Genomic DNA, 72089 nt, shown 5'->3' on the forward strand with positions numbered 1-72089 from the left:
AGGGAGGGTGTCAAATGTGGTTCAAAAATTTTGTATACAATTAATTGACAGTCTGTCGGAGTTTAATTGAAAAAGTCAAATAAAAATAAATTTAAAATAAAAGTTGTGCAAATAATATAAATTTATTAAATTTTACTGATAAGTGAGCTACAATTGCCTCTTCTCTGATTTATTAACTAAAATTGAAATATTTTGTTTTAAACTTTCTACTACTGTATATTAATTGATTTATCATAACCATTTTAAAGACCAGTAAAAATAATATTTTTTTAAACCAATCTTCCATTTTTCCTTACAGACAGTAATTTTCTATGTGAATTTTTTAGGAATGTAACTATCATGTAAAAACAAACTTAGGTGTATTTTCCTGTTCTGAACAAGGAGCATGATAGTTTTTATTTAGTGCAACTGAATTAGTTTCCAAACTGTCTTAGTATCATCAAAATCTTGAACAGGTAAAATACTTATTCTAAAAGAAAATGAATTTCTATTAGTTTTTTGGTTATGATGTCCACAGTTATTAGCTTATTTCTATTGAAAAACTAATCCTCTTATTCCAACTTTCTTACCCTCTGTTTTTAGTTTCATAATTATGGGATCATTTTGTATATATTGGAATTTTTAGCAAGATTGCTAGGAAAAAGATTTTACAATATTCATTTTCTATTAATATATAGCTCTATTCTTCCAAAATTGCTTTAATATTAAATTCCTAGTTTTTAATTGTTCAGTGTAAATTTATCAATAGATTTGTTGATGTCATAATTCAATTTACCTTATCTCAAATATCAATGATGATAAAAATAACTGTAACTGCATCCTAAAAAAAACTAATAATCTAATAATTTTGACAGATAATCTGTTGAATAAAATGGAAAGTTTAAGATTACTATATTTTTTAGTAAAATTTTATTATATAGGTGATCTAATTTGAAATCCTATTTATTTATTTTATCCATGTAAGTTTTTATTTTATATTCTAACTTTGTCATCTTCAAGATCTAAGTCCCTTTGTATGTTTTGATCTCTGTCTTCTTACTTATTCACTTTCTCCTCATCCTAGATCAACTTGTCCTCTTTCTTCTTCCTATTGATCTAGATTTAATATGCTTTTGAGTTGTTGGGCATCTCAAGAATGGTCTCTATATAGCTTTTGACTTCTATTTAATATGCTGTTTTCTTTCATTCTGGAAAGATTATCATAAGCAGTACTCTGGTTAACAAAAGAAGAAAACAAAATCCTGATTGTCCCATATATAAAGCAGATCCTATGGAAATAACAAAGATGAGTCCTCTTTACCAGAAATTGAATGATACTCTAGTTTTTCAACTTGAGCTGAAAAACTTTAAACTCATCCTGTAGAGTTTTTATGTCATCTTTTAAGGATTGAATTTTATCCTTGATAATTTCTAAGTGCAAGTTTTTGCTTGTAACACATGTTACAAGTTAGAGCTCTGGATAAGATGTGAGTCCCATTGTTTAGTGGAAAATGAAAAATGAGTCATAGTAGCACTTTCCCATAACAAGAGTGAGTGTGACTGAGAAGCTACAAGACTTCATGCAACTTAGAAATAGCATGGAATAAGAATTTGTTTTTATTTTATTCTTTTATTGCCAATAGCATAAAACTGAAATCACATGTGAATGTGCAGATGGCAGGATCCTATTGTATATAACATATACAGAGCCGTAATTAACCATTCCTGTGCCCTGTGCAAGAATTTGCATTTAGGCCCCTTAATTTATTTGGTTTGGAAAAATAATAAAACAAATATATTACAGTAGATTTTTAATAAGATTTATTTTAATTGAACTTTTCTGGCTTTCATTTCAGCAAATTCATTAATTACATGATCATAATTAATATTTTTAATGATAATGTATTCTATTGAAATTATAGAAATATTGGACAATCGTTCTTGCCTGATAGTTAATCTTAATAAATTTTTTATTAATTTTAACTTGCTAAAACTTCTCTCGCACAAAGCAATAGAAACGGGAAGAGTTAGAAATATTCGAAGAGTGACATTGATATTTGGATAAGACTCAATTAAACCAAAATCATGAAGAGCCTGTAGAATATTAAGCGGAGATGAAGTTTCTATATTTTGTATAAGAGTCATTACTTCAAAATTAAAACTTTCAATTTCACTTGTGAATTCGTACTTTTTTAAATCTTTGCTACATTTAATAGCGAGATCTGCAGCTGATTTTTTTTTTTAAATCAGCAACACTCATGTATTGTAAAGAAGAGCCATAGAGAAAGCAAAATTTAGCCTTTTTTCAGTAGCATTTTAAAGACCGGGGCCCCTTTCAGACCCTTCTCGGCCGCATAGTTCGCTTACCGCTTAATCCGCCGTTGAGGTATATAACACATATGCGTATCACTATAAAGCAAAAAGTTATGTCAGAATTTCTGCACGCCTTTTACAACCTCGAGACTAAGATTTTATTCGAGAGTTGCCACGTTTTCTATTTAGCAATTAAAAAATCCCCGGGCATATTTATTTTTCTTACAAAATGTTACCTTTACAGATTTCTAGCTCTGCACACTAGAAAAATCTAGAAATACAGTTTTGTATATCATAATAATATTAGTCATCACCAGAGAGCTCTATAAAGTAGAGAAAAATCTATAATATTAATTGATTTATCATAACCATTTTAAAGACCAGTAAAAATAATATTTTTTTAAACCAATCTTCCATTTTTCCTTACAGACAGTAATTTTCTATGTGAATTTTTTAGGAATGTAACTATCATGTAAAAACAAACTTAGGTGTATTTTCCTGTTCTGAACAAGGAGCATGATAGTTTTTATTTAGTGCAACTGAATTAGNCCCCCTAAAAGTGCTGCCTGGGGTGGGCCACCACCACTACGTTATGCCACTGTCAAGCCAGTTTATCGTAGACTGCATGACAGATTTATTTTTCCATATACATCCTGAAAAATGACTTGAACAGTCATTTAAATTACAGATTTTAAGTTTTTCAAATGTTTTTTAATCTCAATCTGATAATTTATCAATATAATTGCACATTGTAAATGGAGATGAAATCAAATGTAACTTTTCAGCATTTTTCAAGATAATATGTTCAGTATTTTTGCACTTCTATTCATGAGTTGGGTATGTTTTCAACTTTACATCCAAGTAACTTAAGACTGAACATCATTGTTAATCCTGTCCATAATCCTCTTATTTGCAAGGAAATAGGAATAATACCAAATTGGAAAATTAAAAGTATCTACATATGTATTATTCTTAAAATTATCTGCATTTATGTTTATAAACTAATTTTTGAATATAGTATTGTACTATATTGATGAATATTCCAATCTTTTTTCTGTAAACTATTTTGAATTTTCATTTTAATGAAGATTTATTTTTAGAAATTAGTGAATTAAATATAACAATTTTTTTTTATTGAAAATATTAAAAAGTTAAATGTGAATTAGTCATTTTCAATATAATTGCCTAGCTTTTTCGTATTTTACAAGAACAAAGATTTCTAAGAATGAAACATAAATTCACATTCAAAAACATGTTCAATGGAATAATTTTCTTTTATGCATTTGAAATATTTAAATTATAAATTTTCAGTAAATATAAACTTTTTAAATTATTAAAATTAAATAATCTGGTTTTTTTAAGTTTATAATCCTTAAATTTATGAAATTTTTTAATCTAAATATATAAAATTGCTTGTCCTGACTGACTGACTGACTGAATGACTCACTGACTGATTCATCATCGCCCAGAGCAAATCGCTTAACCTAAAGAGGTGAAATTTGGTAGACAGTTAGGGTACGTCATGGAAACGCACACTAAGAACGGATTTTTTGAAATTCCCTCGTGGGGGGAGAGGGAGAGGATTAAGGCTTAACCGGAAGAATGGCTTCTACTATACTATTTTAGATGCAATTTTTTGTTTTTATCTGCATTGTAGTAGGGTATGCCATGGCAATGCACACTAAGAAGGGATTTTTAGAAATTCCCCCATGGGGAGAGCATTAAGGCTTAATCGGAAAAACGGCTTCTACTGTACTATTTTAGATGGGATTTTTTGTTTTTATCTGCATTGTAGTAGGGTATGCCATGGCAATGCACACTAAGAAGGGATTTTTAGAAATTCCCCCGCGGGGGATGAGGGAGAGCATTAAGACTTAACCGGAAAAACGGCTTCTACTGTACTATTTTAGATGCGATTTTTTGTTACGTTTAGTCTTCATTAAGTACTTAAGTGTATTAAATGAATAACATTTCAGACATTGTTATAAATATTTTTATCTATTTCGATTTTAAAAATGTTTGAACCATTTTTAAATTCAAATTTGTTATTGCATATTGGTTCGATTATAGAAGGATTGTAAACGTTCCAGAAAATTGATCAAATTGAAAATAGTTTGTTTGATTCTCGGCAATTCTCATCATTCTCAGCGGTAGGTGTTATGTAATAATTACTATGGTTGTTGAAATACTGAATATAAATGGGGTTTGCTTGCAAAACCTCTGCGGGCGAAGTCGCGGGTAACAGCTAGTATGAAATAAAATATGATTTCAAAGAACTTTTTAATTAAAATACAAAATATTAATGAGCTAAAAGTCTAGAGGTAGACGTTAGGCGCCATCTCTTAATTAAATTAATAATTACAATTAAATAAATAAATCAATAAATAAATTTAGAATCTTCTGGAATAAAAGAACTGGCCCGGGGCGGGACTCGAACCCGCAGCCTCCGCTTGCCGTGCGGCGCGCTTACCAGTTACGCTACCCAGACCCTCGAGCTAGTCTTCGCTTCCAGAAGTATATTAGATTTAGATATAACCTTACTTGGTTAAATACATCACTGACTGGGGACGACTCCTTCGCNTCGAGGGTCTGGGTAGCGTAACTGGTAAGCGCGCCGCACGGCAAGCGGAGGCTGCGGGTTCGAGTCCCGCCCCGGGCCAGTTCTTTTATTCCAGAAGATTCTAAATTTATTTATTGATTTATTTATTTAATTTTAATTATTAATTTAATTAAGAGATGGCGCCTAACGTCTACCTCTAGTGTCAAATTACTTTATTCCAATCATTTAATTAGCCATATTATAGCCCGATATTTAGGCGATCGTTTGGTGATGTATTTACTACTCGGGCTATGAGTTGTTGATACTTATATAGAGCTAAAAGTCTAGAATAATTAAAAATTTTGTTTTTACTCAGCAAATAAAATGCTACTTCATTTTAATATAAATATTAATCCAGAATGTTTTAAAGAAAAAGTGATAGAATTTTTATGTCTTTTCTAAAGTACAAAATAATTTTTACAGTTTGATTTAATTTTAGGATGATGCATCATCCTAAAATTCATCAAAATTCCTAAAATGCATCATGATGCAAACATTTTTATTGAATCATGTTCTATGGAATTACCAAAGTATCAATAGAATGTGTTGTTTCTATGATTATATTTATATTTGTGCAGTATAATGAAAATATATTGCTGAACTTCACAGACATTGGTTACATATATTGCTTATATTGCTTTTGTTACCAATTTTACTTAAAAACTATTATCTTTCATAAGATTTTTAAAAATTAAGTTTTTAATCTATTGAATTAATAACTACTACTATTAATTTAGCAAACTAGATCTATATATAAAAAAGAATAGCATTCTGTTTTTTTCCTAAACAATGATGTTCCCAGGCACAATTAATTGTTGATTGAAACCACTTAAGATTGTATCTTATATTCAAATCATTCATCTGAAACATCTCATTCAGGCCAATTGATTTTAGAATTTTGTGAATGACAATTTTTTAATAATTACGTTTAGTTTTTTAGCATTCAGTAACATGTCTATAAGATTTAATAATAAATTTTAGCACAAGTAAATGTTGTGAATAGTATTTATAAAAGTTGAAATAACAATTTTATAGATTCATGTAATGCCAAGTTCATTCTTTGTAACAAATAAACAGGATTTTATAAATTATTTAATGGAGCTGTATCAAAAGAATATTCTAGTTTGTGCTTATTGAGTGAACTTCCTCATGTTAGTGTGTTTGTTATGCTCTGGTTATTTCCTCAATAGAAAAACTAAGAGAAAGTGATGTTTAGTTTTTCCTGTCATATTTATTTTTTAAATATCAAATTCTTTATAAATTTTACATGAATGAAGAGAGGAAAATCATTTAGTTTAATGACACCTGCTTTTGTCTGACTCTAGTGGTTCACTTCACCTATTTAGTTCTTTGATTTTAATTTGTTATATCAACAATAATTTGGTTTTAAATTAATAGTTATTTTAATATCTATTATTTTTTCTGATTGTCTTTATTAATACAGTACTTACTAGGTAATTATAAATAGTAGCATTTATATTGTTTAGTAGATTCTGTGTCATTTACAAATATTCAGATATTTATGGCTACTTATTTTTAGGTTGATATATTTGATATATTTTTATTTTAATTAATACTGGCTTATATTTCCTTTCATTTTGGGAAACATGAATAGAGTCAAATATAGTTTTGTACGTAATAGGTTATACTGTATTCTATGGCATATAAGACACACCTCCATTTCAGCATAGACTATTCAGGGAAAAAGTATTACTATATTTTTAAGCCATCCTGTGCCTTTAGCACTTAACCCCATATTTTTTTTTTACTGTATTCTGGTTTTAAAATCTGTAAAATTAGAATGCATACTTTTATTTATAAGGAAAAAGAAGTTTAAAATAAGTAATTTACAATTAAACTTTATCATACATGAATAGAGCAAAAGCAGTTTATCTAATGCAAATAATATATAATATGTTTAATTAATTAAACAATAATATTTTCATTCGAGTTGGGCTAGGTAGAGTTTACCTGTAATTTACTGATAGCTGTTTGGGAATTCATTAGCTTATGGGAGATTGCAATTTCACATATTAGGTGCAGGATGACTTTTTTTAGCCTTTTATTTGGGGGGACAAAAGTTCCATCTTATATACTGTAAAATGCAGAATTAATTTTTTAAGTATTGTTCATCATACAAATAATAATCTTTATTTGAAGTTAATACATTGAAATAAATTTTTTACTTAAGATCATCTGTTTAAACAAAAAAATTAAAAACATCTATCAAAATACAGTATTTTAAAAATAATTTTATTAACAAAATATTAAGATAAAAATTTATCTTTATAAATCAAGTTTTAAATTGTTTTAAATAATGTTTGTTATTACATAATAAACTGTGATTTCTAAAAAAAAAAAAAAAACAATTTTGAAATATTAAGATTGATAGAGAAATAAAATATTTAAATCAGTAGATAATATACAAACTTAGATATTTTAATTTTCAACAATTATCTTATTAAATAGTAATATTAAACAGTTTGTTTTTTTTATCTCAAAAATAATTGTTTGAGACATTACTCTTAAGTCATTTACTTCTCCTAAATTTATTTCTTAATTTTGCATAATTATTTCAAGGATAGATAAACCTTTCTTAATTTTTTGTCAGTCTGAACTGGATCAAATTAGTGACAGAAATTTGAATAGTAAAAAATTTCAAATGCAGTCAATAAAACACTTATTAGATAGTAAGTATAATTAACATATGAAGGATTCATATAATAAGGATAATATTTTTTAATATAAAATTTACTTTGTTTACAAATCAATTAAATTATTTATAATAATGAAAATTTTAACATGTTAACTTAAAGAGAAATCTGAATTAGTTCTTAAAGTATTATAGTATCTGAATCTTTTATTTATTTAATTTTTATATAATTTTTCATATATCAACTTTTTAGTTTCAATAAAATTTTTGCTATTATTATTATTTATGAATTTGAATATTGTATTTTAATTAAATCAGTTAACATTTAAAAATTTTATATATACAGAATTTTAAAAGGAATCATATCTGTAAAATTAATTAATTATAAATATTTAAAAATATGTTATTAGATATTTTATTTACTAATTATATTATTAAATAAATATTCAAATAAAATTTTGTTTTAGCAGAATGATATGTCTAGCCCATTAAAATATATTTTAAAATGCTTTAAATTTTTTTTATTTGTAAAACATACATAAAGTTCAGTTTTACTAGAATATGTCCTTGATGTACTGTAGTTACTAAATTAAAAGGGAAAAATTTTCTGTACTAAACTTTTACTGATCAGAATGTATAACTTTAATAATAAATATCTATTACTTAAATTTGAGGAGTTTATTAACTTTGAAAGAACTAGATATCACTTTTCTGATAATACATTCTGTTTGTCTGTTTCAGTCAATTGTATTAAGTCAATAGAAATATATCAATACTTGATGTAAAACTTCATTGTGCACCTTATCTTTAGTTGAAAGGTAAAAATAGTAGTATTTACCTTTCACCTAAAGATAAAATGTTATTATTTGAAATAAAAATATATGACACACCACAATTATTAAGAAAATAACTATTGATTAAAGTTTTTAGGTTTCTTATCTTTTGTTACTGACATTCTTTCACATTTTTCTATATAATCAAAAATTTGATGTCGTCTTAATAAGTAAGAAAAAAATTGCTTGCACTGATTTAAATATTTAAAAAATGGAATTAAAAGCCTCTAGAATCACCCATCCGATACGTAGTTAAGACCTTGAAGAACAGGTTATAATAAGAAACATTAACTGTTTTCTTAATCTGTATGCGATTCTGGAGTTTTAAAAGCGAAAGCAGCGACCCAGATTTCTTACTAAAACGAAAGTTTTCTATAAAGAAGCGTCTCGATTTTAGTACAAATCGATCTTTAAATTTTTAAAAGATTGCGGTTTTTAAGGAAATAGGTTTTGACCTCAGTTCAATCTAGAATTGTGTTTTTATCGTAAAATATTATCCGTCGCAAATAGGACGAGGTCTTGTGTATAAAGGAAATAGGCCAGCTGCTCTTTCTTTGTAACCCTGACATATTATACAATAGAAGTTACCCACAGATCCGTCCTGTTCCGTCTCTGATGTATTTCGTCGTTCACACGAGAAGAAAAAAGAGAACAGATGTGTCGATAGATCCACATTATTTTTTGTTATATTTATATTTTTTTGCAAACTGTCAAAAATTACTACTGCTATAAAGTTTTTAATGTACAGAAAAACTTAGTTTATCATATCAAGACATTAATAAACTCTTTATAAATCACGCGAAAATTCTAGTATCAATTCTGCCTCTCGTTTAATTTCTATGACATCATAGAATAAATTTTGTAATCATTGCATTACATTAACTTTACACTTCTACGTAGTCAGTAATACATACTCTGTAATGTTTTACGAGATATTTCAATACGTAACCCAACCCATAGCCTGTATCGATGACGTCAGAAGAGGCGGTGTCGATAGCGAACACTACGCACGATAGAGCATGACATTACCAGGTTTGAAAAGTTGGTCCGCGAGTTATATACTACTTGGAGAGGTGAAGCCGTTATGCCGTCTGAAGTCGAACAGGTGGTTCCTGCTAATGAAAATAAGTCGGATCGAAAACTGCGCACGCGAAGCTGTTCCCCCTATACAGCCATGGATATGGGTCAGTAAATAATTTAATCTGTAACATTGAGCAATTTTATTTTACGTCATGTAAAATTACCTTAAGTGTCCGGTGTGTTGTTAAGTAAAAGTCTAGGACTATTCGGATAGACGTTTCTACAATAATGCCTTCTGTAGGTGAGTTAATGTTTGGCTTTCATCCAGGATATCAATTTATATGACCATTAAAACTCGTTAGTTTTGGATTACGCAATGTAAGATTTATTATTAGTTTGTTTTCTTAGCAAAGAACCCCTAGGGTAATATCAGAATTAATCATAATTCTAATTATGATGTTTCACCTACTTTTCGAATGTGTACTTTTCGAAATACGTTAACTTAAGGAAGTTTAGATGATAGCATTAATTAATGAATCCAAAACAAAATATCTAGTTGCATAATTTAATATAAACAGTTAAAATATAAATCTCTTGTATATAATAATTTTTTAATACGTAACATATTTGGACAAGAAATGTATGCGTATTATATATATTGTAAATAGTTTGAACGTGGAAATAAAGTAATATATTTTATCTGATATATGTTCTATGAAATAGAAGTGCAAGTGTATAGAGTTCAATTAGAATTGTTAAAATATATACGGTATGTATATTGTATATAATATTATTGCTCTGTTAGCATTCTGTGACAGGACAATCTATTGTTTCACTTAGCTGACAAACAAGGTTAATTAGAAGATTTAGATAATATGTAATTATGGGCTGTGTTCCTAGATAGAAAGGTCAGTAGCACCGAAGTACATCTACTGTTCTGTGTTCTTCCCATAACCTGTCCATCGTTTTTTTTTCTCATTTTAATGTTTGTAATTTACTAATGTATCATATCCTGTCTGACTTCGGTAAATCATGTGCCACCCGTGAAATATTTAATAACAAAGTGAGTTACATAATAACTTAAAAATATTTGGAGATAATTTTATTACGCAGAGTTTCGTCTGGTGTACAAAGGTATATTAGAATATTACCTCTTTACGTTTTGTTATAAATTGTAATTTAAACTAGTGGAAAATAATAGGGTTATTTTGTTTGTTAAGGTCTGACTGAAAATTAATTTATTAAAGTTTAAAGATTATTTTGCAACCTTCAACCTTAAGATTATTGATATTAAGCTGTATTGTAATCTGTGGAAAGTTGTCATTTAATCTTTATGCTTATTATTGACCCAAAAATATAATTTTCTTATTCGTATTAAGTGATGCGTGATAGATATTTGCTAAACTATTGACGAATGATATAAATAATTCCGAGAGAGGTTCAAAACTTTGGTAATTTTGAAAAAGTGAAGCTATGAAAAAAGTTCCGATACGCTTTAACATTTTCGTGTTTTTTCCCACCTTTTTCTTTTTAGAAGTTGCTTTTGCGGAGGCGTGAAATGTAAAAGTCTCAAGTAATAGAATTTAAATAAACCAGTTTAAGATTTATATTATTATTACTTTTTTTGTACTTTGTTCGATGGAAACTTTAATTTCAGTTCTGTCGGCAGCGATATCGTCCATACTGATTTAAACATATATGATACTGGATCAAATTCTAGTGTCGTTTCCGGTGCGGTTTCGATAAACTTCATCCAAATTGAGTAGAATTGTAAAATAATTTTCAGAATTAAAAAGTGAAATATAGGCATGAGTTTTAATAAATTGATTCTAAGTGATATTGTGATGAAAACTAAAACCTGATTTTTTTTGAAATCACGATGTTCGTAAGAAGTGGGGAAATAAACGAAAATCTCATCATGACAGATATTTTCTAATAATAGCCAGTTTGAAAGCAGATCTGGACACAAATTCTGTTATTGATACTTATAACGAATATAATATATTCAGTCTTATTTGACAATTTAAATAAATCTGCACAAAAGTGCAAACATATTACAATAGATACCAAATATCGTTTTAATAAACGCTTATAGTAAATAAAAAAAAACTTACAGCTAGTTTTTGATTACAATTTTGTAATTATTTTATATATATTATTACTATATATCAGATAATGTTGAATGATTGTTGATAACATTCAAAACTTAAAATATGATTATAATACATGGAACTTGTGAAAAACTGTAGTTTCAAATTTTAAGAATATTTATTTCAGAAAAAAAATGTCTGTGTTTTGCTTCAGTGTATGAAAAATGTTCTTATTTCATGATTACCTATGCATGAATTTAATGAACTATTAAAAAAATTTTTAATCCTAATAATTCTAGCATTTTGATTTATGATTTCTGTTTAGTAACTTAGTACAAGATCAAGGAACTGGTTTCATTACACAGATGGTTTGTTACTTGATAATTTAACCTATGTAATTGAATTTATGAACTTACTTCCCTAATAATTCATATTAATCACATTTATAATTTAAAAACAAATATATTTAAATTATTATATATTTCTATATACACAAAACTTCTTTTGTAATTTTACAACTATTTCTGCAAAGTTGTTTAATTAATAAATAATATTTGATCAAAAGTCATTCATGGCAGTGACTTCCTCCCAAGTAAAAAAAGTCACTGACTGACTATATATACAGGAGAGTTGCTGATTTTCGAGGGTCAGTTCCTCTGACGCCAAATGTCTAAAGAAATTCTGAATATCTCGTTCGAAAGGTAATTGTTTTCTTGGATAGTGAGCAAAATTTCAAGATTTTCTATTAAGCAGTTGCCAAGGATTTTGGAATAAAAACTAATTAACAAAATTTTAAAAAATTGGGTTTAAAAATTTTTCTTCAAAAAAGTGATGTAAGTTACTGAAAAAAGCCAAAAATTCTAGGCTTAAAAAAATCCATAGAAACTGGTAACAGAAACGATCAATTTAAAATATAAGCAATTGAAAAGTGCAAAACTCGTCAAAACTTTTTTTTTTCTTCATCCGGCATTGCAGACGTTTGTAGAGAATAAACAACTGTATCTAGAAAGCTCAAATTTTAAACTTAATCCTTTCTCGTTATCATTGAGGTGCTCACGAAACTTCCGGGTCGATAGGTCAAAGATCACGGGAGTTTCCCCGTAGAGCTATTTCAGTTTTGTTTTGCTTAATTTTATGCCTATAAGGATAAAACTACATCAAAATGAAAGAATTTTATTGAGAATATTACTCAGAATAACGAAAGCTCAAATTTATGCAAATTAAAACTTTTTATATCGATTTTTCTAAATAGCATATCGAAAGTATCGGTCGGCGGCACGTTATTATTCAGAGTTGTTACGTATTCTGTTCGCAGAGCGTTGGTCAGCGGTCGCCAGGGACCGACTGAATTTTATGTCTTGATGTAATAATACAATTATTAAACAAAAAACAATTAATATCCAAACATAAACATCTGAGATGTAAACAAATTGCGCCAAGTAAAAATTTATGACAATTTAGACGACAGTCAAATTTTAACAGTTTTTCTTTGATAAAAATAATAAGTTTGGCGCTTGGAAACAGTACCCACAAGATTTTTACGTGTATTATTGCTTTATACATTTTGCTTCCAAGCACCAAGCTTATCTTTACCAATGAAAAATATGTAAGAAAAATTTTGACTATTGTCTAAATTTTCATTAGTTTTTACTTGGTGTAATTTTTTTACATCTCAGATGTGTTTTTTAAATTATATTTTTATAAAGTGAAATCGAATAATTATTAATTAGTAAATTGTTTAGAAATAGAAGAAGTAATGATAGAATTACACATCAAAAATTTTGATACTAAGCTGATACAATTAGATAATAATAGATAATAGATAATTATATAAATCTAAATAATTATTTAGCTGCTCTTACATCAGATGCAGTTACAACATTTCATCATGTTTATGTTTAATGTCCTTTTTTTTTCTGTTATTTCATCCTTGGTTGTTCTTACATGGACTTTTATCTTTCAAAAATGTTATTGAAAACAGAATAGTGATATAAAAGTGTTTATCATCTAAATTTGAGGTCATTTCTTATAAGAAAGGATTATAGTATTAAACAAAAAAATATTTGTATTATTTAAAAATGTATTGAAAATTATTTTCAGGTAATGATTATAATTTTAATTGTTCCTCTGGATAAATAATCCAGTTTAATTGTTTTCTTGCAGTGTTTCTCAATCTTTTTGACCTGTGGACTGGAAAAATTTGTGAAAAAAATTTTGTGGTGTTTTTAACAAAAAACTTTTACTAGATATTAAAGAATTACTACAGAAGTAATTTGTAAAATTATTATTATCATTTACTTACAATAATATTTAAATGTAAATATAAGTAATTATTATAATTATTTTATATCTTTGACAAAAATCATAGAAAAGCATAATAAAATCACAAAAACATTGCATATACTGTATGACACAATAAAAAAAATCAGTCATATGATCACTAAAAAGTTAAATTAATAGTATTTACTAAAAGTATAATTTTTATTGTTGGTTTTAATTGTAATTATTAATAAATAACAAACCCTTGACAAAAATTACAACAAAAAATTGTAAAAAATTATTTAAAAAATCACAAATGTATTGCATCTATATGCAATACATTTGTATGCAACAAAAAGTCAATCCTATGATTACTAAAAGTTATAAATTTAAAATTTTTGTTTATTTGGTATACATTGCTAATGAGAAGATTGCTGCTGCTCTTCAATTAGTTTTTCAATTGTGGGTTCTAAATTAGTCAAGCTGAGTCGGAGCAGTGAAATAATTGAAAGTCAATTTCTAAATTTATTTTTTATTACTCTCATAGTTGAAAATCCCACTTCACATAAATATATTGTTGCGAAGGGAACTAACATTTTCATCACTTTCTCGTATACAGATGAATATTCATTTTTGTTTTGGTCCAAAATTTATCTATAGACATTGTTGAAAACCTAGTTTTTAACATATCTGAACTAATCTCAAGGATGGATTCATATTCTCTGTTACTTAAATCTAAGGTACTACTGTCATATATTGTGAAAGGGTTTGTTATCCACAAATTCCTTTCACATGTAGTTTTTTCAGATGGAAAATATTTTTCGAAACTATTACTTAAAATTGTAAGTGTTGCTCAATGATTATATTTAATTTTGATAAGTTTATATCTTGCTGCAAAGTAACGTATTCAGAATAATTATTGAATATATCAATATTATTATTTTTTACCTTATCTAACCAAAAATTAATTTTTTTTTTAAATCCATCTACTTTATTAANCAGATTCCTTTCACATGTGGTTTTTTCAGATGGGAAATATTTTTCGAAACTATTACTTAAGAATTGTAAGTGTTGCTCAATGATTATATTTAATTTTGAAAATATTCAATAAATTGCTCGATAATACAGATAAGAAAACAAAAAAACTATGAAACAAATACACAAAGTTTCCTTATCTAACCAAAAATTAATTTTTTTTTTAAATCCATCTACTTTATTAAATAAATGAAATGATTTTTCGCAGTTCCTTATAAACTTAAGAGTAAATTGTTAATGCATGAAAATATATCACTTAAATATACTAGTTTTGCAACTCATTCTATATTAGACAAGTGAATTCTTAAAGGACTTTTTTTTTTCTACTAAAAATATTTTCTACTTCTGTCCTTAATTCAAAAAGCCTGGTTAAAATCTTACTTCAGGAGAGCCATCTAACTTCTGTATGCAACAATAATTGTTCACATTCTGCACCAACCTCCCTATAAAATATTGTAAATAATATACTGTTTAAACTGCTACTTTTTATAAAATTAATAATTTTTATAAATTCCGCTAAAATTTCATTTAATTCTGTGGATAAACTTTTCGCTACTAAATGTTGTCTGTGGGTACATCAGTGGGGAATCAGTAAATCAGAATTAACTACTTGCCGAATCTTTTAGTAACACCACAATGTCTGCCAACCTATACTAGCTGCCCCATCAGTACATACACCTATGCAGTTTTTCCATTCTAAAGAGTGTTTAATAAAATAAGAATTAAGTGCATAAAAAATCTCATCACTTGTTGTGTATGAATTCAATTTTACTCAACACAAAAATTCTACTTTTATTTCTTCCAAAATTAAATCAATATATCTGATATAGCAAATTAATATGTACTTTTGAGAAATATCACATGATTCATCAATTTGTATTGCAAACGATGTTCCCTCTAAGCTGCGTGGCCGCGCACTGCTCAAATTGTTGCCGCGCACAAGAATTTATGTGCCGCGCAGGCGAGCATGCACACTGATTTGAATTGTTGTTTACTTATTTCTCACTCTGTCTGCAACATGATTATTGCTACGTATATTTCAATTAAATACTTTAAATCATTGACAAGGGATAATATTTTGTATAAAAGTATATTTTAAAATTAATTTTAATCTTTACTTTATAATTAATTATTTCAATTTTTATAGAAAAAAGTAAGATTTTTTATATATATACTAGCTTACCCGTCGCGCATTGCTGCGATCTCAGAAGAAAGGAAATTCAAGCAAACTCGTTATGATAAAATTCAATTTACATTTCATCATTTTTATTGAAACTTATTATTATTATTCATTTTCATCGGGTAAACATTTCAAAGTGTCGTTTCAATTCTATTTATTTATTGGAGTGCTTGTGGATACACGATATTTTTTGTTTTTTCGTCTGGTGCGTACACGAATAAATCAAAAGGTTTTCCGACGCGTGAGTTGGCCACATACAGTTGTCCAAGCGAGAAGCACGGATTCTTTAAATTTAGCCCACATACTCGCAGAGATTGTTAGAAGTGCGATATTCCCCATTTTTATATATATTTTTTAATCCTTTATAATTTTGATTATTTAATTGCTCCTTCCTCTCTTCCTTGGCATGTTGTGAAATTTCTGATAGTTGGATAATAAACCGTTTTATTGTAATTTGTCTTTTTAAATTATTTTGAGTCGATATTAAAATTTGGAAAAGGGGGATACCTAGATCGGTAAAATAGGCGAATTTCCTCCTACAACTTCGGTTGTTGTTCGGGATACAGTTAAGGTTTTAACAAAGTTCGAGCGAATACATAATTAGCAAAAAAAAGTTGAAATAAAGTGATTAAACAAAAATTATTACAAATATCGTAAATAACAGTTCACAAATGCATATATAGAGATATTTTTGAAGGGGGGAAATGGTCTTCACAATTTGAAATCGACCGAACACACTGTGCGCGAATGCTCGTGTAAACGCGCGCCATCTATCGTAGGATAAGTGTACTTCGCGGGAGTGTATTAAAAAATTAAAAAAAACTTCCCAAAGTTTCACGGCAATCGGATAAACGGTGTGGTAATGCATGAAGGACACACACACACACACATACATTCATTTTTATATATATAGATGATCAGAAAAATTTTTTGCTCAGAATCTGCTCAGCAAAAATTTCTTTTGCTCAGAAAAGTATGTGTTCCGCTCATTGACAAAAAAAAATTAGAGGGAACATTGATTGCAAAAAAATTTGATTCCTTTATCCTGTGTAGTAACTGATGTTCTACATTCTCTGATAATTTTTCAATTCTTCTTCTTATACTATCATTAGATAAGGGAATAGATTTAATTTTATCAGCAGCTGGAATCCAAACATCTCCGAACAAACGTGTATTAAAACTGGTTTTATCAAATTTTTCCCAGTGGTAAATGATTTTTTGGCTTTAGCAATTCAAAGTGCAACTAGCTATGAGAATTATATTAATGACTTTTTCTGAACAAAGTTTTGTTTAAATGTTTTTGTCTGTAATACTAATTCTTGTTTTTTACTCTCAAAATATTCATACAGTTTATTTTCTAGCTTGGAATGCTTAGACTTCAAATGTAACATTTTTGATGGTTTCATAGCATCATTTACTAAAACTTCATGGCAAATGATACACATCAGACATACATCTTCTTCTGTAGATTTGGGCCAAAGAATAAAACCATATTTTAAATATTCATTGTTGTAGTGCCTGATAAAATGTTTTTTTTTTTTTTCTGGTGGGCACCCAAGTTCTGTTTCACTGTCATTTTTCTGAGACTTTGAACTGGTATTCAAAAAATGAGAGAGCATGCCTTGTTTATGGTTCATGTTATTAAGGGCTAAAAAATTTTTTTTATTAGTGCCTATAAAAGTATTAAAAATTATGAATAAACTTACTTTTATATTTGCCAAATCCAGTTAAACATATTGTAACAAACGTCTAGTAATAAATGACATTACACCAATTCAAGATATAAACAAGTTTTCTTGAACATTCCCAAATGTTATAATCACAAGAATTTGTCTTCACTGCCATGCTAAACATGAATTATGTAAATTTAAAATTCGTATAAAGTATCTTTTTTCATAATTTAATAAATGAAAATTTTATTATCATCATTATTTTTTGAATAAGAAAATTTTTTAACACAGAGTGATAAAAATTCTCCACGGACTGATGCCAGTCGAGAAACGCGTCTCTATATAAATAATTCAGTTTAATTATTAATTGTATAAGTTTTTCTTTAATCAAACACAAATATAATTTACATATAGAGTAAACTTTGTTTTAAATAAAAATTTAAATCAATTTTAGTGTGCATAAATTATAAATGATTTATATATATAATGCATTTTATAATGACATGATCACATAAGTTTTTATAAATAAAGAAAAGATAAAGCTCAAATGAGGAACTTTTTAATTACAATATTCAATCATTAATTAAATATAACTACTCATTAAAAAACAAACAATAAAAATAGGGCTTAAAATAAAAGAACCCATATTATTCCAGAAACTTTATATTGCAAATGATTGCTTGTGATGCTTTTATCTACTATTACAACTTACACAAATTATTCCAATGATTAAACCAGCCATCCAGTGACATTTTATTTTGGAACTTAGAGATAACATGGACTAAGGAAAATCTTTAAATGAATTTGAAAAAGGCCAGATTACAACTTCAAAAGATTATGGCAAATCAATGAGATTAATAGCTAAAATATTATGTCACTCTCATAGTACAGTCGTACTTTCCTTCAATTGAGTAATGACTATAGAAAAAGTATCAATAAATCACCAAGTCAAAGAGAAAAGTTTTCTAATTGGCAGAAAAATGTTTTTGAAAAGACTAAGGAATAGAAGGTCTTTTGGACGAGTAGCAAAAGGTCCACTTAACATCTCTAAATCTATCTTGTTCAGAGATGCCAGAGGTGGAAGTGTAATGTATACAAAGTAAAAATTACAGCCACAAATGACAAAAAAACTGTAAGAAATATTCACTTAACTGGGCAAGTTATCACATATCCTGGAAAAAAAGAATATGAAAGAATGATATTTACTAATGAAAATATTGTAATTTAGACAGTTTAGACAGACAGTGTTATTACTGGCCTGATCTCAACAAAAATTCAAAGTTATTTTTGAAGAGTCATCAAGAGGGAAGATTTGTTTAGTATGGCTGGCTGCAGATATCATAGTAAAACAGATGTTTTCATATTAGAAAAAATAAAAGCTGAAGATTACCAAACACTTTTAGAGAACAATTTCTTGTTCTAAGAATATTGAATTGGCATTTTATCTTAGACTCCAAATGAAAATAATGCACCAGTTCATACAACAAATACAGTAGTTCTTGGGAATGGTTTTTGGATAAAAGAGTGCACATGATAGAATGGCCAGCTCTCACCTAGTCTAAATCCACTGAAGAACATATGGAGCATCTTGTAAGGCAGTATATGAAAATGGTAAACAATATAATAATATATTTGAATTGGAAGCTGCAATAATTTCTAAATGGGAAGATATTGATCCACAACTGTTTTCAAAGGCTATGTTGCACTTTAGCTGTGATAATAAATCTGGAGATATATCAGCTACTAAGTCTAGTGATCATATGATTTTGAAATACCATATTTCAGAGAAAACAGATTTACTTTTAATTAGTTGCTATATATATAGGGTGATTCAAATTCAGGATACATACTTTTAGGGGAGGCAGAGAACGTAAAAACAAACCATCTTCAAATAGGAATTTATGATGGAAAAGCCATCCTAATGTACTAGAGGGCCTTATATAAAGATTTGTTTTTCCATCATTTACTGTCTTGTCATTACTGCATCTTAATGTATCCTCTAGTACATTAGGATAGCTTTTCCAGTCATAAATTCCTATTTGAAGATGGTTTGTTTTTAAGTTCTCTGCCTTCCCTAAAAGTTTATTCATCAAGTTTTACACTGTATAACAATTAAAATGTTACTTTCCAAGGCTTAAGAGTTCATTTATTGTTTCACTGATTTATAGCAAAGTTACAGTAGTCTTTCTAGAAATACATGGGTGGTTTATAATTATGAAAACATAGTGTAATTATTTATTTATATTTTTTGATTTTTAGAATATAAGGAAGAGGAACTAGAAAATATGGCTTCTGAGAAGGATGGTATTGCCTGGTTGTATGAAGTCTTGCAAGAAGTACAGTTGGAACAGTTTTTCATTAAAATTAGAGATGAGCTTCAGATTTCCAGAATGAGCCATTTTGATTATGTTGAGCCAGCTGATTTGGAAGTCATTGGAATGGGTAAACCTGCTGCAAGAAGACTTCTTGATGCAGTGAAAAAACGGCGAGCTAATTTATGGAGAAAGAATTTATTAAATAAAGTAAACTCTTATTGATGAGTTTATTAAAAATAAAAAAAGTTGATAAATTTAATTTTTGAATTTTGGATTCTTAAATAGATTCTTCCTGCTTCTGGAAAATCAGAAAAATCTACATTGAAAACACCAACATCACCTACGTCATCAGTTCCTGTAACTTCTGGTGGTCTTACATGTCTCATAAATGAAAAGGACATATCCCTAGCTAATAAACTTGGTGATGGTTCATTTGGTGTTGTTATGAAAGGAGAATGGACAACTCCAGCAGGTCATTCTGTGAGTACTTTTATGAGATGTAGTTAAAAAATTTTTTATTTTAATAGAAAAAAGCTTTTTTATGTTTAATATGATGTTCTTGCATCGATCCCATATAGAAAATATTTTCTTTAATCAACCCTCTTAAAATTTTTATTTTCCAAGATTTTACTTAATATATCAAGTAAATTATTAAATAAGTTAAAGATTTTTTTCATGATAGATAATTTTTAAATAACAATAACAACAGAACTTCTTGAAAAAGTACAAGTATTTGATTTTTCTGTCGACCCCAATTGATCCTTTGAGTTTTGTTGACCCCTGGGAGTCCTTGTGATATTTTGATTAATAATTTTTTATGTATCTAGTTCAATAGACTATATCCTTTCCAAATTCTTTGATAATTTATGCTTCCTATTTACATATTAATGATTCAAAGCATAAACTTGAAGGAGAATATTAATGGGAAGTTCCATTTTAAGTTTACTCTATGAATTAGTAATATGTCAGTTGTAGGCATTAGTTGTCATAGAATTTGGCAAAAATACGATGAAAATTATGTTTTAGTTTAAATATTACTTCTAATAGTTGTCATTCATATAGTATAAATGTAAATGAATAATACAAATATTTGTAAAATTAAAAAATCGTTAAATATTACCTAATTAAGATATTAAAATATTTTAAGATGAAAAATTGAAATAATTCTCTGTAGAAAGAACTGATAAATTATGTTACAGTTTATCATATAATGTTTTCTGCTTAATAAAATATTTATCATCATCATTTATAAGATTTTAAATTGTGAATATTTTGAATATTCAACAGTAATTATTAGTTAAGTTCAATAAAACATTAAAAAAAACTTTTTAAAGAGAAAGTTCTTTAAAGTAATTTTGAGAAAAACTTAAATATTTATTAACTTTTGTATCAATGCTTAAATTAAGACATTTGATGGCTTTTGCAGTGTAATGAACTTTTTATAAGAAATTTGAGGATATGTAAGAAATTAGAGTTTTGGAATTGGGTAGAAATGCTTTTTTTTTTTTTTCTTAATGTAAGTTCATTAATAATTTATGTAGTAATACTGATCAAATCAATAAAATTTTGGCTTCTCATTGTGAAATTAAATCTTACATACTTAATATGTATTGTATACTGTAATTTTATTTTGACTTCAGTGTTATTATTTTGTAATATGTTTATCTTTGAAGGTAAATAAGTTAACCTTATTTGTAAATAAGTTAACCTTATTTCAGCATAAGTTCATCTTGCTTCAAAAACATTATCTCATTTACAATATGGACAAGTCTTATATAAATTACAGGCATACCTCGACTTACGTCGTTTCGAGTTACGTCGTTCCCAATTATATGTTGTTTGTCAAAAAAGCATATGGAAAAATAAAAATCAAGTTTAAGTCATTTTATTTGACTTTACGTCTGTCCGTCACAGATATTGAAGTCGTAATATCACTAGAAAAACGTTTAAAGCACATAAAATCATATTAAAATACGCCTAGTATGTCTAAATAAATAAAATATTAAAATACTGTATGTACAAGTATGTACTGTATTTACAGTACATGCATTCGTAAATTTAGATTACCTTTTTTCTGTACTATATTAAAAACAAATTTATTTGTTTGTAAGCTTAAAATAGATTTTTATTAACCATATATTATTAAAAATGCATTAATAAAGAAAATACAGAACCGGGAATGGTAATTTATGGTTTAGCCTACTGATAAGTAGATTCAGAGACAAGTAAATTTGACTTACGTCGTTCTCCTGGAACCAATTACCGACGTAAGGCGAGGTATACCTGTATAATTGAATTGGAATGGATATAATTTATTTTTTGTTAAATCTTCAAATTATTTTAATGATTAAAGCATAATTAAACCTGAATACTGTGTTTGATTAGCTATTTATGAAGTGTGATTTAATTAATTTACTACTATTGAACTGTAACTATTACTTAATGCAAAAAATAATGATTTACATGTATTGTTTGTCAGGTTAAAAAATTTTAAAACTTAAAAAGATGTTTTTAAAACTACTCTATAATCATATTACAATGCAAAATGTATGCCATTATGCCTTGCTTACTTGTGGTATACTGTCATTTTCTACATCTGAATATTACAGATGTTAATTGTGATTAGAAAATGCCTTAATAAAATGCTGAAGGAAAGTAATATAGAATACAAACAAACAAAAATAAATTATTTTTGATTAATCCGGATTTATATTTATCATTAGTATTTAACATTTTTTCTAATTGTTTACAAATTAAGAAATATATGAAAGTTGCCACTAATAATAATGAATAAAAAACAAAAACTGCTGAATTAAGGTTGCCAAAAATATTTACTGTATTATGTAATGTTTTCAATCTTACTTTAATATACCTATTCAATGTGCAAGCAAATAGAATGAAGCAAGTGTAGAATAACTAAATAGAATATTCATGAAATAGAAAAAAGTAGAAAAGATTATTTTAAATTCACAAAATAAAGATTTCTATTTTTTTAATTCTTTAATTTAATTTAATTTTTAATAAATAAATAAATAAATAAATATGATTCCTTAATTCATCATGGCATGAGAAATTAAAGTTATTTAAATAATGTTAAAATGTTTAAATTACTACTAGTTAATAAATAATTTGCAAATTGAAAATTATGAGTGTAAATAGAAANTAGTATATAAGAAGCTAAGTATATAAGTATAAAACCTAGTATATAAGAATCTAATAAGTAGGTACAATCACAATCTATAGTGCAATATCATGCTCATTAATAATATGTGTTTGTTTAAAATATACATTGTATGTATATTTGTCCTAGAAATGTAAGAAAATAATTGAATAAGTAAAGAAGTAATTCTGATTTGTCCCAAAGAATTATGACATTAGCATTCAAGGTTCACTTCAATAAAGATAAGGTCTGTGAGAAAATGTCTTGTAATAAATAATTTCAGTAACCTTATCAAACAGCATTTTGTTGCTTTCAGATTGTTAAAAAAAGTTATTTAGTTTCCTTATGCACATTGTAGTATCAGTTATTGAGAATACAGATTCTTTTGGTACCTTATGTCTAAAACTAAATTAGTATTGCTTGTTAGCTCTCAATCTTTTCTGTATGATACAATATTAGTATCACATTTAGGCAAACTTAATAGCAGAGTAAAATTATCTTTAATCTTCTGAATGAAATCAATAGCCATTTAATGAGTTTTCCTATTAATGCAAACATAGTAATCTTTTAAAATCATGAATTTTTAAGAAAAGAAAAAAAATTGAAATAGAGGAAATGTATGTGGATGAGATTTTTAGATAATTTATATAAAAGTCCAAGTTGATTCAATATATTCATTTTCACTTACATCCCTAATAATATGAAATTTATTGATAAGTGATAGACTAACATTTAACTTAATATCAGTAAAGATAAATAAAGCCACACCAAATTGTCTTATAAGATAGGGCTGTTTCCTGATGATTTTATACAGCAGTTGGCATGGCTTTATACTTATGTATCAGATTTTGAGAGATATTTATATATGTAAAAATAAATATTTTTTGAGAAACAAAAGGATAAATTTGATTGTGGTCAAACCTCAATCAACAGCCATTGACTGGAACATAAAAAATAGCCACATATCCCATAAATTGAAGGAAAACTAAATCTATTACTATTAACATTATAGAACATTTAAAAAAGTTTTGTGCAAAAGTCCTTTAACTTACAAATATTGCTTAAAAACATGCATAGATTGGATTGGTTTTTGTTGTAGGCTATGACTTATGAAAATTAGGAACAGTGATAATTTTAAAATTTCTTCAAATCCTACATAAATACCTAAAACATAGTTAGTCTTGGAGTTGAAATTTTAAAATTATCACTGTTGGCATTGAACATTGTTTCTTTTATATATATATATACATATATATATATTTTAACATGGGTCAGGCATATACAAAATACTATTTGAAAACTAGCAATTGAGAATAAAACAAGACTATATTGTGTCACAAAAAGGAAATTAGTCATTTGCCTCAAATAGCATAAATACATCATTGAAAAAGGACATTTTTACACTGTATTGTCCAGGATAGTACAATTAGAAGAAACTAGAGTCAAATGGAGTGAGGCTAATATATTTAGGCCACTAATTACATTTCTTACGTTGGCAATCAATGAGGAAAGAACTGAAATTAATAAAAGCAAATTAATTGATGGTTGCATTAATGTCAGAGATACAGAAGGACTATCTTTAGCATGGAAATTCAACATAAAAAAGAAATTACAATATGTAAACTCAGTTTGCATTCACTCTTTTATATAAAATATATATCTTTTATTTATTTATTTTTATGTTAATTACTGTCAGTATTATTATTTATTTAGTTAGTTTGTTACTTATTTATCTCTTATTCATTTTATTTTATGTTTCTCATATTTTGTATTTTAAATTTATGTTTAAATTATATGAATTTGAATGTTCTGTTATGAAATGTTCCATTTTTTAAAAAAAACATTTGAATATAGTATTACAGCTGATGATACCCTATAGAATTTAATGTTGAAAATGTTTGTGTTGATATAAATACTATTTTGATAAAATTTATAACTTATTTAATAACATATTTATCATTTAAATATATCGCTTTCATGTTAGAAGTTTTACTTCCTTTTCTTATTAATTTGTTTTTAAAATAAATGAGTATTTTTCTTGCATTTATATTTTTAAAAATTTTTGTTGTACGTACTTGTAAAATATCTATTGTTAATAATGTTTATAAATGAAATATTTGTATATTAACAATGTATTAAAATAATTTTATATATATTATCTTAATAAAAATTGGCATATTCAGAATAATTTCCATTTTATATATGACTTGAAATATTTAATATAAATTCTTATTTATAGATGCATGTGGCAGTTAAAGTGCTTAAACAGGATGCTGTTTCTCAACCAGGAGCATTTGAAGATTTTATTAAAGAAGTTAATGCAATGCATTCACTTGATCATCCTAATTTAATTAGATTATATGGAGTTGTACTTTCATCACCAATGATGATGGTAAAATTTTTAAATCAGTAATAACTTAACACTTCCTTAATTTGCTCTATAGTATTATAAAATATTAATGGATATTGCAATTTATTAGATTATTGACATTGGATATAGAAAAATATAGCATGAACAAAACTTTATATTTTCAAATGAAATTTTAAAATAACTATTTTTTATTTGAAAATATTGTACACAATATTTACTACATTAGACAAAACATAAAATATATTTTCTATAATTAATGTTTATAAATTTAAAATACAATTAAAAATAATTAATAGTTATCTATTGAAATCATGTTTACTATGTTAATCTTCCAAGTTCTTGTTTTTTGGTTTTATATTTATTTGAAATGGGATTGGCATATTCAGAATAATTTCCATTTTATATATGACAATCAAAAACAGATTTTACAATTCAAAAATATTTCTTACTTTTGGTTAATACTGATTAATACTGACAACTTTAGTCAACCTACTAATTTTAAACATTTTACTAGAGATATTTTTATTATTAATGGATGAATATTGATACTGTTCAAAAGAATGTTATTTTTAAACAATAAATTTAGGAAATATATTTCTTGATTGAATTTTAGAAAATAATCATTAAAATATGATATTAAAGTTTGATTTCAAAATGTTTTAAATTTAATTTTTCAGAATCCATACTGATATTTATATCTGTTAGTTTCTTATAGACTTATTTGATATAGTCTACATAAAATTCCATTCATAATATTTATATAAATGTTCATAAATTAAAGTAACAAATTACTACAGACTTATCTTCAGAGACTTCGTATTAATTATAATTCTTGATCTTGAATCAATAATTAAGGAATTTAATGTTGTATGCATATTCAAACTTCTTTTATTATATTTTTCATTTTCTTGAAAGTATTCTAAACCAATAAACAGACTGATTCTATATAGTGCCCTCTCTCAGATGCTTTCTTTTAATTAAAGCAGCTCTTCTTTTCTTTTTTTCTTCTTCTTTGCTTGCCTATTTCCAAGCTATTGGTTATGACCCCATTCCTAATGTTAATCACTTCTGAATCCATGAACTTTCTCCAAAAATCCATATTTTTTCTGCAGTCTCAATGTTCTTCCCTTCCTTCATTTCTTTACAATAAACTGACATTCCTCCAAATAACTTCTTTTCTTTAAGGCTGTCTCTGCCAATGTTTACATGCCTTTTTATATAGTCATCCGACTGCACCTTGAGTCTGGCATTTAGGGTCCTCCTGATTGCTCCAATGTAATATGTAGGGTTTCTCATTTCCCGGTCTTTTGCTTGTCCCGGGATCCCGGGATAAAAGTGAACTGTTTCCCGGGATCCCGGGAAATCCCGGGATAGAATTAATTATTTTTAAGGTATACAAAATATCTTGAAATCAAATGATATAATTATTTTCCATTTTTTAAAGTAATTTTAAAGTTCTGTAACCTCCAAAATCATATTAATAATGCTGTGTAAGGTCTATAGGCCTATAATAAAAATTACCTTTAAATAACGTAGAAATTTTCACAAATAGAAAAAAATTAATTAAAGTTTGCTGGAAACTGCATACAACAACAACAAAAAAAAATTTTTGAATTGAGTTAAAAATTAAAAAAAATGAACTTCTAATTTAGAAGGTAATTTTCGTTTTTTAAATAAAATATAATACAAAATATTGCAAACTTTTATAAGATTTTAAAAAGCAAAGATGGTCAATACTCCGATAACTCACTCTAATTCTTATTTTAGTAATGAAAAGTCTTGCCACCGAGAATGCCCTTTCCGATTCAATTGATGTGATTGGAATAGTGTTTAATGCATTTAAGAGAAGACAGATATTATGTGTTTTTTCACCTGTAGCCTGGAAGATTTCGAGTTCGTTTTCGAGATTGTAGTACTTCTTTCGCTCTCTAGTATTCTTGATTTGTCTACCTTGGCTGCTTTAATAGCGGCATCAAGCTTAGAGCTCGATAATTCGGCAATTCATTTGGCTTTAATAATCAGGTTTATGAAGAAAAACTTCATACTTGCAGACTTTGTACTCGTTTGTATCCTTGCCCAATTTGCACAATCTGGCGTCAGGCATTTATTGAAGCTACTGGGCATGGTTAAAACTCAAGACAGCGTAAGCACAATTATTCCAGATATTACAGGTTCCGACAAGTAAAGAATTTTTATAGTCCTGCCACAAATAAGCTATATATTGATTATTGACCATTTGTGACATGCTATAACGAGCAAAAATTTAAAAAAAATAATAGGTAGGTTTAAAATTAATAAATACAAATGTATTCTGACAGTGAATGAGTTAATTATGCTTTCTATTTGCAAAATTCCTCAACCTTAACACAAAATAAGAAAAAAAGTGAATTTTTAAGAAATTTGCGGGATTTCCCGGAATAAGAAAAATTTTCCGGGATATTTCCCGGGTTAAAAAAACAACCGGGATCCCGGGATCCCGTTTGAGAAACCCTAGTAATATGCTTGCTTTTGCATTTGTTCCTTTATCAGTATTATATACACTCTCAACTTAATTGCATATTTTTTTCATTTCAAATACAGTCAAATGGATAGAACTTTTTTCAAATATTATCTTTTCTTATTTCACTTTCTCTGTCTTGTAGAAACTTGAGCTCCATGAGTTCACATAATGTAAAAAGACTCTTTTCTCTGTTTGCTCTGTTTTTTTCTTTACTTAAAACTATCCTTTTGAAGTTCTTATCAGTGAATCCATGATCCTTGGTAGATTCTTAAAGAATTGTAATTCAGCTTCAAGAAACTCACATTTAGAGAACAACTGAAACACTTTTGTTATGAGAGTTTTGAAAGTTTCATTTTTATTTATATGGGTCCTGAGAGTCAAACAGAACATAAATTGGTTTGAAGACCTGTTTCCAGTATATTTTGCTTTCATATTGTTTGATTCCTTTTTTTAATCCACACAACGAAAACTACTTTATCATCATTCAATTCCAGTCTACTCATGTTCTATTCTTAATTTTAAACTTAAAGAGCTATTTGAAAAATTCCTTCAGGAGGATTCTACATCCACTGGTTTCCAATGACCAGTATGCCATCAACAAACTTTTTGTAAAACTTTATATTGCTCCCAAACTGTTTCAGTACCTCTTCCTCTACTTCTTTCATAGCCAGTTCTGACACTGTTAGTGCTATGAACAATTCCATTAGAACCCCTCTCTTTTGCTGTAAACTTTTCCATTGAATTTAAAATACAATTCAAAAATATGTGTAAAATATAAGGTATTTCTTTAGAATCAGTTTATAACTTTGAAAGTATCATTTAAGCATGAAGAATGTGAAACCAAAGAAAAGAATCCTTTACATTATGTGAACTCATAGAATTCAACACTTTGGAGAAAGTAATGAGAAAAAGAAAAAAAATATTTGAAAGAAATTCTATCCATTTGACTGCATTTGAAATGAAAAAAAAAAAAGATGCAATGAAGAAATTGAGAGTGTATATAATACCAATAGAGGAACAAATGCAAAAGCAAGCATATTATGTTGGAACAATGAGGAAGACCCTAAATGACAGACTGAAGGTGCATTTGGATGACTATTAAAAGGCAGAATGTTAGCAACCTTGGCAGTGACAGCCTTAGAGAAAAGAAGTTTATTTGGAGGAATATTGACTTATTGCAAGAAATGAAAGAAGGGGTGAACATTGGGACTGCAGAAAAATATGGATTTTTGGAGAAAGGATCATGGATTCAGAAGTGATTAACATTAGGAATGGGGTCATAACCAATAGCTTGAAAATGGACAGGTAAAGAAGAAAAGAAGAGCTACTTTAATTAAAAGAAAACATCTGAGAGAGGGCACTATATAGAATCAGTTTGTTTAGTGGTTTAGAATACTTTCAAGAAAATAAAAAATATAACAAAAAGGTTTGAATATGCATACAACATTGAATTTTTTGGTTATTGATTTTAATAACATCATGTATGATAACCCATAATCATAATCATGATTATAACCCAGGATATTTTCAATTAAAAATTGAATTATGACTACAAAAAATTTATAAAATTTTTGAATTTATCTTTCATCCTTTTAACACACCACAGAAGTATGTTATGTTAAAGGACACCAAATCCTCAAATAAAAGGTTGGCGTTTTGATCATTTTTAATTTTGTGTGTTTTCATTATAATTTATCACGTGTTCTAAGGAAGTTTATCCAAGCCAATATACTGTTACTTCTGTGGTGTGTTAAAAGGATGAAAGATAGACTCGAAAATTTTATAAAGTTTTTGTAAATAGTCATAATTCAATTTTTCATTGATTTTAAATCAAGAATTATAATTAGAGTGAAGCATATAAAGATAAGTATGATTGGCTCAAAAGTACTCAGTCATTAGAAGTGTAAGGTTTGGTCAGGTTGGTTTATGAGAAGTACTTTGTTAAATTAACTTATACAGTTTGTAAAGAGATTGACGTAAGATAAATATCTACTATATAAAACTGAAAAACTGGGCAGTCTCTATCATGGTATGCCAAAAATGGCAACTAGGGGCGCCTTTAGCTATTATTTAAATTAACAATATAAATTATTATTTTATATTGTTACAGTATAATTCAGTATATTATTATTTTTATCTATCTATTATATAAAACTGAAAAAATGACCAGTCTGTTGGCATATTGAGCGCCAGCAAAGCATAGTGGCAAACCTAGGAATTGCCAGAGTCCGTGCTCGACTCTTTTTGGTGGTATTTGGCATGCATGCTGCTTGCTATGTTATTTAAAAGGAATTGGATATAGTGATGTAGGTCATAGTGCATGATAATGATAGTTATACTTTTTTGTTTCATTATTATGTTTTGAACTGGAGACAGGATATTACAGTATTTCTTTGCAATCATAATGGAAATATGTAGTAGCTTATTGGTATTTTGAAAGTTATTTCATGAGAATTGGATGTAGGAATGTTGGTTTTAGTACATGACAATGATAGTTATGGGCAGTTCACTTTCATCAGTGTTCTGCAGAATGTCTCTGCACTTTAGGTAAACCATTTGTAATTAATTATTTATCATTGCTTTGCATGCTAACTATTTANTTAATAAACTTTCATGTAACTTTATGGTAAATAAAATTGCTTACAAAATTTTAAATTAAAATAATTCAAAGTATTCACAATTATTAAATTTATCATGAAATGGTGACTTAACCATATCTACCTTTAGCTAAAGTGCTTTGTATCTGATTGTTAATTAGCCTTAATATAGTCCGATAAATAATTTGGCAGATTGTTTGCTACTAATAATTGAAAGTTGTACTACTAATTAAAACCAGATGATTTGCCAAATTATCAGGCTGTAATAAGGCTAAGTTAATAGTTAGATACAAAGTAATTTGTATAGAAGTAGCAGTTAGGTTGCCATTTCATGCTAATTTTAATAATTATAATTAATAAATTTTAAACTGTAATATTTAAAATACTATAAATTACTGAAATAAAAATATTATAAATTAAATTGTGCTACTAGTAAACTGAAAGGATATTCTTTTATCAAATATTTTCATTTAGGTAATATATATTAATATTTTATAGGTGTGCACCAGAAAGCCTTAAATCTCGCCATTTTTCTCATGCAAGTGATACGTGGATGTTTGGAGTAACATTATGGGAGATGTTTACTTTTGGTGAAGAACCTTGGGTTGGTTACAATGGTGCTCAGGTTTGTTGAACAAAATTTGATTTTTCTGATTGTTCAGAAATCAAAGATGAAAATTTTATATTTGATTTAACAAAATATTAATATCCAATTGATAATAGTAGTATATATTTAAATATATTTATAAATATTTTCATTGATAATATAATTTAATATATCAATATGATGATGATTTAATTTATGCAGCTTTTTCAGTCAACATTGATATTAAATAAACTTAAAAAAAGTTATTTGACCATAATTTTATATTGTTACAGTATAATTCAGTATATTATTATTTTTATCTATCTATTATATAAAACTGAAAAAATGACCAGTCTGTTGGCATATTGAGCGCCAGCAAAGCATAGTGGCAAACCTAGGAATTGCCAGAGTCCGTGCTCGACTCTTTTTGGTGGTATTTGGCATGCATGCTGCTTGCTATGTTATTTAAAAGGAATTGGATATAGTGATGTAGGTCATAGTGCATGATAATGATAGTTATACTTTTTTGTTTCATTATTATGTTTTGAACTGGAGACAGGATATTACAGTATTTCTTTGCAATCATAATGGAAATATGTAGTAGCTTATTGGTATTTTGAAAGTTATTTCATGAGAATTGGATGTAGGAATGTTGGTTTTAGTACATGACAATGATAGTTATGGGCAGTTCACTTTCATCAGTGTTCTGCAGAATGTCTCTGCACTTTAGGTAAACCATTTGTAATTAATTATTTATCATTGCTTTGCATGCTAACTATTTAACTATTTAATTCATTATTATTAACCTTTAAACTGGTTAATAATAATGAATTAAAAATACTTTTTATAATTCCAATTTTATTGTTGTTATGTTAATATAATTTTTTGATGAAATTGTGTTATAGTTAATTTCATTTGATAGTAATTTTTTTAAATTTATGTGAAATTTGAGTTTTCTTAGTATTTATTGAAGATATAATTTGATATTGACATTTTTTCAAATACAAAATTGTTTCTTTTGCATTCATTTAATTTTAGTGATATACATAAATTGTAACTGACTTAATATAGATTGATATAGGTATATAATTTTCATTCTGTTATTGTTTTATAGTAAATTGTATGTCTTAAATTTAAAATTTTATAGTTCAGTAATAAATAAAAATTGTTTTTATTTTTAGATTACTGAATTAGCACCTTTAGGTTCTCTAAGAGATAGATTAAGAAAAGAATGTCATCACACTCCTCTCTCACAATTGGTGGAATATGCTGTACAAATAGCAAATGGAATGGCTTATTTAGAATCCAAACGATTTATTCATAGAGATTTAGCAGCTAGAAATGTATTACTTGCCACTTCTCAGAAGGTAATTTTATAGATCAGAAAATTACAGGATAAAATTTTCAATTTTTAAAAGTAATTTTCATTTGAATATTTTAGGTTAAAATAGGAGACTTTGGTTTAATGAGAGCTCTACCAAGTCAAGAAGATTGCTATATTATGACAGAGCATAAGAAGGTTCCTTTTCCTTGGTAAAACTTTAAATGCTCTCATATGTATATTTAATTTTATAATTGTATTAATTTATTTATGAAAATTTGTGTTTAATTGGTGATATAAAAATAAATAAATATACTGATTTCATATTTGGATTCAGTGACCCAAATATAGCTAAAATCAGTTCTAAAATCCTAGGCACCAAAACAAAAAAATTTTTTTGTAGGCTTGTGTTATTGACCATTTGTGACATGCTATAACGAGCAAAAATTTAAAAAAAACTAATAGGTAGGTTTAAAATTAATAAATACAAATGTATTCTGACAGTGAATGAGTTAATTANGATTTAAATTCATAGTAAATCCTTGAACATTTTTCATGGGCAGTTTGAATATATCAAACCCTATCCATCACTATATAACTACTACATTGCACATTTGGCAAAACAAAACAGTTTGCATGGAGTCACTGCCATGACTCTCAATTATTATTTTATAGATTTAAAAGCATAATTATATAATTTTCTTTTTAAAGATTCACAAAATAATTTCTTTATTTCAGATTTTACAAAAAATTGATCAGGAAGGAGAACGTCTTGCACCACCTGATGTTTGTCCTCCCGATATATATCAATTAATGCTTCAGTGTTGGGCACACAAGCCTTCAGATAGACCAACATTTTTGGCCTTAAAAGATTTCTTATGTGAGGTATTGTGATTAATAAATAATTGCTAATAATTTGAATTAATTGTTACATTTTTTAAAAATTAAATTTATTTAAAGAATTTGATTTTCAAATGCATTTATGAAGGAATTTTGTTTTTTCTAAACATTTTTATGAATAAATATTTAAATTCATATAGGCTCATCCGCAAGTATTAAAAGCTGTACAGAGATTTGAAGAAGCAGATAAACTTATCGTTGAAATTGGGGATATTTTAGAGGTTATTGATGGAAAGTAAGTATAAGTTTGTTGAAATTTGTTTAAAAATAAAATTGATAGATGAATTGAATTTGAATTTTTATTTATTAGGTCTGATCATTATTGGTGGAAAGGACAAAATCAAAGATCATTCAAAATTGGCCTTTTTCCTCGTTGTGTCACAGATTTGCAAAGAAGAATTAAGGGAGATGATATAAGTAAACCTTTAAGGAATAGTTTTATTCATACTGGTCATGGTGATGTTGGTGGAAAATCGTGGGGGAATCCTGCATATATTGATGAGTATGATATTTTTAAATCAGTAATAATGTATTTATTGCTTAGATTTGTCTATTTGAAAAAGTAAGTTTTTAATATCTGTAATAGAATGTATCTGCAAAATCCAATGGATCCTCCAGATATATTAGGACTTCCAGATGAAGTACAGAATGTGCCAAAATTAGCTGATAGAAATAAAAGTAAGAAATGTGAAATTATTAATTTCATATTAATTTGAATTAAATTATTAAATTTAAAAACTTATTTATAGGATTATCTATTGAAGTTACACCCAGAAAAAGCTCCTGCAAACAATTTGCTTATAACAAATTTGAAAATGATTCTAGTGATGATATTATTCTTCATAGAAGAAAATCTTCAAAAGATAGTCGTTCCTATAAAACAAAACAAAGTGGAAGTAATAGTAAAGATGTTTCTGAAGGAATTCTAATTGATTTTAGTGATGAAATTTCAGTTAAAACTTCTCCATTATTAAACCATGTATCTCTCACACAAAATACAGGTTCTCTTTTAGATCTGTCTTCAAATGGTTTAACAGTTTCTAATAATGTGTTTAGGTCATCTTCAAGTTCTTTTGACTCATTTACTTCAGAATGTTCATCTCCAAATCCCTCACAAAATTTCACGGGTGATCGCTATTATAATGTACCCCCAATTTCATCACAAGTATCAAATGACAGGTATTATTCTGTGGTTCCTCCTAGTGAAGCAGAATCTCATATGCATAACAGTGAACATTTTTATTCTAATGTGACAGAAACATCTTGTATTTCTACACCTTTCAATGGTGGATTATTAAAACAGAATGCAGCAAAAATGAAAAGTTGTCCTATGTTAAATACTCAGGTTGTGAGCGTTGATATCAATGGAATGGATTCAACTCCACAAATTTATTCAAACAATTCATCTGACTTTCTAAAAAGGCGAGAAGAAGCTTTTGATTGGCTAAACACTCAGATACCAGAATTGACAAATCATCCAGATCCTAATACTAGCAGTAATAGATCTCAACTGATAGCAGAATTAGAAAAAAAATTAGGTCGGATAGAAATGGCAGCTAACAGCTCTGCTGCAGGAAGTGCAAGAGACAAGGCTGCAAAACACATAATTCTTGATCAAAATCATTTTGATAAAGAAATTGATTATTCGCGTGTCAATTCACCAACACCCCAAGCTGGCTGCATTGGATGCTTTCCTTGTGACATTAACAAATCTGGTTCTGTAAATGAAATGCCTCCACTTCCTTCAGTGCCACCAAATACTGCACAAGTGAAACCATTTTTAGTGAATCCACCACCTAGTAACAAACGATCTTTACGAAATCAAAGAAATCAATCTCTGACCAGTAGACCAACAGTATCACCAGTTGTCAGTGTACATTTATCCAAGACAAGAGGGACAGTTTCTTTTGTGAATAGGGTCACTTCTCCAGATCATAGTTTATTAGAAAGAATTCAACAGCAAGTCTCAGGTGTCACAATTGAGGAATGCTATAATGCTTTTCATAGGAATAATGGTGATGTCCATTCAACAATCAGAGACTTACAAATTAACCAACTAACAAAGTTAGGAATTGCCTCAAGACAACTATGTGAGAAAGTCTTACAAACTTCAAACTGGAATCTTGAAACTGCTGCTTCTGCCTTACTAGATGAACTGTCAGGTACAGCTAGATAAACTGATAAATTTAATTCAAGGTCAGATATTTTTAATGTGTTTGATGTCATTTCATCAGATTTGTAATTATTACTTCTATTTATTATTTTTCACATCTCATAATTAGTTATTTAATATTCAGAAACTTGTATTTTGTTTAAAATAAGGTTAAATTATTTGTCACATACAAAACAAGAATGAAATTATGAATTAATTTATATCATTCAGTCATGTTAAATTCGACATATAAAACCTAAAAATGAAAGTTTAATTCATGATTTAAATTCAGTTTTTAAGATGTAGATTTTTAATATTTTTTGAGTAGCATCAAACATATTAAAAAAATTTATATTGTAATATGTAAAAACACTATCATTTAAATATTGCACAGTATTTGCCTATAATAGAGCACAATCGTTAAATAATATTTTATAATAGCTTTTTAATATCACAAAAAAAAAACTAATCCAAGATAAATGAATGTTATAAAAATCAATAGTTTTGCAAATACTTTTTATAAAAATTTATTTCAGTTTTATTGAAGGTTCTTTAATAAAGAAGAAATATTTTGAAATTCATCAATTTTCAAAAATTAAATTAGTGTGATAAAATGTAAAAGATAATTATCAAATGTTATTTATTTTTCTTCTGTTGTGTGTTTTGATCTTTAAATGTGAATTTATTGCCATAGATCTGAGCACAATTTCTAGTCATTACCTCAAAGTGTTTACTTAAGTTATTGAAAAAAACAACTGTTATTAGAATATCTTGATAAGAAACTAATTATGTTCTCATTGTTGTTTATTTATTTCTTACTTGCAGACATTGATCATATTTTTCTTACCAAAAAATAACTAAAAATAATGAAAAGGTAACTTTATAAAATGTTAATTACAAATTATATGAAGATGTTTTTACAGTAGTAATTGTGATATCTGGAAGTAATGTACAAAATGTATATGTATGTGTAAGATATTTAAATGTAAAATTGATTAAATGCCAGTTTTGTCTGCTGTTAAATTTTTTTCATAAATTTTTGTTTATTCATAAAATTATAAAAATACAATGTAAAATAGAACATTACTTGCTTGCTTGTTTGTGAAGAATAAAGGAAGTTATCAATATACATTTTAAAAAGGGGGAATCGATAAAACGGGCTTTCATCATGTTAAGGGAAACTTGAAATGATTTTTGAAACTGTTAACATTAAATTTGCTCCTGATATTCTTGCTAATGTCACTCATTTTGCGGCAGACATTTCTTAGTTTAATTGTTTATGCCATATTTAATTTAAAAATTGAATTTTCAAAAATTTGCGTTTCTGCAGCGTTTTATACATAAAAATTAAATTTCAATCTTGCGCTTATTTTCCTGCTGTTGTATTCAAACTTCATTTCAACTAGATATAAATTTAGAAAAGCACTAGATTCGAGCCTGGATCAGTTTATAAATTTCCATGTTGAATTTCCATTCCATGTTGAATTTGCAAAAACAGACCCTCAAACAAGGCTGGATCATTGCATAGACAAATGAGACCAATGTCTAGGGCCTGGCCAAATTGTCTATTTTGAAAATATTTGTAAATAAGGTAGTTTACTTTTCTGTTGGCAACTGTATATAATAAACAAAAATATATTGTTTTTTATATGGTTATTGTGAATTCTAAAATCTAAAGAAAATGTGTTTTTTATGTAGGAGGGGACCCTGTAAAAAGAAAATGTCTAGGGCCCCAAAGTGGGTTAATTCGGCCCTACCCTCAGAATCTAGAATGAGGCAAAGCTTCCATAGGTAGTAATTAAATTTATTTTAGTGTTCTCTAGTTACTCTTGGTAACAAGGCTAAGGAGTTGGAATTGGAGTCATCAAAAATCCGCCGACACCGACTCCTTTTTACTTTCCTAACTTGTTATGTATATAAAACGGAAAAGTATTGGAATCATGTCACAATTGACCCTCCATGTTTTTTGCAAATTACAAGTTTGTAAACCCCGAACCCAAAAATTTCAGAATAAGGAAAAATTTGTGTGAGTGTTGGCATCTGATTTCTTTAATTAATTTTCTTTATTCTCAGATCTGAAATATTAAACAATATCTGAAAATGGGAAAAGTTTAAGAAACAAAAATATGGCACTGTACGTCGTGTATAAAGGGACCATTGATCGACCATTCAACGTTCTAATATTTCAATAGCAATGCTACTGATTTCCATACAGATGCTGATCTGCTCCTCGATGTCTGGCCAAACTTGCATAAACCTACCTTTTAAGAAGTTCATATAAAAAGTAATCACAAATGCACAAGTTCGGTCAGCCGGAGTCGCCAAATGTTTTCATTTCTGGATATGAACTGAATGAGTTTAAACGTCGTCATGGTAGTCAGTGCACTATGTATATAATGGTATAGTCCAAAATTAAGGTTGAAACTAAGGTTGCAATATCAAATAGATAATCCAAGATTGTCTGATAATTTACCAATGTATTTGCCAACCTTAGTTTCTTTCATTGCAATATCTAGCCTAATTGTCTGGCCTTATTGCTAAATAAATTTACTTCGAATACAAAAAATATCAATCCAAACATACAGGATTATGACGATCCTGACCGAGTTTTCATTGCTGTTGAATGATGTAATAAAAGACAACTTGCATTACGTAATGTTTGGTTTTTGTATTAACAGGTCACATTGATAATGACTGGAAACTGCACTAACAAATTGAGGTAGAGCAAGATACACTTTTAACAAATTGTACAATTTGAAGTCTACTAGTCAAACCACAGAGATCAAAAGAAGAATTTCATAAAATTATTGTAATTTCTTTATCTTATTTCAGTAATTTTATTATGGTCTTTATAAAAGACCTAAATTAAACCATTTCGTAAGTCCTGTCATTTTTATTAAAACATGCTAGATTTCCCAGGACAATTTCAGTGTTTGCCGTGCAGAAACGAAGGAATCTTTTATTCTACCCAATATGAAAGATATCAAGATATAATGGGAGAAGAAAAATTTTTCAAGTACTGTATTTAAATAAATATAGTAATTTTGTGCCAATTACCCGCGGCAACATATATCCCGTGAAAATTGATACTGTAATATATCAAAAATATTGGATTGGACTGGAAAATATTGGATTGGACTGGATTGATGGAATAAAGCAAAGCAAGACACGGCGATTTGCCAAGAAGAACCTCTCGGAAAGACTTTCTATAGGAAACTTGTTAATTAGTTGTTAGACAATAGAAGAAAACCCGGAAAACATTACATGGCCGCCACATTGGTCAGGCGCAAACCCACGGCCAACCCAACTATCACACGATTCAGTGTTTAGTGATTTTATCCACTCGGCCACTGACGGACACGGACTAGAAAAAGAATGAAAATAAATATTTTGTGTAATCCTCACCGCCGAATATTTCGCATCTCCGAAACAGTTCTTAAAAACTTGGCACGGACGTATAATTTAGAAGATACCATCACAAGCATTCAATATTTTTATTAAACACTTTCGTTTAAGTTTAAATTTAATTTCAAAACGCCATGAGCTTGAAAGTTTGGCGTGTGTCGGGTCGTGAATTGCGGCTTAGCGACGCAACCGGTACATCCGACGCAGTACCGGCCCGAGGCAAGTTTTAGGATGGAGCGAGATCCTATTATGGCGCCCCCTTGGTTGCCCCCAATTTATACCCTTTAATCTTCTTTAACACTAAGGTACCCCCTAAAACTTAACTCCTGGAGCGGCTGCTCCGTTCGCCCTATGGTAGGGCCGGTTCTGATCCGACGGAAAGAAATGCTTCCGGATCGGAACGGTGGACGCGCGTTATTGATCAGATATAAAGATTATCTGGAGCAAGTGCTTGTGGTGTAGCGGTTATCACATCCGCCTAACACGCGGAAGGTCCCAGGTTCGATCCCTGGCAGGCACAAGATAATTTCTTTTACATCTTTGGGAAGTTTCACAAATTTTTTGCGTGAATCTCCGCTCGTCGTTCCGTAGACGGCCCTTTTAAATTTATCAGCAAATTCACCGAAACGCACCTCGCCTTCCTGCAAAACAGTTCTATACTTTCTTAAAGTCGCTCGAATTGGTAAGAATTGTGCGCCGGGAACCGAGCCGACGATTGCTCACTATGATGATACTTCTTACAAAGCGTTCGCACCACACTACTTTTATTATCCACTTTCAGCAAATCAACATATTCACTGCGTAGAATGCAAAATGAATGTAAAACTTTATTTTAAGCATGTAACATTGGCCAGGAATCTTCGATGTATGTTCGGCGAAATCTTCAGGGAGTAGAAGGTTACTTGCTTAGTTCGGATAGCAACGAGTGAAACACAAATTTATTTTTACTGAGTGAACCTGCGGTCGAGGCATCACTGCGTTTGTAGATTGTGCAACAGAAATAAGTCATTAGACAAATGTTCTCTTTGCTGTAAATTCGACAATTGCGAATTTAGTCCAACAAATTTCATGCTAGGAACTTCGCCCACTTGTTTCCAAAATTCGCAACTGTTAACATAAATTTCGTTTGATTCTCGGTGCGCTGTTTTTGCTATTTCCAAAGTCTAATCTGGCCTGTGCCGAAAGAGAAACGCACAAAATTCACGGACACTACGTGAAAGGTTAATTATGTGTTGGCTTATCGCGAACATCGTTCGGAATCGTTTCTCGTCCGCAAACGAGAATGTTTGTAATTGCTAACGTGTCTGCGTAAATTTCGTCCCCAGTGGCGCAATTGGTTAGCGCACGGTACTTATAAGCAGTACGTGTGAGTTATGCCGGGGTTGTGAGTTCGAGCCTCACCTGGGGAACGTGATAAAATGTTTTTTTAAATTGCCTTTTGCTGTCGGCCGATTAGTTGAGCCGGGCACCCAATATAAATTTTATTTTGAAATTTGTACTTTATTGGTTTAAAATCATCTGTGATTCATCAATATGATTAAACATGTCAGTTTTCAACAACTATTGCATATTAAAAATTGAAAAATATATTACAACATTAATTTAAAAAAAAAAACTTTATAATGAAACTTAAATACATTACAAAATTGATCATCTGACAACCCTGGAACTGAAATAATGTCAGAGTATGAAATAATTCGGATTACCAAGAGATTACGGATTATAGCCGAATAGCGAAAAAAGTATAAGCGAAAACCAAGCGCCCAGCTCAACTAATCGGCCGACAGAAAAAGGCAATTTAAAAAAACATTTTATCACGTTCCCCAGGTGAGGCTCGAACTCACAACCCCGGCATAACTCACAAGTACTGCTTATAAGTACCGTGCGCTAACCAATTGCGCCACTGGGGACGAAATTTACGCAGACACGTTAGCAATTACAAACATTCTCGTTTGCCGACGAGAAACGATTCCGAACGATGCTCGCGATAAGCCAACACATAATTAACCTTTCACAATAGTGTCCGTGAATTTTGTGCGTTTCTCTTTCGGCACAGGCCAGATTAGACTTTGGAAATAGCAAAAACAGCGCACCGAGAATCAAACGAAATTTATGTTAACAGTTGCGAATTTTGGAAACAAGTGGGCGAAGTTCCTAGCATGAAATTTGTTGGACTAAATTCGCAATTGTCGAATTTACAGCAAAGAGAACATTTGTCTAATGACTTATTTCTGTTGCACAATCTACAAACGCAGTGATGCCTCGACCGCAGGTTCACTCAGTAAAAATAAATTTGTGTTTCACTCGTTGCTATCCGAACTAAGCAAGTAACCTTCTACTCCCTGAAGATTTCGCCGAACATACATCGAAGATTCCTGGCCAATGTTACATGCTTAAAATAAAGTTTTACATTCATTTTGCATTCTACGCAGTGAATATGTTGATTTGCTGAAAGTGGATAATAAAAGTAGTGTGGTGCGAACGCTTTGTAAGAAGTATCATCATAGTGAGCAATCGTCGGCTCGGTTCCCGGCGCACAATTCTTACCAATTCGAGCGACTTTAAGAAAGTATAGAACTGTTTTGCAGGAAGGCGAGGTGCGTTTCGGTGAATTTGCTGATAAATTTAAAAGGGCCGTCTACGGAACGACGAGCGGAGATTCACGCAAAAAATTTGTGAAACTTCCCAAAGATGTAAAAGAAATTATCTTGTGCCTGCCAGGGATCGAACCTGGGACCTTCCGCGTGTTAGGCGGATGTGATAACCGCTACACCACAAGCACTTGCTCCAGATAATCTTTATATCTGATCAATAACGCGCGTCCACCGTTCCGATCCGGAAGCATTTCTTTCCGTCGGATCAGAACCGGCCCTACCATAGGGCGAACGGAGCAGCCGCTCCAGGAGTTAAGTTTTAGGGGGTACCTTAGTGTTAAAGAAGATTAAAGGGTATAAATTGGGGGCAACCAAGGGGGCGCCATAATAGGATCTCGCTCCATCCTAAAACTTGCCTCGGGCCGGTACTGCGTCGGATGTACCGGTTGCGTCGCTAAGCCGCAATTCACGACCCGACACACGCCAAACTTTCAAGCTCATGGCGTTTTGAAATTAAATTTAAACTTAAACGAAAGTGTTTAATAAAAATATTGAATGCTTGTGATGGTATCTTCTAAATTATACGTCCGTGCCAAGTTTTTAAGAACTGTTTCGGAGATGCGAAATATTCGGCGGTGAGGATTACACAAAATATTTATTTTCATTCTTTTTCTAGTCCGTGTCCGTCAGTGGCCGAGTGGATAAAATCACTAAACACTGAATCGTGTGATAGTTGGGTTGGCCGTGGGTTTGCGCCTGACCAATGTGGCGGCCATGTAATGTTTTCCGGGTTTTCTTCTATTGTCTAACAACTAATTAACAAGTTTCCTATAGAAAGTCTTTCCGAGAGGTTCTTCTTGGCAAATCGCCGTGTCTTGCTTTGCTTTATTCCATCAATCCAGTCCAATCCAATATTTTCCAGTCCAATCCAATATTTTTGATATATTACAGTATCAATTTTCACGGGATATATGTTGCCGCGGGTAATTGGCACAAAATTACTATATTTATTTAAATACAGTACTTGAAAAATTTTTCTTCTCCATTATATCTTGATATCTTTCATATTGGGTAGAATAAAAGATTCCTTCGTTTCTGCACGGCAAACACTGAAATTGTCCTGGGAAATCTAGCGTGTTTTAATAAAAATGACTGGACTTACGAAATGGTTTAATTTAGGTCTTTTATAAAGACCATAATAAAATTACTGAAATAAGATAAATTACAATAATTTTATGAAATTCTTCTTTTGATCTCTGTGGTTTGACTAGTAGACTTCAAATTGTACAATTTGTTAAAAGTGTATCTTGCTCTACCTCAATTTGTTAGTGCAGTTTCCAGTCATTATCAATGTGACCTGTTAATACAAAAACCAAACATTACGTAATGCAGGTTGTCTTTTATTACATCTTTCAACAGTAATGAAAATTCGGTCAGGATCGTCATAATCCTGTATGTTTGGATTGATATTTTTTGTATTCGAAGTAAATTTATTTAGCAATAAGGCCAGGCAATTAGGCTAGATATTGCAATGAAAGAAACTAAGGTTGGCAAATACATTGGTAAATTATCAGACAATCTTGGATTATCTATTTGATATTGCAACCTTAGTTTCAACCTTAATTTTGGACAATAGCATTATATACATAGTGCACTGACTACCATGACGACGTTTAAACTCATTCAGTTCATATCCAGAAATGAAAACATTTGGCGACCCCGGCTGACCGAACTTGTGCATTTGTGATTACTTTTTATATGAACTTCTTAAAAGGTAGGTTTATGCAAGTTTGGCCAGACATCATTGAGGAGCAGATCAGCATCTGTATGGAAATCAGTAGCATTGCTATTGAAATATTAGAACGTCGAATGGTCGATCTGTGTTTAGGCTGAATGAATATGAACATCGCCAAACTCGTCGCCTCGGCCGTCAGATCGGCTAAGATCACTTCGATAACTTAATGTTTACTGAGATATTTAAAGAATATTGCTTAAGTAGGAAATGGTCTTTAGCTTTGCTTCCGAGCATTTGATCAATCGAAAGTTTTTGTCCATGTAATTCATGGTTTTCTCTGGCAAGTTCTAAATTCGTTTGACGATTGGATGGAACGTTAATGCGTCAGCTATCGGTCAGTAGGCCTGGGATCGGATTCGAGCGAGCAACTCCAAGAATTTTTGGAATGGAGTTTTTCCAGGGCCATCAAATGCTTTTATGAGCTAGGAGTAAAGGGACACCTTTTACTTCTTCGTGGGTCGTTTAGCTATATTTGTTTTTGAACAAATGAAATATACAGAACGTTTCTTTAGTGATAAAAAGCAGTTTTAAATATATTATTTTTTGTTCGTAAAAGTATTATTTATTTTATAGGGGTATGAACCATTTCGAGCCCCCAACTACAAGAAAAAAATCACCAGCTCCCTCACCAGGGAGAAATGAGCAAGGTTAGCGTGTTTAGTTCGTAGCTAACGCCTAACTTCCCCACCAGAGGGCGGGATGCGAGCAAGTTTGTTTAGTTGGGAAGGAGGAAAGTTGTTTAGTTGATTTATAAATTGTATTTTAATAGAAAAAAAATAAAGGAAAAAAGAAACTTGTTACAACGAATAATTCAGTTTTTGGTAAAAGAAAACATTTTTAATCATTTGAAATGTTAATTAATATATCCATGTAATTTATATACAAATAACTGTTTTGCTCCTATGAGCATCTCTACAGGTCCCAGCAGTGTCATTCACATCTGCAATTGTGCCATTATTTTCATATTTAATTGGTAACATTTCAAACAAATCCTAGTTGAAATCACTTCAATTAGAATTTATAGCAAGCTAATATCAATTTAAATCAATTACAATATTTGAATTTTGTAGTTCATTGGTTTATTGTTATACACAGGTTGATTACATGACAAATCATCACTCAGAGGAATTGTTTTTTAATTAGAAAACTACATTGGAACAATCTTTTATTATTTTGAAATTATATTTTGGAGTAATTTTCCTAAACACTTTCAATTTTCTATCATTCATATCTTAATTGTATAATTTTAAAAGAGTATACAAAATTGTTTATTATTCTTCTGTCGGATGCAACATAAAATCATAAAGAAGATGGCACACTGTATCAACATGATCACTTATTTAAGGTTTTATTATTAACAAATATTTTGAGAATTATCAAAGTATGTTGGAATAATAATAATTCTGATGTAATAGCGAGGTTGTGGCCGAAGTTTTCATCTCTAAAACATGAACGTCGAATGGCACTCGAAGTTCACATTTTAGAGATGAAAACTTCGGCCACAACCTCACTATTATTTAGTTTTAAATCATTATCATTATTAAAAAATCAATAACAAGATACAAATTAATTAATCTTTATCAAACTCATACATAATTTATTATACTTTTTCATGTAAAAATGATTTATCTGTATTTTTGTATTATACAGAAATTTTTCTATATATTCATTATGCTTTCTTATATTTATGGTATATTGCAAGTTACACAGAAGATTTCTAGAGTGATTAACTAATTATCTTTTCACATTTTTTTTGCATTTTTGTTTTGTTAGTGGTTTTTTGTTTATTCTTACATTTATTTAATACAGGGCTTCTTAAACTATGGGTCACGACCCCATTTTGGGTCACTTAGCAAAATCTTGGGGTTGCGAGATTTTAATGCAAAATATTGAAAATAATTTTTGAGAGTTTGAAAATTGCATGCTTTGTGTCATAGGTTTCGTGAGTTGCACTTTGTGTCACTTCTGGTGCAGCGAGACAATGATTCAGCAACACTGATTGTAGTGTGAACTAGTGTAATGTTGTCGCTTTTCAGTGTATTTAGTTGTCTCTATTCCATTGTAACAAGAGTAAACTGTGTTAGTACACCATNTTCATCAATTTTCAAAAATTAAATTAGTGTGATAAAATGTAAAAGATAATTATCAAATGTTATTTATTTTTCTTCTGTTGTGTGTTTTGATCTTTAAATGTGAATTTATTGCCATAGATCTGAGCACAATTTCTAGTCATTACCTCAAAGTGTTTACTTAAGTTATTGAAAAAAACAACTGTTATTAGAATATCTTGATAAGAAACTAATTATGTTCTCATTGTTGTTTATTTATTTCTTACTTGCAGACATTGATCATATTTTTCTTACCAAAAAATAACTAAAAATAATGAAAAGGTAACTTTATAAAATGTTAATTACAAATTATATGAAGATGTTTTTACAGTAGTAATTGTGATATCTGGAAGTAATGTACAAAATGTATATGTATGTGTAAGATATTTAAATGTAAAATTGATTAAATGCCAGTTTTGTCTGCTGTTAAATTTTTTTCATAAATTTTTGTTTATTCATAAAATTATAAAAATACAATGTAAAATAGAACATTACTTGCTTGCTTGTTTGTGAAGAATAAAGGAAGTTATCAATATACATTTTAAAAAGGGGGAATCGATAAAACGGGCTTTCATCATGTTAAGGGAAACTTGAAATGATTTTTGAAACTGTTAACATTAAATTTGCTCCTGATATTCTTGCTAATGTCACTCATTTTGCGGCAGACATTTCTTAGTTTAATTGTTTATGCCATATTTAATTTAAAAATTGAATTTTCAAAAATTTGCGTTTCTGCAGCGTTTTATACATAAAAATTAAATTTCAATCTTGCGCTTATTTTCCTGCTGTTGTATTCAAACTTCATTTCAACTAGATATAAATTTAGAAAAGCACTAGATTCGAGCCTGGATCAGTTTATAAATTTCCATGTTGAATTTCCATTCCATGTTGAATTTGCAAAAACAGACCCTCAAACAAGGCTGGATCATTGCATAGACAAATGAGACCAATGTCTAGGGCCTGGCCAAATTGTCTATTTTGAAAATATTTGTAAATAAGGTAGTTTACTTTTCTGTTGGCAACTGTATATAATAAACAAAAATATATTGTTTTTTATATGGTTATTGTGAATTCTAAAATCTAAAGAAAATGTGTTTTTTATGTAGGAGGGGACCCTGTAAAAAGAAAATGTCTAGGGCCCCAAAGTGGGTTAATTCGGCCCTACCCTCAGAATCTAGAATGAGGCAAAGCTTCCATAGGTAGTAATTAAATTTATTTTAGTGTTCTCTAGTTACTCTTGGTAACAAGGCTAAGGAGTTGGAATTGGAGTCATCAAAAATCCGCCGACACCGACTCCTTTTTACTTTCCTAACTTGTTATGTATATAAAACGGAAAAGTATTGGAATCATGTCACAATTGACCCTCCATGTTTTTTGCAAATTACAAGTTTGTAAACCCCGAACCCAAAAATTTCAGAATAAGGAAAAATTTGTGTGAGTGTTGGCATCTGATTTCTTTAATTAATTTTCTTTATTCTCAGATCTGAAATATTAAACAATATCTGAAAATGGGAAAAGTTTAAGAAACAAAAATATGGCACTGTACGTCGTGTATAAAGGGACCATTGATCGACCATTCAACGTTCTAATATTTCAATAGCAATGCTACTGATTTCCATACAGATGCTGATCTGCTCCTCGATGTCTGGCCAAACTTGCATAAACCTACCTTTTAAGAAGTTCATATAAAAAGTAATCACAAATGCACAAGTTCGGTCAGCCGGAGTCGCCAAATGTTTTCATTTCTGGATATGAACTGAATGAGTTTAAACGTCGTCATGGTAGTCAGTGCACTATGTATATAATGGTATAGTCCAAAATTAAGGTTGAAACTAAGGTTGCAATATCAAATAGATAATCCAAGATTGTCTGATAATTTACCAATGTATTTGCCAACCTTAGTTTCTTTCATTGCAATATCTAGCCTAATTGTCTGGCCTTATTGCTAAATAAATTTACTTCGAATACAAAAAATATCAATCCAAACATACAGGATTATGACGATCCTGACCGAGTTTTCATTGCTGTTGAATGATGTAATAAAAGACAACTTGCATTACGTAATGTTTGGTTTTTGTATTAACAGGTCACATTGATAATGACTGGAAACTGCACTAACAAATTGAGGTAGAGCAAGATACACTTTTAACAAATTGTACAATTTGAAGTCTACTAGTCAAACCACAGAGATCAAAAGAAGAATTTCATAAAATTATTGTAATTTCTTTATCTTATTTCAGTAATTTTATTATGGTCTTTATAAAAGACCTAAATTAAACCATTTCGTAAGTCCTGTCATTTTTATTAAAACATGCTAGATTTCCCAGGACAATTTCAGTGTTTGCCGTGCAGAAACGAAGGAATCTTTTATTCTACCCAATATGAAAGATATCAAGATATAATGGAGAAGAAAAATTTTTCAAGTACTGTATTTAAATAAATATAGTAATTTTGTGCCAATTACCCGCGGCAACATATATCCCGTGAAAATTGATACTGTAATATATCAAAAATATTGGATTGGACTGGAAAATATTGGATTGGACTGGATTGATGGAATAAAGCAAAGCAAGACACGGCGATTTGCCAAGAAGAACCTCTCGGAAAGACTTTCTATAGGAAACTTGTTAATTAGTTGTTAGACAATAGAAGAAAACCCGGAAAACATTACATGGCCGCCACATTGGTCAGGCGCAAACCCACGGCCAACCCAACTATCACACGATTCAGTGTTTAGTGATTTTATCCACTCGGCCACTGACGGACACGGACTAGAAAAAGAATGAAAATAAATATTTTGTGTAATCCTCACCGCCGAATATTTCGCATCTCCGAAACAGTTCTTAAAAACTTGGCACGGACGTATAATTTAGAAGATACCATCACAAGCATTCAATATTTTTATTAAACACTTTCGTTNTATTTATTTATTAAATATCATTTTAATGGGCTAGCTACAATATTATTCAGCTTTTACAATATTTTGATTCTGCTACTTTTTTGCAAAATGAAATGAGCAATCTTATGTGAATCATAGCGAATGCCATTAAACAAAATGGCAGCTAATAACAGCAAATTGTTTTTTATTCTTGCTGATTCATTAATTTATTGAAAAGAAAATTTTAAAATTAATCATGATAATTGTCAGAAAATAATTAGAAAGTATAGTTTTAATAGCTATTACATTTAAATCTCTCTTTCTTATCTACAGCCACTTAGATTTCACAAATATGTGAGCCATTCACATCCCTGCACATGTATTTGTAAAATCTAAGTGACTCGTACAACATGAAATTCATATAAAACGGAATTATCAACAGTGTTATAGGGGGGTCTACTGTATTCCTCATCACCAATAAAATTCAATGTGTTAAAATGTGATCACAATTCACAAACAAAACTTTGCCAGAAAGGACATCACTGCCAACACAATATTCATTCAGATTTCAACTTTTCATTAAAATTTACTTGAAAAAGTGTGCCATTTTTCAAGATATCATTGCATATAGTGGGAAATGAATAAATCTTTGTATTTCAATACATGTATTGAATATTAGTTCCAAGTTCACCCAACAGGAAGCAATAGTCTGATATTTTTTTTTGAAAGATGTTCTGGAATGTTCCATTCTAGTAAACAAAGTTTATTTGTTAATAGTTATAGATTAAACACATAAATAGTTATAGATTATTCATGTAGATTAAACATATACTGTATAATATAGATTAAACATATAAATTTAAGACAGTGTGTTAAATACTTCATAAATGCAGTCTTGTGAGTTGAGCCAGGATTCACGGTACTATTTTTCAGTTCCTTTTCCAAACGTTCTTTGTTATTTTTTACTTATGGTATACACGTAATGTGGTATACTTGTGGTATACACGATCTTCAAATATGTCGGATATATTTTTCAGATGTGTTAACGCTGCATCTTTCATTGTCGTTCTTAGCACTCTGCCTGTCTGTAAGTACCTTTCATTTTCTGATATCTGTCTCTGAAGTCTTGCACAGGTTCATCACTATTAAAACCACTAGATCACCAGTTTACCATTTGCTCAAGTTTGCTGTCACAAGTCATTGCAGGTTGGTAAAAATATTGGAAGAAAATTTCCAAAGGAGTGTACAGGAACACAAAGGAAAAATGAGTAAAATAGAAAGTAATAATAATAAAATAGTAATAAAACAAATCTAAATAAAGTATCATAAATGGGATTAAGTTCTCTAACAACCAATATGAATAACTTAGAAAAGCATAAAGTGGCCACATGGCCATGAATGCCTAAGCACAAACAAAGGAACTGAACAAGGAAAACAAAACTAGTTGCTAGGTTCTATAATACTAACTGAACCTGACAATTAATGTACTAAAATAAACAGGGATGATTAAAGAAAAAGAAAACATAAAGAAAACCCATGGAATCACTGAAAATTCACCAAAAAGCTGATGGAAACATAGAACTTGTAACAAACAACAACTCAAGAAACCCAATGTTTTATTGTTTTTACATATATACATATACACCATGCTTGGGTAAAGCAATAGCTGGTTGAATGCTGTGGAGGAGGGCTAAAGACACTTAAAGTTGCACCATAACCTGCATTATTATATCTAAATTAATAGTTCTGGAAGCAAAGATTTGACAGAGGTCCAGGTAGCATAACTAGCAATGAGTCTGCACAGTAATTGGAAGTTATGGGTTTGAGCCCCACTTTGAGCTGATTCTTTTCTTCTAGAAATTCCAAATTAAAATTAATTTATTATAATCATTAAAATTATGAAAATAATGATTTAACCACCTATCTGTAGGCAAATTACTTTGTATCTAATTACTAACTTTGCCTAATCACAGCCCAATAATTTGGCAGATTATCTAAACTCTGGAAATGATCCAAAACACTTCCAAATAAAACTAGAACTGGGCTGAATGTTGCAACAAGAAACAACAGGCCAAAAATTTTTAGTATCAAGTCACTTCTATCTTTTAAATGATGATGGTAAATTTGGAATGCAGTAGAAACTTTTTTGTTGAACTGAGGAACAATTGTTATTTGCAATGAAAATTCCATACAGATTTAAACTTATTATTTTTATATTTGAAAATAAATGGTTTTTTACATATAATAATATGTACATTATTAAAATATATTTTAGTTCAAATTAATTAACAACCATTAAATATTTTAATTTTATTGATACAGGCATTCAAAAATGGATAAGATGGAAAGATGAAATAAGTAAACTTTGTGATTTTACATACTATGTTCTCACAACTATATCAGGTTGTATATATTTTATTTATGTTTTTAAAATTTAAATTTTTTTAGTATATAAAATAATTTAATTTTAGTTGAATTCTGATTATGTAGGCTAGTTGTTAATTCAGTGTAAAAAGAAGTTACTTTGAAATCTTCGTACATAAAAAGTTAAGCATAAAGTTAGTTCTTTTCAGTAGCAAACTTGGATATAATTTCATCTACAAAAGCTAAATTTTTATTGTTAAAATTGCATTATATTTATAATGTGATTTTAAGAAAGAAAATTTTATTAATTTCCCAAAATAATGTCTTTTATAATTTTGAAAGACTTAATTAAAGAATACTTTATAAGGAATTATAAATTATTACTTAAGTCTTATCATTTGGTAAAATCATGTATTACCTGTCATTCTTTATTTGTTAAGAAAGTTATCTTAATAAATTTAATTTTTCAAGTATTACTATAAGCAAACTAATATAAAAATGAAGTTTAACCATTATAAAAAGTTCAGAAGTTTTTATTTATTAGTTTAGAGAGATTCAAAATATATCATGGAGTAAAGTCCAAAAATGAGAAACCAGATAGTTTTTCACATTCAGATTATATCATGAAGACATTGGCATTTATTTCATTATGTGTGATAGAGATTATTTTTTTCTTGAAAAATATATAATACATTGAACTTAATGGTACTATTGATATTATATGTATATAATGTGTTTATTAAAACATTCTGATAGGAATATTAAATACTTTAAATATTACTATTATTTTCTTTATATGAGTTAGAAAAAATTAATTTTGATTATCTTGATACTAAATTTTTGAGTACAAAGTATCAAACTATAAATTTGCTATTAAAATTTAACTCCACACACAAAAAATAAACAAAAAATTGTGCTCTTTGAGATTAACTCTAAATTATAGTATTAAAGTATTTTTGCATTTATTTTAATCGTATATAAACCAAACACACAGTAAACTGGATGTAAATTTCAAATATATGGTCAAATTGTTAATGTCCACCATTCATACAAAATTTCAGTATACCAAATGAAAAATTGTATTGAGCTGTTTTTTCATATAATTCTGTGGGTACAGGTGGTCAATGACTTTTTCAATGAATTAACAGTCCACAAATTTAGAATTTAACCTATATTTTCTCTGATAATATGCTTTCTTTGTTATATACTGTTAGATGCATTAAAAAAAAATGAAAAAGTTAACTTGTTTATAAATGCTTTTGCTAGACATTAAAGTTTTACTTTATATTTTAAGAATATAAACATTTTTAAGTGTTGAGTAAATTTATATTAAATAAATATAATAAAACCTATCTAAAATGAAATGCAGTAGTGCTGTTGACAATTTTCGACAAGTTTCCATTTTATAGATTACATTTGAATTAATACAGTAAAAAAGAAAATTGAAAAACGTTACAGTTGACATATTTAGAATTGATTTGCCTCTAACATTATTTGTTCTAAAGACAATGTGCAGAACATTGTCTTTAGAACAAATAACACATGCATACATGTGCCATACATGTTTCAGTGTTTTCAATACTGAAATTAATATACTACTTTCATCGTTTTTCATTTGTCTGTGCGTGTGAATTTCTTGAAGTCGGATGTAAAGAGGATATCTACTTGTTTTAGTCTAGAAATGATTTATTTTTAGAATATACAGATTGAATTAATATAGTTACCAATCCCATTGGATATAATTTTGTGAGGAAATGTTATTATTAAAGCCTAGGTCCTATATCAGACCTAGGCTTTAATAATAACATTTTGCGAATTATGCAACAATTGTTGTTCTTAGCTACCTGAGAAAGTCTCCCGTTACATTTTCTCGAAAGCAACATGACGCTTTCTCGTGAACTATTAACCTCTACACGGCCGAAATCGTCCGTGAATATCACCAGAGACGGCCGAAAAGAGTCAGTCGTTGTTTTAGTCCTCGGAGAGGAAAGAAGTCATTGTCTATTTAATCGTCACCCATTTAATTGTCAGCCAATTAATCGTCGCCCATAGGATAACCTTTTTTGTGTGTGTGTTAGTGCACGATCGAGCCTGGATAAATCAAAAGGGACATTTTGACTGGATATTCCATCCCTGGATACATTCTGAAAAAGCTATAAGAAGAACTATTACCTTGTTCTCTGATTCAACATGACACGACCGGGATATCTATTACCAAAGGTATTTATCACCCCGCGAATCGTATGTGAACTTTCTCTCTCCGCGACAACACTTTATCCAGTTTATTTTTAAATAAACCCTTGTTAATTGTTAAGTGTATCTGAGTCACTTCCACATGTTGTCTCTCGATCTAACATTGAGAATCCGTCTATCCACGTATGGGACCGCTCGCACGATGGTGTGATGTAATCACCGTCTTGGCTTCCGTGTTCCGTTAAACACGGTGGTGTCAATCCTGACAGGGCACCAAGGAGGTGTCGACCCGAAAGGTCAGAATTTTATGAATATTGAAATTAATGTATTATGCATAGAAGAAACAGTAATCTTGCACAATTTGTTTATAATCAGTCACTGCATAGAATTTATTGATTAAAATATGTATCTATTTATTATATTGAATTTGGATCCATACACACAGAAAAACCCCTGAAAAAATTCAGGGGTTTTTCTATGTGTATGGATGTTTGCGTGGTGTGTATGGAAAGGCATGATTTTGTTTACCCTCTTTGAAGCTTAATAACTCCTGTGTATTTTGTTAAAAATTTCTGAAATTTTGCAAGGAGGTTTGTGTATTAGGGAGATTGATGCTATTAAAATTTGGTGGTTAAAGGTCAAGGGGGTGGGAGATAAAGGAGGATGTATCATATCTTGAGTAGCGTCAAAGTTAATGACAATTTTACTCATTATTAGCATTTACAATTTTTTATAAAATCTATCTCTACCCTCAAAATTAAGCATTTTGCTATTTTATAATAATTAAAAACAAATTTTTTTGAATAAAATATCATAACAGATGGTGCCATGTGCACTTTTAAATGTTCCTGGGAAAGTTAAGCAACTTGCTGCTGTATTTTTTAAAATCTGATAACTGAATAGGTTCTAAAAATAAGTGAATTTGTAAAGAATTAATGAGAAATTATAGAAAAATCTTAAATTTCAGAGATTTATGAAAGTTATCAGAGATAACTATTTTTTTTTATCATCATTAGTTAAGAAAACATTTTATTAAATATTTATAAATTTCATAGCTTAAACTAAAATCTTAAAAACCTGATTACATTATACAGGAAATCCTTGTTAATTCAAACTTGGATAGTTTGAATCCCATTAATTTGGAACTTTACTTTTGTACTAGCTGAGGATATAGAGATTTACATGTTAAGGAATTTGATTAGTTTGAAATACAGCTACCTCATAATTTAAAATGAAAATTCAGTTGAAACTGTGATGTGCGTACATTAACTCATTCATTTAGATCAAAGTGTCCACATACTGTATAAGAACAATAGACCAAGAACAACTTTAATCTGGTCAATGCAACTTTACTTTTACAGTAAGTCATTTTTAGGTGTCACCTTACATATGGAATACCCCTTTTTTCTTTTATTTCATAAAATATGGCTGGATTTCAGGATAGCAAGATTGAGCTACAAGTAGCAGATTGAGATATTTGTAGAACTCTAGACTACTACTTTTTGGGTCACTTTAAAAATAATATGGGCTATTTTTCAAGGAATTCTGTTTTACTTTTCATAAAATTTATCTGGCAACCTGTGAGGTACTCACAGGACACATGCTGTTTACCTGCAGTTTATTTATATTATTATTATTATTATTAATTATTAATGAACAAAAATAACATTCTTATAAGTAGCTGTATTCTGTTTCCTTAATAAATTTCATCAGTTACATGACATTTAACATATTGTACAAAAATATGTAAATCTTGAGTAATTTCAAGTTGCAAATATTTTATTCCCTGAGTTTCGAACTAATGAGGATTTCCTGTGTTTTGAATAATAGCTAGAAAAGCTATAGCTATTCAAAACGTAAATACAGTATAATTAAATTTAATGTGTAAAATTTTGATTTAGGGTTACAAACTGTTGGTGAAGAATATGTTTATATAGTGCAAGTTGATAATGCACTTAAATCAGTTCCATCACTATTGGTAAGTAAATTTAATCAGTATACTTTCTCTTAATTAAAATTTTTAAAATATTGTGTTATTGAAGTAAATATAAAAATTATTAGTTGGAAAAAATTTATATGAAATGAATATCTTCATATAAAGATTCAACAAATTTTATATGAGTTAGAAAAAATTAATTTTGATTATCTTGATACTAAATTTTTGAGTACAAAGTATCAAACTATAAATTTGCTATTAAAATTTAACTCCACACACAAAAAATAAACAAAAAATTGTGCTCTTTGAGATTAACTCTAAATTATAGTATTAAAGTATTTTTGCATTTATTTTAATCGTATATAAACCAAACACACAGTAAACTGGATGTAAATTTCAAATATATGGTCAAATTGTTAATGTCCACCATTCATACAAAATTTCAGTATACCAAATGAAAAATTGTATTGAGCTGTTTTTTCATATAATTCTGTGGGTACAGGTGTCCAATGACTTTTTCAATGAATTAACAGTCCACAAATTTAGAATTTAACCTATATTTTCTCTGATAATATGCTTTCTTTGTTATATACTGTTAGATGCATTAAAAAAAAATGAAAAAGTTAACTTGTTTATAAATCCTTTTGCTAGACATTAAAGTTTTACTTTATATTTTAAGAATATAAACATTTTTAAGTGTTGAGTNTTACTAGATTTATTTATATGTAACTAGCAGATAAGCCCGGCGTTGCTCGGGCAAAAAGTAACGATAGTGAAGATTAACATTATTACATTACAGCCAATCTTACCTGTTTTCATAGAATGCAAGAATTAGGTTTCTCTGTTTCCAGACTAATTAGAAAATTTTTAGATGGGTCTAAAAATATGTTTGATTTCCTGCAAAATCACAAAAAACTGCACGTGTCTGTAAATTTTGCATGTTGCTTCTCTTAACACTTCCATTCTTATCACTTCCATTGTTACTTAGCACTTCCATTGTTGAAGCCTTAATCCTGTCCCTTTCCCTATGGGGGAGGAATTTCGAAAAATCCCTTCTTGGTGTGCATTCTTGTGACGTACCCTAACTGTGTATCAAATTTCAAGTTTCAACTCCTAACCGCACTGAAATGCTCGTATATACGTGCGCCACCTATTGTAGGATAAATATACTATGCTGCCAGAAACCTTTGCAGGAGTGTATTAAACAACTTCCCAAAGTTTCATGGCAATCGGATAAATGGTGTAGTAATGCATGAAGGACAGACAGACAGACATACATTCGTTTTTATATATATATATATATAGATTATATATATGTGCAATATATAAAAGTGATTTAATTTTCTGGAGATGAATTGCTATATTTGAAAATATTTTGTATTATGTTCGGAATTTAATAACTTTTTAAATGTGTATGTAAAAATGTATTTCATTTAATACTTAAAATACATATGTAAGTATTGAATGAAATGTATTTTTACATACATATTTGAAAAGTTATGAAACTCAGAACACAATACAAAATATTTTCAAATATTTATTTTTTATTTATTTAGTATGAGGAAAACCTGTATGTAAGGCATACAACATGATATTACAATCATTTAATAACAATTACAACATAAAATAAAGTAATGATGATAATTCAGCACAAAATAATAAGCCTATTAAAAAACAATATAATAATAATCACAACAATAAATAATATCAATAACAACAATTATAAACATTCAAAAATTATACAAAAAAATATACAAAAGTGGCAATGAATAGACAGTGCAAACTAAAATTCTAAAAAATTTATATAAGAAGTAAGTTTGTATCTCATGGACATCAGTGCTTTACATTCCACCACTAAGTGAAAAACGTCAGAATTAACAGAAGAGTATCAAAATTTACAATATTTCAAACATGGAATCATCATTATTTTCAACATATTACATAACATGTATAACACAATTTGTGTAATGCAAAATAGTCTTTCTATTTTGCATTACACTTACCACTTATATTTACTTATATTTACTATTTTACATATTCACTTACCACTTATTATTATTATATTTAGAGGCTCTATCTTTGAACTCATTTAAATAATTATTCATTAATCTCATTAAAATGTCAGATGCTTCTATTTCATTCAGCATAATTGGATATCTCCATAGCCAAATTTTTGCAACAATGACACAATTCAATTCCTCTATGCTATTCTTTGAGAAATCAAATATAATTTTGCCAAAACAGTAAGTTTACTTACTAACTGTCTGTGCAACCAACTTATATTATTTTTCATTATATTAAAACAGAGAGGGACTCTTTGGAGCTCTAGATATATAATATATGATGGGGTCCATCTTTTTAACAAATACAAATGCTTAATAAAATTTATTTGTAAGTTACAAACAAATAATTTTAACTTATCTTTTCAGTGCATCAGTCTACTGGACACACATGCTTTAATTATCTTGTCTATACCAATACCAACTTTACAATGAATATACTTTAAATGCTTTAAGAAGCATCTATTAGACTGAAAAAATACACCTAAATATTTGTACTCATCAACAACTTCTATTTTACAATTAAGAATAAATCAGTTCTCATTTTTAGAATGTTTTCCTTCATTTCAAAATACCATTATTTTAGGTTTATCAACCTTAATGGAAAGTTGTAATTGCTGGATTGCATTCTTCAAAAAATCAATCATTCTCTGTAAACTTATAGGAGACTCAGACACAACATCCAAATCATCTGCATATGTCAAAATTTTTACCTCAATACACGCAAGATCAACACCTATTAAATCAGTCATTAAATTTTCTAATGAGTGAATTCAAATATAAATTAAACAAAATTGGACCCAAAACACAATTCTGTTTCACTCCTTTAAACACAAAAAAAAAGATCAGAGTACCACTCTTACCACAGACACATGCCTCTGCATTAGTATATGGCTGAATCAAACAATTTACAAATTTATAACTTAGTCCAATCTTCAAAAGCTGTCTCCACAAAAATCTCTATCTAAAGAATAAATGTTGACTTTAAGTCAACAAAAAGGCATAAAGTTCACATTGTTTCCTCTTCAAAGATCTTTGAATCAATGTATATAAAATATCTAATGTCGAAAAGCCAGAATGAAAGTCAATTTGAAAATCCGAAAATACCTCATACTTGTTTAATCATGTTACCAATTTCATATACAGGATTTTACAAAAAACTTTAGAAATTGTTGGTAGTAACAAAATTGCTCTATAATTATTAGGCAAATCTACTTTCCTTCTTAAAAATGGGGATGATCTTACAAATACACCAATCCAAAGAAATCTCTCCTAGTTGATATATATTATTAAACAAATATACCAAATATATTCAAACCTGTAAAATTCTTATATAGTTCTACCAATATACCATCAATACCAAGAGCAGTACCATTTTTTATACTAACTAAAACCAGTTTCACTTCCTCTTCTGTTATTTCCATAGCCAACACTTCATCCAGGTTTTTATTAATCCTTTGTAAAAAGAGCTTTTTCTTAACTTTGCATAAATTACGAATCATATATGTTCTTTATGAATACTACTCACAGCTTCACTATTTCCAATCTTTGCTTTTCTCATTCTGTTCAAAGCACAATTTCTTCTGACAACACTCAACCTGCAATCTGTATCAAATCATAAAAATTTAAAGGTTTGAACTGACCTTTGACACCAGTCTGATTTAATTAAATATTCAAATATGTTAACCATTAATATTTCCTGACTCTGAATCTCACACGTTAATTTATTATATTTATGATTTAACACCTCACTACATTCTTCTCTCCAAAAATTCTATCTCCATTACCCTTAAACCATTATACTCATAAACCCTTATACCTTCATATTTTCTTTTTGTAATTACAATCTAGAACTACACTAATTGGGAAGTGATTACTAAATACTTTATCTATCAATAGAACAGAGAAAACTTATTACACTAGATAACTGTCAGCCTAACCATAGCTAAATCAATTACCAAGTATCCTAATTTGCTCACATAAGTACAGTAGAGCGTAGATTATTCAAATCAATTGGGGACTTGGGTTTTTCGGATAACCGATTATGTACGAAAAAATATATTAACCTATCCCGTGTTGAAATTTTTCTCTGTTGCGTGTCACTTTGCGTTGAATTTTCGTTGATGTTAAGCCTAATGAAGACTATTGTATCGTTAAAAATTATTTTTTTTATTTTGTACAAACAAAATAAATATATTGAAAAATATAAAAACAATAAAAAATTATACTTCAGAAGTTAATTTAGTATCAAAAACGTAAAATATTTGAGTAGCCGAAGACATAGCCAAAGATTACAGCGCCACAGCACTGGCGAAAATTTAAATTTGTCGAATGGAATTCCTTCGGATAACTGACGTTTCAGATAAATGATGCTCTACTGTACTTTGTAAAAAATTATTTATTTAATTTTGTGATGTAAATGATGCATCAATGTTCGTATCAAACATATTTTTAAATGTTTAGAAGATTGAAACGTATTGAAGTTTGAATGATAGAAGTTTTTTATTACCCTCAAAATTAATGTTTTTGCCCTTTTATAATAATTAAAAATATAAAAAGTATTTTAATAAAATTATGATAACAGATGGTACCATCAAATATTGTCAGGAAAAGCAACTCATTGCTGGATTTTTATGCATGAAGTGACATTTTCAGTTATTTTTTTATAAATTTATGATTATTGATTTTATTTTACAGATTTGATATATTTAGGTTTAATTTTTAATTTTTCAGAGAAGAATTACATCTGTGTTAATACACACTTTGGGGCCACTTTTTATTCAGATTACACTAAATAAGTTGGAAAGAATAGTAAACCAGAATGATTTTCCATCTTCCATAGGAGGAGGAGATTTTAAGATTATTCTACTTCAAGTTATTCCAAATTTAAAATACATCCTTACTTTACTACATCGATTGCATTTGATAACTTTTTATTTTTATGGAACATATTATCATATGTCAAAGCGAATTTCTGGAATAAAATATGTAAGTATAAGAATATGAAAATGTTAAATGGGATAGTTTTATAAATTAATCAATCACTATCTTTAAGAAACCAGCAATATTTTATTATTTTTGAGTGTTTTACACACAATTATCTTTAGGAAACATCCATAATAGATTGCTTTCAAATTTAGAATCTAATTTAACCAGTTATAATTTTGTTGTTAGTGGGGAGATATTTTTAATTTTATCATTTGACATTATATATTATATAAAAAATTTTTTTACTGACAACTTATGTTTTATCAATTATTTTAAATATTTCAGGTTAGTTTGAAAAGATGGATGTCAGATCCTCCTCAAGATAATTATAAACTTTTGGGTTGGTTAGCATTCAGTCAATTATGCTTAAATTTGGGTATGCAAATCTATTTTGCCATTTTAAATAAAACAAAAAGGCAAAGAGTGGATAATAGTATAGAAAAGTAAGTTAAATTTTTTAATTAGTATTAAAATAAAACAATATTTATTATTAAATTTTGGTATAATAATTATTTTAATCAGTAGAATCTTGAAATCATCAGAACTTTCAGTGAAAGAGAGAGAAAAATGTTGCTTATGTTTAGAAAAAAGACAACATACAACTGCAACACCTTGTGGACATTTATTTTGTTGGAAATGCATTATGGAATGGATGCAAACAAAAGTAAGCTTTTCTTATTTATCATCGTAATCAGTTTAAATTATTTTATTTATATTTGTTAAACATTCTTCAAGAAATATTAAATTTATTCTAATAATTATTTTCTTGAAAAATATGAATAATTATCATTATTAAATAAACCATAAACTTATTTTTAATTACTAAAAAATAAATTTATGGTTATATATTACATTATATATTCAATAATAAAATAAGTGCATTTTGAGGAAATTTGTTTTACACATATTGTAGAATTAATAGAATCATGCTGAAATTCAAAAATGAGGGGTGTTGTCTGATGGTTGTGGCAGTTGGAATAATTTTCTTTTGCTCACTTTGATCTAATTCACTTTTATCTTCTTATGGAAAAATGTCAGAGTTTTTGTCTCAGAAAAAGAAAACTTTTTCACCACTATCTCAAGATGGATCACCATGAAATGTAAGAAAATGAATTGGAAGTGAAGAAAATGTCTCAGGTGAGTCAACAGAACAAATGAACTTGTTTTATATAAGAGCCAAAAAGGATATTAATGTTCAAGAAGGAATTAGATTTTTGTTGAAATTACAAGCTTCTTCAAACAGTAAATTACAAACACTTTTTGACTATTTAGATAGAATGCAAGCATGAACTGAGAATATAGATACTGCTCTGGTAGATGTTGAATCTAGACTCTGATCTAGTCATTGAAACTGATGGAGAAAAATTTTATCTTAAAGATGACAAATCAAACACAGAAATTAATGTAACTTGTAATACTCTGCATTAAAAGTTAATGAAATTAGAAGATAAAGAAAGAAGGAATAATATTGTTATTTCGGGCATCGGCAATGACAAATGGGATGATTGTTCAGCTAAGGTTCAAAAACTTTCTAACAATAAATTAAAGGTTACAGATGTCAATATTAAATGTGTCTTTAGAATTGGAAAATTTAAACCAAATATAAAAAGACTGATTATTTGTGAACAGACATTGAAGATAAATCAAAAGTTTATAAAAATATTAGTAATTTAAAAGGCATAAATATATTTATTAACAATGTTACTCAACAAATACACAGAATTTTTATGTTATACTAAAAAATTTCAGCTTACATGTTGCATTTGGAGTTTGGTGTTTCTAGAATATTGGTATTGGTATTAATAATAAAAGCAATAGTTTCTTTTTGGATTAGACTGTTGAAACTATATGATAACAGTTATAAGTAGCATATATATATAAAACAAACTGTATAAAATGTGTTCAATGATGGGTAATTATATTATATATATAATTGGATGATGGCATTGAAAAATCTGTTAGATGGACATGGGTTTTCATTTTTATGGTTGTCTCAAGATCCTCATTTGATCAAAAGTTATCAAACATTAATTATAAAAGTGTTGTTGCAAACAGAACATACAAGAAGAATGGTCTTTGTTGAAAAAGAACAAGCATTTTCAATTATTGTATTTTTAAAACAACTTATATGTGTGAGAATTACTTATTTATGGACATAAATTATCATGGAATTTTTACAAAGATTGCTTGTAGCCCTTGGTTTAATTAAATAAAATAAAATATCTACTAATGTGAGGTAGATAATAATGAGTATCAGTAATGAACATAAATAACCAGGTTATTTATGTTCATTACTGATACTTATGTATTCAGTTTTACTGTACACTCCTTTTTGTTTTATTAAATGTTCTACATTGATTCCTGAGTGTTTGTGCCTATTATCACTGGTGTGATAAGCCCTTATTGTTATCTAACTCATGTTAGTAGATATTTAATTTAATAAATTATCATATAAAACAATTAATTCTGCAGCTGATATGTGGTCAAAATTATATTTTGATGTATAACAGTAGACTAATAATAGGCTCTAAGTTTCATGCATTTGCAGTAACTATAGTATGCAAATGCATGAAACTTGAGAACATGTATTTTTTCACTGTATCAAATTTGAAACAAATAAGAAAAAGTATTTGACAAGATTTAAATCCTAGAAAGATATAATTAATTTATTGCATTTTTCAAAAAATGATTATTTTTATGTATTTTATTTTGTGTTATCTTGCACTAACCTATTTCAGTAATTTGTTAAATTTTACTAATTTCAGATTTACATAATACATATAAATATGAGTATTATTGTGTTTTATAAGCTTTTATATAATTTGTTATATTGTACTAACTTCAGTTTTTATGTAATACTTTAGCTCCCTTGTAACAAGTAAGATTTATAATAAAGAATTGAATTGAATTGAAATGATCTTCAGATGTTTTCTTTCATATAATTTATATATTGTATATCATTACTTATACAATTACTTTTTAAATAAAAATGTATTATGGATACAATTTCTGTAATTACTCAGGATTTTTATATTTCTTCTTAAATGAAGTTAAGACTATTTACAAAAATATAAAATTTTTGAGTCTATCTTAATCCTTTTTTACACCACCCCAGAAGTAACAGTCAACATGGGTTTTTTTCTTTTTGAAGAATATACTTCTTAAAAACAAAAGGTAAATAAACAGTAAAAAACAATTCACCACAATGTGGTGAGAAGAATTCTTCATGTTTTTAATGTAAAGTGTCAGATCCTAAAACAGAAGGCTGACACTTGATCATTTTTAACATTGTGAATTGTTTTTTACTGTTTATTTACCTTTTGTTTTTAAGAAGTATATTCTTCAAAAAGAAAAAAACCCATGTTGACTGTTACTTCTGGGGTGGTGTAAAAAAGGATTAAGATAGACTCAAAAATTTTATATTTTTGTAAATAGTCTTAACTTCATTTAAGAAGAAAAATGTATTAAATTAAAATACTGTATATGCTGGCAAATAAGTCAACTTTTTAATCCTTAAAAATATTTCTCTAAAACTATGAGTTGAGTCGAAGACTGATATAAAATGTAAACCTTTATCACAGTCATAAACAAATAGAATAGTGCTCCTAACAGTAGTCTTGACTGCAATTTGAAAAAATTGTAGATCTATAAATTCCCACTGTTGTCAGTTCATTTGTCTTTCCTTAATCTTGAGAATGGAGTTAGATAAATGAAAAATGAGACCAGATATGGAAACCATAGGGACAGGAAACCCCAATTAACTATATACAAACTTCTGATGCAAACTGAAAGTCAAGTTATTTCAATTCAAAAATTTTCCCATGAAAGGTGTTAGATGACTGACTGGCATGACTTTATTATTAAAGGAAAAGTATGATGTACAGGAGTAAGCCACTACTAATTTGAGATGGAGAGCAAATAATTTAAATTAAATAAATTAAAAATTGCAGCCTGGCATTGTGACAATGTCAAACAAATAATTGCTCGTTATTACAACGAGCAATTATTGGAATCTATCACTTGTATCTTTGAAAAATTTTAATGAAGTTTCATATATACTTTTATAATTTTGTTTTCATTTAATTCATTATCAAAATTACATTTATAAGATGAGATGATTTATATTAAGTTTTTTTACTTTTTCTGTTCTGTGGGTAATAACTTGTAAGATGTCCATCATGGGTTTGGCCAGGTCTACAATTTTATGTCAGGTGATGATGGGCAGGAGGGCCTGATATATTCAGGATAGATTTCCTGAAGCTGTATGCTCAGATTCTCTAGAGCAGTAGGCTGTTGCCTTAACTGTCTTGGCCATCTAAGTTACATTGAGCTTTATATATGTTAATTTAAAATTTTTATTTTTTAATATATTTATATAATAATTAATTTATTAATTTAAATTTATTTTACAGAGAGAATGTCCTTTGTGTAGAGATGACATAGAACCTTCTCGACTTGTATATCTTCAAAACTATGAATAATTTCCTGTATTATTATTATTAACGAATTGTGATATCGTTTATTTTATTATGTAAGATTAATTACATTAATAATTTTGTAATAAATTAATATTTTTAAAACAAAATATCTAGAATTACATTTTCAAAAGTTTTAATTGGTTTAAATTTTAATTTTTATCTTGAAAAAGATGTTAATAAAATTAATTTAGTTAAACTTTTTACATCAGAAACTTTGCAATGTATTATCAAGGAATATAAAAAATAATAAATAAATAATTTTTATATTAAGTGAAGTAGAATAAATTAATAATTGAAGTCATAATTACAAACCATAAAATATCGTTTTTAATTATAACGAATGTTCAGTAATTTACAGTATCATTTTATTCAAAGATATACTTGATTGACTTATGAAATATGTTGGGTTAAAGTTGTCTTGTTAGCTTAGACTGGTCAGGTCTCTCTGATGGACTTGCTGTAGGCTACAAGGACATCCTAATGAAGATTTTCTGGTGAAAGCATCTACTAGAGACAGATTAGAAGAAGTAATGGCCAGTCTTAAAGTGAACAGATGAGAGAGTGACTAGATGAAACAACATGTAGGGAAAACAAAGGACTGACACAAAACTTTCCATATACAGTATATGCAATCCAACCCCATTTATCTGGGTTCAATTTGTAATATCCAATTAGTTTTAATAGTTGTAACTCTAGTTTTAAGATAATTATTAAGAAAATTAATAATTATCAGAGGTTTTTTATCTTGATAATTTTATGCTGTGCCTTTTTTATAGTCAGTATTTATAACTTACATTTAAAGGGTGACCCAAAAGTTAATTAATCTAACCTAACTGAAGTGGCTCACATAACTGTCTTTCTGGACATTCTATATATTTATACATATATATACATATAGAGCAGTGTTTCTCAATTTTCTTTTTACCTTTGGCACCTTTTGAGCTTACACATTTTTCTGAGTTCCTCCATAATAGTAGCTGGGGGTAAAATTAAAAAATAAACATTGAAAATTCTACCGCTTTTTTAAATATTATAAAATGGATTTTTAATTAAAATAATTATAGCATATAACGTTAAATCGTGTAACTTTCAACCTTCAAATTCAAAACTTGCATACATATGGTATTACTATATATAATTGTTACTTTTTTTTTTAATAGTTTACTTCACACTCGTTTTTATGCCAGTTTCAGAGGTGAACAAGTGGTGAGGCTAAAATGAAGTTCTTGGGATATGCATTCCATACATCTACAAGCAATATTTTAATAGTAAACATCCTTTGAACAAAAATATTAAATGAAAATGACATGCTCTGTATACACGTGCAAGATTTAAAGTGTCTTCATTTACAAGAAACAAATGAATGTATATTGTCTGATAAACATTTTAGGTTCAAAATTTCCTTATCAAATTTACTTTTGTATTTTATTAAAACATAACATTTTAATAATTTGCATACATTTCTCTAATAATTTACTTATTGAAATGTATTCTTTTTCATATAATTTTAATATTTGGTTCTGATTGTTGCCCTCTATAATTTACTATGGCTTTTCCAAAATTGATTTTTGGCTCCTTGTTCTGTGGCCCAAGTTGAGAAAAACTTTGATATAGAATACTTCCAAATGGATAACTTCAAAATCTAATATTAATTGTTGATCCATCATTGGCATATTTCAATTTATTTTAGATTAAGGTTTGAACCATTCTGATATAATTTTTATTCTGATAACGATTTTAATAACACAGACTTGATTGTAACAATTTATGTGAATATCAAATTAGAATAATTAAAGTTAAAAATGTAATTAGATATTTCACTTCTTAAATTCTCACTCTACAAAAGAGATTTCACAGGGATTCAATCACGTTTACACCTTCTATAACATAGAAATTTTATAACTAAATCATAAACATTGAAAGAAGACTTTAAAATTAAATTTTATTACTAAAAAACTTGTTAGGAAGCTCTAGTTAAAAGAAAAATCCTTGAAATTGTTGGAAACCTTGACCGTGGGTTTTTACCTTGAGAAAAAAAATTAACCTCATCCTATATTCCATTCACATCAACAGATAACTTCAGTAAAATTTATTGACTTGTGGAATGCAAACTGTCTTAAAAAGTATAACTTAAATTTTATTATCGAAAGCTTTAATTTATGATGTACAAATCAAAAATATGGATTTATCATCAAAAGTCGCTAACAGTGATTTACTTGTAATTAATGTTTTCAGCATTAATTAGGTGCATAATGACAACTGTAACAAATTTTTATGTTAAAAAGCATTTTTATATTGCACCTAATTAAATTTTAATGAGAGATAATATAACCAATTATAATTTTCTAAATGAAAGATATAAGATCAATTAAAATTACTCTAAATTAATTATAAATAATATACATAAGTTAGATTTAAATAAGGTCTATCAAGTTCATCAAAACATTCTATTTTTTGGCAAAATATTCTTGTTTTATCTTTTAGAAATCATCAATCTTCTTTGTTTATTCATTTACAAGGGCAAACTAATTCAAGTAGAAGATAGCAAATAATTACTTCCTGTTTTTTTCACATTTCCTATGAATTACATAATTTTTAATACATTATAAACTGTATTAATTTCTAATTATCATTCAATTTTTTCTTTGAAAATCCATTGTAAAAGAAGGACGAATTAAAAATTCTAAATGTTGTTATGGCTATAAAGTTTAATGGTTCATAAAAATNAGTTTACTATGAAAACATTACAGTACAAATGTAACATTACTTTTTCCTGACACATATTGATAAACAATTTCCACGATGAAATGTATGGAAATTCTTATTTAAAACATATATAACTATTATAATCAAAGGAATTTAAATACTTACAGTTTTATTGATTGTTAAATAATTTATACAAGAATTCTATACTTTTAATTTGAAAAATGGTCATACAAATTTGATTAAACATATTTATACATATATCCATGATGAAACTGGATATATGAAATTTCTGTAAATTTGAGAAGTATTGTTTCTTAACACACAGATTTTGAACTGATATTCAAAAGCACAAAATGTCTATTGACAGAAAGAACTGCCAATTCTAACTAAAACATTAAAAAAAAAATTCTGATAAGAGTAATCTATGGAGAATATTCTTTATTCAAAATTGTTCAATAACTTTTACATTTAAACTTTATAATTTGTTAAAATTTCTCTTTCAGAGGTATGCAAAACTTAGTTAATTTTATTGTTTCATCTAACTATATTAAATGCATGTGATAAATTCAAAGAATATTCTGACTTATCTTAATTATAAATTTCATCCTTTCTCGAACTTTTTATGAATAATAGCTGTAACAAAGTATAAATTTTATGTTATTTATTATCTGTGCACGTAAATTTAAAACACTAATCGCACAATTAAAATGATCTATTGTGTATGATTTGGTTCAGAGGTGCATAAAGATCAAGTATGAAGTTAAATGTTCACAAAAATAATCAACTGTATTTTCACTTTATACTCACTCCATATTACGACAACTAAAAAAAAAAATAATCTATTTCGTCATGATTCGTTCCGACGACCACAAAATATAATCTATATTTCAGTGGGTTGACGTCATTCAGCTGACCAATCAGCGCTTTGTGCCATCTGGATATTTAGCCGCACGTATTAATATCCATTTACGAATTCTAAATTAATAATAAATATGAAGATATTTTAATGGATAAATTTGTAAAAAAAATATGTATTGATTTATATACAAAATTGAGAATTTTGAAATAATAAAATTCAACAGAAAAAAAAATTACGTATATCATAAATACAAATAACCCGATAATTATTTTAAATATCAATCGAACATATATAAATTAATATTACTTCGAGATAAAATGTTTGTTTGTTAATAATTAATATTTTATTTCGATACCGCTTACTGATGAATTTACAATTCAGTTTCTATTGCAGAATGGTAAAACTTTATTATACAGTTTACACACAGATTAACATTGGCTTTGCGTGTTTTAAGACTTCTGCCTGAAATTACTGCTGTGGAAATTACATTAGAGCTTTAAGAAAATCGAATATTTTATAAAGCATCAGAATTTAATTTAAATTATTTTTACTTTTCAAACTCTATTTAATTCTATATTATCGAATAATCAACTTCAATGATGAATGAGGAAAAGAAAACCTGATTCCTTATCAGCTTTAATTTGATCATTCATCATAAAAATTGGATAAATACTTTTTGTCTTTCTTGAATTATCTATTATGACCTTGATCATCATTTGATTTCCTATACACGAATTCTAAACGTGTTTTAAAGAGGTCAAGAAGATGAGTAGGATTATGCAATCTTTGTTCCTCTACTATAAATAGAGTGAAGACAGCCATAGGTGTCATTGCTGTTACAATAACCGGAACACGAAAATGAAGCAAGTTGTAAGCGTTTGTATTATATTTTTATTGTCGTTGCTTATTTATTGTTGCACTATAAATGATTGTATATATTTTTTTTGTGTGTTTTCAGGCCATCCTTTTACTCTTAGTAGCTGTGAGCTCCGCTCAACTCTTTTACAATTACGGAGTAACTACACATCATGTGCCCTCCTTGAAATACGTCGGAGTACCAGGCATTTACGGATACCATCATCCTCTTGCTCTTCATCATGGCGCTCTTCTTCATCATGGTGCTCTCGTTCATCCTTTCCTGGTAGGAAAGAAAGAAGAGAAGAAAGATGACAAGAAAGAATAAATGAATTTGATAATTTCTTAAAGAATAAAAGCGCTTTTGTTCTATTCTATTTTCTCAATAAAATCTTTTTTTTCCCCTCGCTCAATCAAACTTGTCTTGCGTATTTTTATTAAAAAATGCTGCACTTACGTCTCATTAACACGTTTTTCTCAAATCATATTTTTGTAATAATTACTTAAATAATTTATGTTTATTTATTTAAATTTTACCTGACTTATAATTCAACCAAATTTAAAATTACCATTGACGGAAACATAAAAAATGGAAGTTGTTTAGAGGCTATTTTATATACATTAAAGACACTTGTTGAGAAAATGGCTGCCGTTTAGAGGTGATTATTGTTGGAAATTTCACTGTATTAATCAACACAATAATAATTATTTGCGTATAATTAATTATAACAGAATTAATATCCTATAAACTGAGTAATAATCGCAAAAATTCACACGAGTCTCAGCTTGTTAGAGACATAATTTATAAGGAAATGGGATAGAACAGAAATATTTCAAACAGCAATTTTTAATTATAGAAAAATCAAATTGATATAAATACAGAAATGGCAATAGTACCTGTAACTAATATATTCGAAGGTTATTTTTTAACCGTGAAAAAATGATTGACTCCACCCTCTGTATTATCATTCAGCATACAAAACCTATCAAGGTTTCGTTGTTGTCCTTGAGCATCACGATATTCCTTTTATATTTTGCCAATAGAGAAGAGGAAAAATTATTTAATATTTTATACCATCTTCTTATTCAATAAAATTTTTAAATTATATTTAATATTGCATTAAATTGGAGTTATACNTTATCAAGGAATATAAAAAATAATAAATAAATAATTTTTATATTAAGTGAAGTAGAATAAATTAATAATTGAAGTCATAATTACAAACCATAAAATATCGTTTTTAATTATAACGAATGTTCAGTAATTTACAGTATCATTTTATTCAAAGATATACTTGATTGACTTATGAAATATGTTGGGTTAAAGTTGTCTTGTTAGCTTAGACTGGTCAGGTCTCTCTGATGGACTTGCTGTAGGCTACAAGGACATCCTAATGAAGATTTTCTGGTGAAAGCATCTACTAGAGACAGATTAGAAGAAGTAATGGCCAGTCTTAAAGTGAACAGATGAGAGAGTGACTAGATGAAACAACATGTAGGGAAAACAAAGGACTGACACAAAACTTTCCATATACAGTATATGCAATCCAACCCCATTTATCTGGGTTCAATTTGTAATATCCAATTAGTTTTAATAGTTGTAACTCTAGTTTTAAGATAATTATTAAGAAAATTAATAATTATCAGAGGTTTTTTATCTTGATAATTTTATGCTGTGCCTTTTTTATAGTCAGTATTTATAACTTACATTTAAAGGGTGACCCAAAAGTTAATTAATCTAACCTAACTGAAGTGGCTCACATAACTGTCTTTCTGGACATTCTATATATTTATACATATATATACATATAGAGCAGTGTTTCTCAATTTTCTTTTTACCTTTGGCACCTTTTGAGCTTACACATTTTTCTGAGTTCCTCCATAATAGTAGCTGGGGGTAAAATTAAAAAATAAACATTGAAAATTCTACCGCTTTTTTAAATATTATAAAATGGATTTTTAATTAAAATAATTATAGCATATAACGTTAAATCGTGTAACTTTCAACCTTCAAATTCAAAACTTGCATACATATGGTATTACTATATATAATTGTTACTTTTTTTTTTAATAGTTTACTTCACACTCGTTTTTATGCCAGTTTCAGAGGTGAACAAGTGGTGAGGCTAAAATGAAGTTCTTGGGATATGCATTCCATACATCTACAAGCAATATTTTAATAGTAAACATCCTTTGAACAAAAATATTAAATGAAAATGACATGCTCTGTATACACGTGCAAGATTTAAAGTGTCTTCATTTACAAGAAACAAATGAATGTATATTGTCTGATAAACATTTTAGGTTCAAAATTTCCTTATCAAATTTACTTTTGTATTTTATTAAAACATAACATTTTAATAATTTGCATACATTTCTCTAATAATTTACTTATTGAAATGTATTCTTTTTCATATAATTTTAATATTTGGTTCTGATTGTTGCCCTCTATAATTTACTATGGCTTTTCCAAAATTGATTTTTGGCTCCTTGTTCTGTGGCCCAAGTTGAGAAAAACTTTGATATAGAATACTTCCAAATGGATAACTTCAAAATCTAATATTAATTGTTGATCCATCATTGGCATATTTCAATTTATTTTAGATTAAGGTTTGAACCATTCTGATATAATTTTTATTCTGATAACGATTTTAATAACACAGACTTGATTGTAACAATTTATGTGAATATCAAATTAGAATAATTAAAGTTAAAAATGTAATTAGATATTTCACTTCTTAAATTCTCACTCTACAAAAGAGATTTCACAGGGATTCAATCACGTTTACACCTTCTATAACATAGAAATTTTATAACTAAATCATAAACATTGAAAGAAGACTTTAAAATTAAATTTTATTACTAAAAAACTTGTTAGGAAGCTCTAGTTAAAAGAAAAATCCTTGAAATTGTTGGAAACCTTGACCGTGGGTTTTTACCTTGAGAAAAAAAATTAACCTCATCCTATATTCCATTCACATCAACAGATAACTTCAGTAAAATTTATTGACTTGTGGAATGCAAACTGTCTTAAAAAGTGTAACTTAAATTTTATTATCGAAAGCTTTAATTTATGATGTACAAATCAAAAATATGGATTTATCATCAAAAGTCGCTAACAGTGATTTACTTGTAATTAATGTTTTCAGCATTAATTAGGTGCATAATGACAACTGTAACAAATTTTTATGTTAAAAAGCATTTTTATATTGCACCTAATTAAATTTTAATGAGAGATAATATAACCAATTATAATTTTCTAAATGAAAGATATAAGATCAATTAAAATTACTCTAAATTAATTATAAATAATATACATAAGTTAGATTTAAATAAG

General features: G+C 28.3%; 2 protein-coding genes and 4 non-coding genes across 6 annotated transcripts; 4 read left to right on the forward strand and 2 right to left on the reverse strand.

Annotated features, from left to right (window-relative positions):
• The first annotated feature begins 9161 nt into the window (after positions 1-9161).
• Positions 9162-36032, forward strand: LOC111613338 (activated CDC42 kinase 1-like). Its single transcript, XM_023354688.1, has 12 exons — positions 9162-9561; positions 19891-20153; positions 20232-20426; positions 25346-25498; positions 32342-32527; positions 32602-32693; positions 33017-33122; positions 33220-33366; positions 33522-33616; positions 33692-33883; positions 33968-34059; positions 34131-36032. Exons 1-12 carry the CDS (start codon positions 9462-9464, stop codon positions 35555-35557), a joined length of 3048 nt encoding a protein of 1015 aa, XP_023210456.1. The 5' UTR covers positions 9162-9461; the 3' UTR covers positions 35558-36032.
• Positions 36033-39385: 3353 nt separating this feature from the next.
• Trnav-aac lies at positions 39386-39458 on the forward strand. The gene has a single exon. It is a non-coding gene; the product is annotated as a tRNA-Val (tRNA).
• Positions 39459-40256: 798 nt separating this feature from the next.
• Positions 40257-40347, forward strand: Trnai-uau. Its single transcript is given in 2 exon segments — positions 40257-40294; positions 40312-40347. It is a non-coding gene; the product is annotated as a tRNA-Ile (tRNA).
• Positions 40348-40757: 410 nt separating this feature from the next.
• On the reverse strand, positions 40758-40848 carry Trnai-uau. The gene is given in 2 exon segments: positions 40758-40793; positions 40811-40848. It is a non-coding gene; the product is annotated as a tRNA-Ile (tRNA).
• Positions 40849-41647: 799 nt separating this feature from the next.
• Positions 41648-41720, reverse strand: Trnav-aac. Its single transcript has one exon. It is a non-coding gene; the product is annotated as a tRNA-Val (tRNA).
• A 17967-nt stretch (positions 41721-59687) lies between these two features.
• On the forward strand, positions 59688-64555 carry LOC111613337 (peroxisome biogenesis factor 10-like). The gene is made up of 4 exons (XM_023354686.1): positions 59688-59854; positions 60140-60297; positions 60380-60518; positions 64267-64555. The coding sequence occupies exons 1-4, from the start codon at positions 59825-59827 to the stop codon at positions 64333-64335; spliced, it is 396 nt and encodes a 131-aa protein (XP_023210454.1). The 5' UTR covers positions 59688-59824; the 3' UTR covers positions 64336-64555.
• The last annotated feature ends 7534 nt before the right edge of the window (positions 64556-72089 follow it).

The sequence above is a fragment of the Centruroides sculpturatus genome, unplaced genomic scaffold (assembly GCF_000671375.1).
Source record: "Centruroides sculpturatus isolate CEXI.00-Female unplaced genomic scaffold, Cexi_2.0 scaffold1948, whole genome shotgun sequence".
Lineage (NCBI taxonomy): Eukaryota > Metazoa > Arthropoda > Arachnida > Scorpiones > Buthidae > Centruroides > Centruroides sculpturatus.

Bases quoted from the DNA above. Each gene is read 5' to 3' on its own strand.
- LOC111613338 (XM_023354688.1), top strand. From the start codon at position 9,462: ATGCCGTCTGAAGTCGAACAGGTGGTTCCTGCTAATGAAAATAAGTCG. The intron at 32,528-32,601 runs GTAATTTTATAG...TGAATATTTTAG, and splicing joins TACTTGCCACTTCTCAGAAG to GTTAAAATAGGAGACTTTGG. The intron at 33,367-33,521 runs GTATTGTGATTA...AAATTCATATAG, and splicing joins TAAAAGATTTCTTATGTGAG to GCTCATCCGCAAGTATTAAA.
- LOC111613337 (XM_023354686.1), top strand. From the start codon at position 59,825: ATGTCAAAGCGAATTTCTGGAATAAAATAT. The intron at 60,298-60,379 runs GTAAGTTAAATT...TTTAATCAGTAG, and splicing joins GTGGATAATAGTATAGAAAA to AATCTTGAAATCATCAGAAC. The intron at 60,519-64,266 runs GTAAGCTTTTCT...TTTATTTTACAG, and splicing joins TGGAATGGATGCAAACAAAA to AGAGAATGTCCTTTGTGTAG.